General features: G+C 40.1%; 3 protein-coding genes across 4 annotated transcripts in view; 2 read left to right on the top strand and 1 right to left on the bottom strand.

Moving 5' to 3' along the window:
- Nucleotides 1-12511: 12511 nt before the first annotated feature.
- Nucleotides 12512-42563, top strand: LOC131217027 (uncharacterized). 2 transcript variants are annotated; one of them, XM_058211709.1, is made up of 4 exons: nucleotides 12512-12659; nucleotides 12739-13112; nucleotides 36506-37401; nucleotides 42265-42563. In XM_058211709.1, the coding sequence occupies exons 1-3, from the start codon at nucleotides 12575-12577 to the stop codon at nucleotides 37376-37378; spliced, it is 1332 nt and encodes a 443-aa protein (XP_058067692.1). In that variant the 5' UTR covers nucleotides 12512-12574; the 3' UTR covers nucleotides 37379-37401; nucleotides 42265-42563. The 2 variants fall into 2 exon arrangements, with proteins under 2 accessions (XP_058067692.1, XP_058067691.1); XM_058211708.1 differs by lacking the exon at nucleotides 42265-42563 and having other exon boundaries at nucleotides 36506-37454.
- Nucleotides 42564-45616: 3053 nt separating this feature from the next.
- On the top strand, nucleotides 45617-48128 carry LOC131217026 (chaperone protein dnaJ 8, chloroplastic). Its single transcript, XM_058211707.1, has 3 exons — nucleotides 45617-45982; nucleotides 46095-46163; nucleotides 47755-48128. Exons 1-3 carry the CDS (start codon nucleotides 45800-45802, stop codon nucleotides 47944-47946), a joined length of 444 nt encoding a protein of 147 aa, XP_058067690.1. The 5' UTR covers nucleotides 45617-45799; the 3' UTR covers nucleotides 47947-48128.
- Nucleotides 48129-65981: 17853 nt separating this feature from the next.
- The window catches only part of LOC131217025 (uncharacterized), a 2872-nt gene continuing 1215 nt past the window's right edge, over nucleotides 65982-67638 (bottom strand). The window contains exons 2-4 of the mRNA XM_058211706.1: nucleotides 66801-66871; nucleotides 66532-66721; nucleotides 65982-66422 (exon numbers count right to left, since the gene is read on the bottom strand). Coding sequence (XP_058067689.1) covers nucleotides 66225-66422; nucleotides 66532-66721; nucleotides 66801-66871 — 459 coding nt within the window. The 3' untranslated portion in view covers nucleotides 65982-66224. The remainder of the gene's footprint in view (nucleotides 66423-66531; nucleotides 66722-66800; nucleotides 66872-67638) is intronic.

Genomic DNA, 67638 nt, shown 5'->3' with positions numbered 1-67638 from the left:
TACATGTAGGGCAGCCAAGATATGGCGCCACATACACATTTCAATTCCCGTGATTTTCAAATCTACTCGAGTGCCTGTATTTGTTGAAAATATCAAACGATGGTGTTTCTTAAAGCACCTTTTGGATGCAGTATTTCTTATAATTTTGAGAAGTGTGAGGGGCATTCTAAGAAAATGGTGAGTGTTGAATTTGGCTTGAATTTGACTATAATATGGCCTAAATTTAGCTTAGATTTTAAAGTTAACTAGGTTTAGAAAATGGTTTAAAATTTGACTTAGGTTGGACTTGGCTTGGCTTAGGATTGTGCTTGGCATTGGGCTTGATTTTAGGTATAGATTTAGACTTAGTCTGTATTTTTAAGGGTTATCAAATGTGGGCATTCGAAAGTCTTCAATGGTTCGAATATTTTTGTAATTGGTTATTCCACGCCAGATGGGGTATCAACACATAATCCTTTCGAGTTATCTAGACTTTCATGTTCTTCATGTATCCAAGTACAATCATCTCAATAATATAATTAATGGTACCAAGATCCATCATATTGAATTCCATTGCCAAACAAGCTTTTAATGCTACAATAATATCGCTACTAGTACCTGCAACCAACATATCATCTACATACAATAAATAGATAATAAAACCATCGTTACCATAACTATGAATATAAGCACAATGGTTAGCGCCATATATCTGAAATCCCAAACTTACGATGAAGGAATGAAATCACTTCTATCAACAGCTGGGTACCTGCTTTAAACCATAAAACAATTTGTTTAGCCGATAAATAAGATGCTTCTTACCTTCTTTAATAAAGCCTTCGAGTTGAGTCATATAAATTCGTCAGAATCAGAATGCCAACCGTCACTAGATAGGGGCAAAGAAAAATCAAAGCTAGAACCAAGTCAGAAAACCAAGCAAGTCCCTCATAATTACAAACAATCAGAACGATGGGAATAACAAGTGACCTCTTCGCCAGTTCACCCCGATTCTCGTGCAGAAAAAATAATTTTTAAATCTAATCGCTCAAGCTCCAGGTGAAGTACCACTACCATACTAAACATAGTATGAATAATATTCAATTAGATAACATAAGAGAAATTTTGATTAAAGTCAATATCTGATTTTTGAGCACACCCTTTTTCTAATAATTGAACTTTATATTATATATTTTAACATTTTCGTTTGTGTCTTTTTTAGCTTGTAAACCTATCTGTAACCAATAACTTTTCATTCTTTTGAGTAATTCAATAAAATTTTAAATCTTTTTGTATACAAAGTTCCATCTCCACCTCAATTGGTGTTCTCCATTGGTCAATATTTATAAATTCACATGTATCTTGGTTTAAACAAGCCTCGTGCTCATCATCATGTATGTGTAAGTTGTGACATAATTCTTAAGCTAAATAGATTGTTTTATATCTCTCTTCAATTGACATTGATTACTTTGAGTTCCAATACCTAGTATATGATCTACATGCTTTTATCACTTCATCTTCAACGATATTATTAAATTGTTGATCTTCTGAGTCATTTGAGTGATCTTGAACATCATTTGAAAATTCTATTTCAATTCTCCCGATATTCTGAGCTCGATAATCTATTGTCTTTCTACATCGAATTTTCATTGGAAATCACATATTGGCTAATCATTAACTAATGGGTAGTAGGGTTTTAAAATCTGTACTCATTTATTTCATCTGTGTAGACAAAATAAAAATACTTTTTGAACCTTTCTTACAGCTTAATCTTTTTCTCTTTAAAAATTCATAAATAAGTGTCACAACTAAAAGTATACAGGAAAGAACAATTAATACGTTTTTCATACAATATCTCTTAAGGAATCTTGCAATCTAGTGCAGTCATAGGAGAATGATTTTGGCCTTCGCCTCAAAACACTACTCAAGTCTACTTGACTATTGCACATATATTATATGTTTACATACTATAATTGATATACCATCGCATAATACCAATTGTTAATGCAGAAATTTGGTTAGCCTTCCCTAGACCTTCGAGTGCTTGCACAATGAACGGACAAAGGAGACCCTGACTAGTACAAGGGACCCTCCAATGCCTAAGTCAGATAGGGAGTATGGGTCTGGTCGTAAACGGGATTTTTAGCTAAAGATTGTGCATACCTTTCACCATTGAAGGTGCTCCCTTTTATAGGGGAGGGGAGGCCATGGCATAGAGGACATCTCCTTGCTTAATGGGGACATGTTGTGGTAAGGTTCGTGTCCCAAACGTGTGGGGGAATCTCCCGATATTCTTGGTGAAGATCTTAGGATCCTGATCGCGTTGCAGATGTCTTCCGAGATATTTGGAGAAGATTTCGAGAGGATCTCCCTTAAATAGGATCTGATTATCCGAAGTCGGTGATGGTGTGCAGTAGAAGTCTGAGGTGAGATTATGCCAACCTGACCTGGAGATAATATGCCGACCTAGAGTAATACCGACTTGACTCCTTGTGCGAGTAGTCAAGCTTCTTTTGGAGTTGGGCAAATCAGTGGATCTTCTGACCTACTGACGAGAGACCGAGCTCGACCTCATTTCCCGCTCGGTATTGGGTAAATGGGCGGATTATTAGTCGTGCCTGTTGTCATCCGATCTGGCAGAGTACATGAAGTTCTGATCTGACCTCTTATTATTGGTTGGTCCGTTTTTCCCGTAACACCAATCCACAACATGATTTGTATGTTAGCTAGTTAGACTATTACTCATTTACCCTTCCTGGTCTGACAATGGTCATCCACTCGGCCTCATAGTAGAGGTTCCAAGAAGTATCAATTGGGATCTTGAGACTTTCAACCCAAGGGTCTCGATCACCCTACATATTTACACTTTGGAATTTTTATCATACATGCTTTAATCACCTCACCTATTTTCTAGTGTTTCAACATAATCATGATTTTCATAATACACATTATACATGATTATTTATAAACTCAATATTTCCATGATCGTTTCTACCATAATCGAAAATTATAGTACATACAACATGAATTTATGCAACAATGGTTTTAAAATGTTCCATTTATTATAAATAATCTTTCCAACATCAAATATTTAAAAATAATATAAATATATAATCCAAAGAGTCAAAATTGAAAATCTAAAATACTGCATTTAAAATTTTAAATTTTTTAAAAAATTGCGTATTAATATTCGAATTGCAGAAATTGTATAGATTAGCATTGGAAAACTAGAATCGCAACAATGCTGAAATTTCAAAAATTCCACTAGAAACCTTGAAACTTCTAGAATTTAATATGGAAGTTTAGATGTATGTTTAATAAATTTGAAATTTAGGAGTTTCTTGTTTAAATATAAATTTCCAATTTTTTTTTATAAATATTATTAAAAAGAATCAAAATTTTTAAAAATAAAATTCTAAAATCTTATTTTTCTTAGAATTAATTTATTAAATCGAGGAAAAAAAGTAACAAGGCATGATTAATCCAAATATAAAGATATGATAATTAAAAAATATAATTTAAACAAGTAATGTAAGATATAAATAAAAAATAATTAAAATAAAATAATAAAGAATCTACGCACGAGTGTACTCATATTCTCTCTCTTTCTCGTTTTCTCTCTTCCTCCCCATGACCTCTTTCTTTTTATTCACTATCATGCCTCTAACTCTCTCACACACCTCTCTTTTCATAAAGGGGATTCTACTGCCTCTATCCCCTTCTTTACACATCACCTCTCTAATGCATATTGGCCCTCCTTGATATTGCGCATGACCGTGTGTGTCATATTCGTGTTGTGTATATATGCACGGATGGGTGGTGGATGAATGTATGATATATATGGATGAGCGGATAAACAGATATGTAGTTAAAAGGATGGATGAATGAGTACATAGATCAACGGGTAGATTTGCCTGGATTGTACGCATAAATCTATGGTCCAATATACATGATTTATGCACATGAATCAATGAACATATCTGAACGGTTTCCATGCATAATCCAATGGTTAAATTTGGACAAATTTCGTGCACCAATCAATAGTTATAATTAGACATATTTAATGTACATATTAACTATCATAATTGGATAGATTATACACAAAATTGGTGGTCAAATTTATACATACTAGATACCTAATTGGACGGTTGAATTTATACAGATTGATGGATGAATGATTGGTCATGTATGTATGTGTGTGTGCATGTGGGATGTGTGATATATATATATATATATATATATATAGAGAGAGAGAGAGAGAGAGAGAGAGAGAGAGAGAGAGAGAGAGAGAGTAATGGTCTCCTGCGAACCGTACCACATGAGATCTTTATGCACACCAAGCTAATGGAGTGGGAGTGAGTAGGCTTGGGGTGGACTTTATGGTGATGTTTTTGAAATCCACTCCGACCATTAGGTTCTTGATAGCAATTTAACCATAGGTTTAAAACAATAAAAAAATTCATAATTCAGGTGGGCCATACCAAGAGAAACAACAGTAGAAGGATACGTCTACCGTTAAATTTTTACGGGGCCAACTGTGATATTTATGTGAAATCCACTCAAACCATTACCTGACTCCTAGAAATACATTAACGAGGACAAAAAATCATGCCCATCCTAGATTTATGTGGAGTCATACAAGTGAAACAATCTGAATGGTGGGCGTATCATGCACAATTTTCACTCATATGCCCACCTGAATTGTGTATGCCGGTGAGCTTTTAGCACTATGGTTAAATTCATGTCATGTATCTCATGATCGAAGTGGATTTCATGTACACAATAGGTGGGCCCACCCCAGCTCTCCCTGCCTTGCCTGCCTGTCCACATCCTTTGTAAAGCTGGGCATCGATTTGGATCGGATCAGATTACGTACAACTCGATCCGATCCAAAATCCCAATGGCTTGATCCGAACTCGATCCGATCCGAGACCAGATCCGGGTCACTAGACTCGGACCGATCCGATGCATGGTTGGCCTAACCCGAACCGAGTCCGACTCGATCAGGGAAACCGAGTCGGATCGGGTTGGGTATGATTCGGATCGTATGAACTTTAATCCAACTGTTTCATATGGTGTGGTCCACTTTAGCCTTTAATATACCGAGTTTTTGTGCCCATGGTCTAAAATAATATGTCAAAATGGATAAACAACTTAGATAAAATATATACATCAAGGTGGGCCCCACATGACTTTGAAAGACTTTCAATCTACCGTATACATGTTTTTACTGGACTTGGACTTTTGACGTGCACGGTGCACTGCACGAAATGGCAGTGGCTTACTTTTCACGCAAGCATAACGTCCACATAATGACTTCTTTATCGACGTTTGCGAGTTTTGTGGGTCTAATCATGGGGTATGTGTTATATCCAAACCATCCATCCATTTGGCGACTTCGTCTTAAGGCTTGAGACGAAAAATAAGACAGATCTAACTATCAAGTGGACCACACGAATTGTTTAATGGTGAAAATCATTCTCTGTTGCTATTTGTGGTGTGGTCTAGATGATCTTTGGATATTGTTTATTTTTTGGATAATTCTCTATAATTATCTCTAAAAATATATGAACGGTGTAGATATCATAAATACATCACTATGGGGCCCATATAACTTTGATCTCCTTTGAACCGTTCGTACAACTCGGAGCTCGAGGAGCACTAGACGCCAGTACTTGTACTGGAAACGGAATGGCTACTCCCCTTGCCACTGGCCACTGGCTGGTGGTCGGTGCTCTGTGGGCCCCACCATGATGTATGTGTTTCATCCATGCCCTCCATCTATTTTTATAGATCATTTTATTTGTGAGAAAAAAAATGAGGTATATCGAAATCTCAAGTGAACCACATTATAGGAAACAGTGTTGAATGAACGTTGACCATTAAAAACATTTTGGAGGCCATAAAAGTTTTTGATCAAGCTGATATTTATTGTTTCCCTTCATTTGGGTCCTTATGACCTAATCAACAGATTAGATGTCAGATAAACATTACAGGCCCAAAGTAATAGTGATCATGACCATTGTTTTCCTGTGGTGTGGTCCACCTGAGATTTATATCTCTGTCATTTTTTTTGTATAAAGCCCTAGAATGATCTGTAAAATGGATGAACGGAATGGATGAAACACATACATCTCTAAGTCGGGCTGGATCGGATCGGATCGAATCCAATCGGATCGGATCGATTCGGGTAGGTATGGCTCCGAACTCGATCTGAAAAGCTTTCAGATCTGGACTACCCTACTCGATCCGCACCGATCCAGGCGGTCGGATCGGTTCGGGTCAGATCTGGTCGGATCCACCGGATCAGGTCAGGATTGCCCAGCTCTATCCTTGTGCATGCTAACTCTTCCAGCAGCTACCTCTTGCTGGTGAGTACTGAAAGTGTTACGTGAGCCCCATTATAGCATATGTGTTTTATTTATATTGTTCATTTGTTTTGCTAGATTATTTTATGTCATTAGATCAAGAACGAGGCATTGTTCATTTGTTTTGCTGGATTATTTTATATCATTAGATCAAGAACGAGGCAGATCTAAAACTTAGTTGAACCACACTATAGGAAATAGTGGTGAATGAACGCCACCATTAAAAATTTCTTCAGGGCCACAAAAGCTTTGAATCAAGCTGATATTTGTGTTTTCCCTTCATCTAGGTCTACATGACCTAATCAACCGGTTGGATGAAAATTAAATATTACAGTGGGCCTTAGAAAGGTTTTAATGGGGGGCGTTCAGTAACCATTGTTTTTTTGTGGTGTGGTCCACCTCAAGTTTTTACCTTTCTCATTTTTTGAAATACGTCATAAACTGAGTTGGCAAAATCGATGGACGGAGTGCATATAGAATACATACATCAAAGTGGGCCCATGGTAAGGGTGACATCCTCTTGGGTCAGTCCTGGATTTTACCTAATCCGCTCGCCGGCATGTAACCTGCTGGTCTTGCTGCAGCGTGCCAACAGGGTGGGGCCATCTTAATGTGTGTGTGAAATCCACTCTGATAATAAGATGCTTAACAATAATTTATCAATAGGGTTAAAAATTCATCTACATTCATAATTTAATTGGACCATATAAGTGGAAACAATGAAGGGAACGCCCATTTTCTAAATTGTTTAGCTTGGTATGTCCCACATAAATCACATAAAGGTCTAAAATTTGATTCATATGCATATATTTTCACGAGGCATATAATGGTTGGAGTAGATTTCATATAAAAGTCACTGTAGACCCTGCAAAAATTCAACGGTAGGCATATCCTTCTCCCAATGTTTCTCTTAGTATGGTCCACTTGAATCATGAATCTATCTGTTATTTGGACCTACCATTAAATTACTATATATATATATATATATATAAATAATGGTCAGAGTGGATTTCACCAACACATCACCGTAGAGCCCACTCCAAGCCTACTCACTCCCACTACATTAGCTTGGTGCGCACAAAGGTTTCCTACGGTATGTGCGCAGGAGACTATTCCTAATATATATATATATATATATATATATATATATATATATATATATATATATATATATATATATATATATATATATATATATATTGTTGATTCTGAACTTCGTTCGCGAAAGAATCGGACTTTTGACGGGCCAACGCTTTTTAATGTGTCGCTTTACCCTAGAAGGAAAATTAGCTTTGCTCCCCTTACTAATAGGGGTGTTAGGCGCTCCCGTGGTTCGCGAGAAGGAAAAAAGACTCATCTTTTGTTGCATCTGGCACGAGATGAAAAAGAGATATATATATATATATATATATATATATATTACAATAAATTATTATAATCAAGAATAGTTTGAGTCATTACACAGTTTATACGTTCTGCCACTCAATTCTACTGTGGAGTATCAGGGACCATGAGTGCTTTTCAATGTCATGCTTATTGCAAAAATTTATGAATACTTTTGAATTTATTATCCTTTGTTGTCGGTTCTTGAACACTTAATCTTCTTTCACTTCTGATTTTCAACCGATGCTTTAAACTTAATAAAACAATTAAAAACATAACTTTTCATTCTCAACACATGAACATATATTTTCTTAGAGAAATTGTCAATAATAGAAATAATATATTTTAAACCTCTAAAACATTCATTTGGAGTATTTCATGTATTAGAATGAATTAAATTTAAAACATTCTTAGTTTCAGTAGTGGATGAGAAAAAATGAGTTTAATAAAGCTTTCCAATTGTCAATCCTCACAAAAATCTAAATTAATAGAGTATGAATCGGGTAATAAATTTTGATTAAGAAATACTTCGTCTTTGCTTTCTCATGTGGCTCAACCACCTGTGTCAGATTGTAGTAGAGTCTATCACAACATTGACAACAAAAATATTGTCATCAACAGTATCCTCAACCAACCGATATAATATGCCCATCAATCTTCATTCGCAACTATCATTACTCCTTTTACAATTTTTAATCAACTATTTTTATTAAAAAATTTATAACCATCTTCATCGATCTTTTCTAATGACAAAAGACTTTTATGTAGGTCAGGTACAAAACACATACCAAAAATTATGTGTGATACTATTAAATATAATAATCCTGACATTTTCGATCCCCACAATTTTACATATGTTATCATCACTCATTTAAATTGTGATGCCATCTATGTGGTGTCCCACAAAATCAACGTTTCAGATCACGACACATGTTTAACACCTGTACGGTACGATACCGTTACGGCTTTTCTTTTTGTAACGCATGTCTTTATTTTATTGAACGTTGGGAGGTGAAACCGTCCTAGGGCGGAATCGGATTGTGCAGTGTATAACGCAGCACGGACTTCCCCATTTTGTAGACGTGGCAAAACTCTTTGGGCCCCACCACGGTGTATTTGTATTATCCACGCCATACATTAGTTTTTCAAGATCATTTTATATGATGGTCTCAAAAATGAGGTATATACACATATCAAGTGGACCACACCACATGAAAGAGTGGGGATTCAACCATTAAAAACCTTTTGGGACCAGGAAAATTTTGGATCAAGATGATATTTGTTTTCTCCATTAATCCAGGATTTTGTGATATTATGAACAGATTGGATGGAAAATAGATATCAAGGAGGAGCTTCGGAAGGTTTCAACGGATGTCTTTATCCAAACTGCTACGTCTGGTGTGGTATAATTTAGCTTTGTATATAAATCATTTTTGGATTAGTATTCTAAAATAATCTGAAATAACTAATGGACGGTATGGATGAAACATATAATCATTGTGAGGTCCACGGAACTTTTCTACATTGCCGGGGTTGGAGCTGTCTGCTACAGTCCCAGTCTATTTTCGGGAGCCGATTACCCTTGCCGTGGGGCCCACCTTGATGTATGTATTGTATATCCACGCCATTCATCCGTTTTTAAAAATCATTTTAAGATATGTTGCCAAGCATTAATTACATTCAAATCTCAGGTGGACCATACCTTAGGAAAGAGTGGCGATTGATGATTAAAACCTCATTGTGGGCCACAAGAGTTTTAGATCAATCTGATATATATTTTTTCTCTCTTCATTCAGGTTTATGTAACCATATCAACATATTGATAGAAAATGAACATTACAGAAACATTAGGATGGGCCCTAGGAAGTTTTTAACGGTAGAGGGTTCAACCACGGCTCTTTGTGGTCCACTTGAGATTTGGATCTGCTTCGCTTTTGAATTAGTGCCCTTAAATGATAAGGAAAAACGGATGAACGGTGTAGATATAAAATACATGGATTAAGGTGTGCCCCACCGTAAAGGACGCAGCGTCCTGGGCGAGGCCGCGACGCACCTAACCCGCTACCCTGATTTTCGGGGATCCTTCCACGTGGTGTACCGGACATTACGGATTGGGTACTACTCCGCCTGTACGTAGCTCGGAACGAACAGTAGCTGTTAGGGGCCAACGTGATATATGAGTTTTATCCACACCGTCCATCCATTTTTCCATATCATTTTAGAGAAATTTTTAAAAAAAGAAGCAGATACAATGTTCAAGTGGACCACACCGTATGAAGGAACGGTGATAATGACACTCACCGTTGAAACCTTCGTAGGGCCCACAGCGATAGTTAATTGACATCTAATCTGTTCATTAAGTCACGTGGACCTGGATGAAGGTTAAACACAAACATGAGCTTGATTCAGAACCTCTTTGACAACCGAAAAGCTTTCAACGGTAAGCGTTTGATCGCCATTGTGGTTGACTGGGGCTTGAACCTTCCTAAGAAGCTAGATGGGGCCCACCGTGATGTGTTTCATAGATCCATCCCGTCCATCATTTTTGCCTGATCATGTTAGGATACAGGACCAAAAACAAGAAATATATAAAACTCAAGTGGGCCGCACTGTACGAAACCACGAGGATTGATCATCTATCATTAAAACATTCATGAGGCCACGGAAGTTTTGTATCAGGCTAATATTTTGTGTTTTCAGCTCATCTCAGGAAGAATGAACATGAACGGTATGGATGGCATATAAACATCAAGGTGGACCCCGGCGAGGTTTCAACGGCAATCATTTTCCTGCTCACCATTTCCTGTCGTGCTACTCCAATTTATTTTGGATATTACTAAATTTTAAGATTATTTACTAGAATAATATGGAAAAATGGATGGACGCGATGGATTTCTAAAAAACATTCGGTGGGCCCCACCTAGTTTTCGTCGCAGAATCCGCCACCCGCCCCCGACTCTCCGTACGGAAGTCACGCGAGGGGAACGGATTGGCTACTCCCCTGCCACGAGCCAATGGCTGGTAGTCGGTGCTCTGTGGGCCCCATCATGTTGTAAGTGTTTCATCTATTACGTCCATCTATTTTTATAGATCATGTTATGGTGTGAGACTAAAAATGAGATATATTTCAACCTCAAGTAGACCACATTACAGGAAACAGTGTTAAATGAACGTAGACCATTAAAAACTTTTTGGGGGCCATAAAAGTTTTGGATCAAGCTGATCTTTGTTTTTTCCCTTCATCTGCATCTGTATGACCTAATCAACAGATTGGATGTTAAATAAACAGTACAGTGGGCCTTAGGATGATTTTAATGGTGGATATTCAATCACCATTGTTTTTCTGTGGTATGGTCCACCTGAGATTTATATCCCTCTAATTTTTGGGATAAAGACCTAAAATGATCTTTAAAAATGGATGAACGGAATGGATGAAACACATACATCATGGTGGGGCCCACAGAGAACCGAACACCAGCCATGGGGCTGGTGGCAGGGGGAGTAGCCAATCCGTTTCCTCACGCGAGCGTTATTCTCTGTATCAGACTACAAGACTCCGATTCGAATCCGGATGCAAACTGGATTTTCATGTCCCAATTACATCGTGACAAATAGGAATATCCTATTTGTGGCGGAAGCGGATTATCTGTAGGTCCCACTATAATGTATGTGTTGTATCCACACCGTCCATCCCTTTGAAGAGATCATTTTATGGTATCTGCCAAAAAATGAGTCAGATAAGTATACCACACCATAAAAACAGTAGGGAGAGTAACGACCACCGTTGAAACCTTCGTAAGGTCCACCGTGATATTTATTTGAGATCCAATCTGTTCACAAGTTAAAAAAGACAAGAAATAAAGGAAAATAAAAATATAACCTTGATCAAAAACTTCTATAGCCCATAGAAGTTTTTAATGATAGGCGTTCATCCCCACAATTCTCTGTGGTGAGGTCCACTCTACCTTTGGATCTGACTCATTCTTTGATTCGCATACTAAAATGATTTCTCCAAACGAATGAACGGTGTGGATACAACACATATATTATGGTGGGGCCATATAGAACACGGTGACTTTGCTTCGTACGGAGTCAAGCAACCCTGACAGTCGGTAATCCGCGTCCGTTTGTGGCAAGCAGACTCATCCGATTCATATTCCTTCTTTCCCACGCAAAACGATGTCGCCTTCTTCCTTCGTAAGCGGAATGGCTGGTGTACCATACACCACCGAGGGCTATACGGTTCAAAGGAGATCAAAATTACATGGGCCCCACAATGATGTATATATCATATCTACACCGTTTATCAGTTTAGTGAGATCATTTTAGAGCATAACCCCAAAAATGAGGCATATCCAAATTTCAAGTGGACCACACCATAAATAACAGCAGTGATGATGATTCTCACCTTTAAAAGATTCGCAAGGCCCACCTTAGTGTTTATTTTCCATCCAATCTGTTCGTAAGGTAAAACAGACCTAGGTGAAGAGTAAAACCAAATATCATATTGATCCAAAACTTCTGTAACCACCGAAAGGGTTTCAATGGTAGCCGTTCAATCCCCAACTGCTTTTACAGTGTGGTCCACTTGATCTTTAGATCTGTCTTACCATTTAGGTCAAACCTTAAATGAGCTCTCCAAATGGACGGACGGTTTGGATATAACACATACCTTATGATGGGACCCACAGAACTTAGTGACGTCAACACATGCCAGGTCGGTGGTGTGGTACACCAGCCAACCGCTTCGCCTTCTTCCCTTCATTCCCTGACTGACAAAAACCCAAAACCCAAAACGATCTTGTCGTACTGTCAGACTCGCTCTCTCAAAATCACAAACTCATCTGATGGAATTCAAGCTCAGAGCAGGCGACGATCCGCCTCCTTCCTACTTCTCCTCGCATCGCTATTTAGCAGCTCCACCACTGCCAGGTTCTTTTTTTTTTTTTTTTGAAAAATCTACAATTTTTTTTTTTTTCTATTTATAATTTTGGATTTTCGGATTTTCTAGTGGGGCATACGACGAAAGATTTCCAGCCGTTGGATTGGCTCCAGCCTAGAGGAGAGTCGTTTACACGAGAAGCTGAGAAGGCTTGTATTCGCAAAGAGATTATCAAGAAGGAGATTCTGAGGAATCGAGAGCTTTTTGATGAAGTTGTGAAGGAGATGGTAGTTGAGAGGGGGATTGCATTGCGGAGGCAGCCTGATGGATTGCCCTTTGTCGATCGGACGGTCGCGATGCCTTGCCTTCCGGAGGTTGGATTTGCGGAAGGATTGCCGGTTGTTGGTTGGTATGGCGTTCAGGGAGGTCCTGAGAGATTGGCGATGAATGGTGAGGTTCGGCCGGCGCGACCGGAGGTTGGTGAGCGAAGGATCGTGTTCTTGGTGAGTGGTTGATTTTTTGGTGGATTTGGATATGCTAATTTCATGTCTGTGGTCCTGTGATCTGGAACGTTTGTTTGGTGGGCCCTGCTGTGGATGGGTATTGTATCTGTTGGGTGATCTACTTATCTGATTAGTTGGCTATGAATGGACAATTGGAAATAAAGTAAAACCGATGTCCTGATTGCATTGGGGGTAGTTCATCTGTAGGATGTATGGGATCATTCAATGGAGGGGACTTTTGGTCTATCACCCATCCATGTGTTGATCAAGCAGATGAGTGATTTGGATCGTTGATAGTGTACGATGCAATGACCACTCTCATGGAAATTGTAGTTGTCTGATTCTTATCTGCAAAAGAGCTTGGGAAATTAGAGTATAAATGATCACCTATAAACTATTGAAAACTGTGCACCAATCAGATGGTTGGGATCATTGGATATATCAGATTTTCATCCATCCATGGTGGGGCCGTAGATTAATGGTCCGAATTGTTGATTGTCGGGCCCATAGGTGCGGAATGGACTGAGAATTGTGTAATAGCAATATTTTATTTCCACAAAAGAAATTATGAGATCATCCAACCTATGATGCATAGGGAATTCTGCTAATTGCAAATGAATGAATTAGGCCACCCATACACACGCCGCCAAATGTGCCGCGCTCAGGTGCAAGATCCAATCTGTCAATCAGGGGGTTGCCTAACCTGAAAACCAATCTGTTCCTCTTGTCAGGTCGGCCACATTTATGGAATGAGTGAATGATCCAAGTTTTTCTGTAGTCCTTTAAAAAATAATAATAATAATAACAATTTCCAGGCCTGTGGGATGTGTAGACCAGAACCCACCCACCTGATGGGCGGATGGAACCATGCACATTGGAACAGTTGGTGGTGCTAGATGGGCTGCCTTATATGTGAATATTTGGGTGTTTTCAGTTTGTAGAAGTTGGTGTCCAAACTGAAAACCCAACTATACTGTGCATATCCTCACGTCGGAGATATATTCTTTGTTCTTGATTTTCATAATGATGTTTTTAACAAACACTTGCCTGTGTGGTTTTTTGTACTGTTTTCTGTTGTGAACTAGTCGTCTCACCTCATATATTTTTATTTATTTATTTTTGGGTTTGTATGCACTGCTACTATTCAAAGAATGATCAGATGGGAAAACCATTATGTGATTTGTACTATGAGAAACCATATGCATTGTTGTCTTGAATCTCTTGATTATTGCTTCAATTACCTTTACTATGATCACTTGATTCTATTAGAATTTCAGTTGCTTTTGTTTTGTTGGTAAGGTGAAACATAGAATTATAGGCATTGCGTGAAATTTTGAAGTAGATGATAGCCGAAAACCTAGCTAGGGGATTGAGCCGATTGGCTCTGAGTTGGGAGTTCTTCCCACTTTTTTGCCATATCTTTTCTTTCTTCTTTAATAATATCTTTCCTGTGTCCTAGGATGTTGAAACTTGAAACTCTACTAGGGAAAACTTCCTAGAGAGCCTCTATAAGAAATCCATACTAAGGATCGACCATGTGGCTTAAATGGACTCTCTCAGTCATGATCCGAAGGTTATCAAGTTCAGTGCTTAGAATGATGACACTGGCATATGGCTCTTCCCATGGCTCTCTGATTGCTAGAAAATATTTTAGCATTCTTAATCTGAATATCGTTCAGAGTAATCTCTGATTATGGATGGATCAGGGCTACCGGCCACTTATGTTATTGAACTAGAGAATTGTAATTCCACTCCATTGAACATCCAAATACAGTATTTGAGAATAATGTCTGATTATGACATTATACTTCAGCAAAATTTTCTATAAAGCACTGGAGCTACCCATAAGAGAAGTAACTTTACTTTATAGAGTTGGAATCGCCTGCTTCACTTGTTTCAACTCCAAAACTTGCTTCTCTAAAAGCTCTTGCTTCATGAATTTTTGGAGAAGCACGGGTTGGGGTTGAAACAAGCGAGCCAAGTGATTCTGACTCTATAGAGGAAAATTACTTTTCTTACGGGCAAGCTCCAATGCTTTGTAGAGGTATAATGCCATCTTTATTTACTTCCTGTGTTTGGATGTTCAACGGAGTAAAATTGTTATGCTTTAGTTCAATAACATAAGTGGTTGTTAGCCCTAATATGTTCATAATCCGAATTGTATTTGAGCATAATATCTGATTATGAACAGGTCAGGATTAACACCCACTTATGTTATTGAACTAAAGAATAACAATTCAACTTCATTGAACATCCAAACACAATTTAAATAAACTAAAAAAGCAAATAAAGATGACATTATACCTCAACAATATCTCTGCAAGGCACTGGAGTTGGTATGTAATAGAAGTAACTTGCCTTTGTAGAGTCAGAATCACTTGCATTGCCTATTTCAACTGCAGCCCTTTCTTCTTCAAAAGCTCTTAATTCTTCATGAGCTTTTTGAGAAGCAATTGTCGAGGCCGAAATAGGCAAACAGGTGATTCCAACTCTATAAAGTCAAATTACTTCTTATGGGCAAGCTCCAATGCCTTGCATAGGATCTTACTGAGGTATAATGCAATCTTTATTTGCTTCCTTAGTTTATTTAGATTGTGTTTGGATTTTCAATGGAGTGGAATTGCTATGCTTTAGTTTAATAACACAAGTGTTAGTCTTGATTCATTCATAGTATGAACTGTCTTTGGGAATAATATCCGATTATGAATAGATCAGTGCTAACACTCACTTTTGTTATCGAACTTAAGAATTGCAATTCCACTTCGTCGAACATCTAAACATAGTCTAAATAAACTAAGGAAGTAAATAAAGATGACATTATATCTCGGCAAGTTCCTCTGCGAGGTGCTGGAGCTTGCCCATAAGAGAAATAACTTGCCTCTATAGAGTTAGAATCACCTGCTTCGACTGTTTTAGCTCCGACTCTTGATTATCCAAAAATTCAAGTCGGGTTCCCTTTGCTTCTCTGAAGCAAGAGAGAAAGCAACGAGCTTTTGGAGAAGTGTTGGATCTGCAAAGTAGGTGATTTCGACTATACAGAGAAAAGTTACTTCTCTTACGGGCAAACTCCAATGCCTTGCAAAGGTATAATGCTACGTTTATTTGATTCCTTAGTTTATTTATGCTGTTTTTGGATGTTCAATGGAGTAATTGCTATGCATTAGTTTAATAACATAAGTGGGTGTTAGATACATTTATTTTTTGAATTGTCTTTGAGTATAATATCTGATTATGAACGGATTAGGGCTAACACTAACTTGTGTTATTGAACTAAAGCACTGCAATTCCATTCCGTTGAATATCCGAACATAGTCTAAATAAACTAAGGAAGCAAATAAAGATGACATTATACCTCAATAAGATCCCCTGCAAGGCATTGAAGTTAGCCTGTAAGAGAAGTAACTTACCTTTATAGAGTCAAAATCACCTACTTCGCCTATTTTAGTCCCGAGCTTTTGGCGAATAGGCAAAAAAGGTGATTCCGACTCTACAGAGGAAAATTACTTCTCTTACAGGCTAGCTCTAGTGCCTTGTAGATGATCTTGCTAAGGTATAATGCCAATTTTATTTTCTTAGTTTATTTGGACTATGTTTGGATGTTCAACGGATTAGAATTGCAATGCTTTAATTTAATAACATAAGTGAGTGTTAGCCGTGATCAGTTTATAATAAGAGATTATTCTCAAAACAGTTCAGATTGTTTTGTGTCCAACTATAAATGCATGGTTGATTATAAATGAAAGAAAACAATGTCAATTTTACTTTATTTGAACTTAGTGGACAATTCAGATCGATCTATTTGACAATCCAATTGAACCAATATACTAGGAACACTAGAACTTATAGTGCTTTGATATCACCGGAGCATTTCTCATGTATTGATATATGCCAAGTGTCATTTAGGTAATTTATATTGCTTGGCATTTCTTCCTCAGAATGGGTCCACAACTCTTTATGGTGGTGATGATGGTGAATGGGCACACAATCTGATCCCTACACTTAGTTAAATAACACGAAATGCATGGTCTATGCATTCTCCATTTTCTAGGCATTCTAAAGTAGGGATTCTCATAACATAAATTGTTGTAGTACGTGATCCGAGTATGGGTACATGGTAAGCTACTTCTAGTATCCCAGAAAAGACATTTGGTAAAGAGACGTCCACCCTTCTAGTGTGCCCCCCCTTGATATTCATGTGATATCCACTCCAACAATATGTGTTATCCCAATTTAGGTTCTAACCTGTGATTTAGGTGGGCCACACTAAAGGAAATAGTTGGTAAAGAGATGTCCACTCTTGATTTTTATAGGGCTTGCCGTGATGATTGTATGAAATCCACTCCAACCACTAAATTCCACAACAAAATTTAGGCATAAGGCCTAAAAATCAGGACCATTTGTGATTCAGGCGGGCCACTCCAAGGGAAATAGTTTAGAGGGTGAGCATTGCCCTGTACATTGCTTCTAATCGTGTGGTCCACTTGAATCATGTATGGGGCTGATTTTTGGGCACTAGGTTTAACATGGGGTGACACACCTAGTGGTCTGGGTGGATTTCACATAAACATCACACTGGGGCCCACCTGATCCATGACCCCTTTTCTCGCCAGTTGAAAACCATTTTGAAAAAGGTACTGAATTCCTATTCTCTATTTAAAATGGGGTTGAACCCATTGTCGCTAAGTCACGGTCTCAAAATCAGATTGTTTACACGCTCTTGACCTTCGATTGGTGGACACTTGTTGAAACGGGACCAAGAAATATTTTTTCATTCGTAAGTGTCAAAGGAATGTCCTCTAATCTCATCATTAGATGAGGAAATAAACCTAATTTTGGGTTATGTGACATAATATGGATAATTTAATTTCAATTACTTGTATGCTACATGGCAATTTTTAAACATAATTAATTGGTTGTGTTCTTATACATGCCTTTTATGATTTATAAATTATATGAGTTGATTTTGAATATAGTTCCATCACTCTGTCAGATAGCGCATGGTTGAGGACCCTACACAAAGGAAGCTTACTACGAGCTTTTCTTCTTTTTTTTTGTAATCTTTTGATTTCTAAGTGTGTAATGATGTCTTTTTTAACATCCCTTGAAGTCTTATTGAAAAATTTGACCAATTTCCCAATGTTTCCCAAAAACGGTGAAACATTACACGATACATCCAATATTTCCCATGCGATAACCTATATGTTTACGTATTCCAAGGGTGCAATACATGCATTGATACCGATACTAGAAACATTGGGCCCACCTAAGCCACCAACCCCTGCTCGCCTAATTCAAGTGGTGGCTGGAGTATTAAAAGGCTTGCAACCTTTTTATTCAGAAAAGACTTCAGCTACAGCCATGAAGAAGGGAGAGAGAGAGAGAGAGAGAGAGAGAGAGAGAGTCTCCTTTCTCGGTATCGTCAGTACAATGCGATATATTGATGATATATCACAATTTATCGCTGATGTCGGTATTGCATTGCGATAATATCACCAATATCCCAGAACCCATGAACTGAAGTTGGGTTCCGTATTGGCAGGTCTGATACCGATAATATTTGACTGATATATCAGCCAATATTATCAATACTGCATTCACTGTTTGGTAGCCACAACCAGCTAGCGATTCTTATTGGTGTTGACTAGTGGTGACTGATGCATTTATTCACTTGCTTATGAACAATTTAGTAGTTATTTACATATTTGCCTTTACATTCTTTTTCTATTTTTTCTGATTATTGTTTGTTATTTTCTTCTTTTTTAAGATTCCAATCCTGATTAAGAAGAAGATGTAGGATTATTATTATTTACAGTTACTTGTTTATTATTCTTTGTATGTTTTTCATATAATGAAGAAGAAGAAGAAGAAAAGGGATTATGATTACAATGATATATTTTTTCTTTCATTTTTTCTATTTTCTTTCTCTAATTTTTAGTTATTCTATCGTTTTGTAAATTTCTTATTTTTTTTTAAATTTATTTTATAATTAAATAGTAAAAATCCTTTTTTTTTTTACCCACTTGGTCGACCGAGTCCCAAGTTGACACAGACCTGGTGACCTTCCGAGTCCAAAGCCGAGTCCTAAAGAGCCAACTATGGTTTGAATCATGGGGTCCCATGCCCTTGGTTTGAGCTTAGATGGGTGGTTCACCTTCATTTTCCGTCTTTAATTCATGAATGCTGGAATTTACATAGGCTGGTGGGTGATGCTGGGAATTTGTTTAACAGTAAATTATGAATTCTTTTGAGTTAAACTCCAAGTCTTCTTTTGGTGATATTTCAAATCTAAGTCTTCATATTAGTCAGAGTTGGTTGATCTTGATAGGCATAAAGAGGAAGTGGGTGCTCTGTCTTAGGATAAGGCCTCTAGAAGAGAGGAGGTTGTTGCACCTTTAGCTACCGCACCATGAAGGGAAGAAATTCATTGGAGGCAACTTTCGAGAGAAAAATGGATTAAAAAAGGGGACCACAACTCTGCGTACTTCCACAAGCTTGTGAATGCAAGAAGGGAAGACTCAATTTGCTCTGGGATTCAAAATGATAGGATGGGAATCTGCTCATGTTTTGTTGATTATTATTAGAAAGCTTTCTTTGAAGAGTTTCCCATGAGACCTCCAATGGGTGGGTTGTCATTTAAGTCTAATTTTGATGTCCAAGCTTCTGAGTTGGATGCTCCTTTGATAACAAAGAGTTTAGGGAAACTATTTTTTGAAATCAAAGGAATCAAGCTCCGTAGCAAGATGTCTTCCCAATTGGCTTTCTTCATATCTGTTGGGGCGTAGTTAAGGGTGATTTGTTGGAGATGCTCGATGGATTTTATAAGCAGGCTTCAATTTGCAAACTGTTTGGAGTGACCATCACTGACCTCATTCTGCAGTAAGATGGAACTGGATTAGCCTCTCATTTTATCAATGTCATTGGGAGTGTGTACTAAATAACCACCAAGGTGCTTGTGATCAGATTTGCATAAGGTAATCAGATTTGTCACACAGATTGGCTTTTGTTCCAAGTTGATTAGTGCTACATGTTCCCTTTATAACTAGCAAGCTGGTGAATGATTACAGCAGCAGGGGCTTTCATTTTTTTGATGAAGGTGGATATGGCTAGAGTGTGTTATTGCATCAACTGGGAATTCCTTATGTTTGTGATAGGCCATATGGATTTTGGTTTGAAATAGAGAAGATGAATTAAGGCTCGTATTTTGTTGACATGGTTCTTGGTTATGATTTAATGAAAGGGTGAGTCTAGCATTCGTTAGGGTGGTCCCTTGTTGTCCTTACTTTTGTCCATCATGCTAGAAGCTCCATTGTAGATGTTAAAGAAGGTGGTTTGTGAGGGTATCATTTCTGGTGTGGCATGGGTGCAGGGGAGGTTTTCATTATTCACGCTCAATATGTTGACGGTCCGATGCTCTTTGGAAGTGGTTCTAGAGAAGCTCTTCTGTCCAGAGATATTTTGTTGTGCTTTGAGTTAGTTCCAAGCAGTGTTCGAAATATCGGTATTGTGTTACGTATCGTACCCTTGGGATACGGATACGTATCGGTTATCGCATGGGATATATCGGTTGTATTGCGTAATGTATCACTATTGTTGGAAACATGGGGAAATTAGTCGAATTTTTCAATGAAACTTTAGTGATTGTTAAAAGAGACATCAACACACATTTATAAATCAAAACATTACAAAAAATAAGTGGACATAACAGGTTTTCTTTGCATGGAGTCCTAATCCATGCATTGTCTAACTGAATTGATGCAAGTATATTCAAAGTCTATTCGTATAGTTTATAAATGTAAGAAGACGTGTGAAAACACAAACAATACATTCAAAAGCAAAAGAAGAATCACTAGATCGGGTTATATACATGTTTGATTTTACATTTGGAAACAAGGATTGCAACCAATTTGCAAGAAAGTGGGAAATTTTGGTTCTTTATATATATATATATATAATTTTTAATAAATTTTCCGCTACTCGGCCCATCTCCTCAAAATCTCGAAATTGAAGCTCCCAATCCATGATTTTTCATGCAAAACATGAAAAACCATGGATTTGCAACAATTTGACATTGATTTAACATGATTTATAGAAAAAAAAAAGGATCGAAAATCGAAAATGCTCACCAGATTGAACATGTGAGATATATCGCACTACTTGTGAGTTTCGTTTCGCACAGGTGGGATACAAGATATGTCGTGGGATATATCGGCCGATATTTAAGACACTGGTTCCAGGTTACCAATTGATCTGACAAAGAGCAATGTTTCTGGCATCAATATTGATGAGGAGTGATGGCCTGCTATTGTTGGGATGTTGGATGTGAGGTGGCAGCCTTCCTATTTAGCATCTTGTCTTCCCAATTTTTTATTCGAAGGCCTAGGAAGGTTACTTAGGACATGATGATCAAAAGATACTTGAGGAGACTTGCTGTGCAGGAAGGAAAAATGCTATTGCTTGGATGTTGAAATACATTGATTAAATTGGTTTTATCCAGCGTGCTAGTTTACCTTCTATCTTTATTGTGATGTTTGGTTGTTGTGGCCACCAAGATTAAAGCCATCTAGAAAAGATCTGCAAATTGATGTATTCATGAGGATTTGAGGATATGAGACATTTGGGTGTCCAATATTGGGCTTTCGTGTTGTTAATCGATGTGGAGATGTGAGCCATACCATTCTATGCCCCACCTAGACTTTGTTTATTTATTTTGTTATTTCTTCTTCTTATTAGTTGTTTATTTTAGTTTAGGATGTGTAGGTTATTTTTGCTTTTGTTAGCAAGTGTATTTTTGTTATATTGACTTTTTATTATTAAAATAAAGGGGAGAGGGTGGGTGTCTAGCCCTAACTCACCTTTTCTCTTTTCTCCCTCCTCTTCTGTCTCTTTTCTTCTCCTCTTCTTATCTTTTTAACATATAATTCTTCACTATACTAGAGCATCCTTGTTTTTGACATGGTCCAATCTTCTCCCTCTACTGACTGCTCCATTTCATTGTCTCAACTAAAAGTCTACTCATGACGGAAACAGATAGATAGTGCGGCCAATCATGATGTGCCATCTACCACATCCTCTTTCGAGCCTAGTGATCTAGTGATTTCTCTAGATAGGTCTGAAGTTCCTATTGCCTTGAGAAAAGGTAAGTGTGTGTATTGATCATCTTATCTCTAAATATGTGTCATTTCAAAGCTTATTTTCCAGTTTACGTAGATTTGCCATATCCTTCTCCTTTCATTATATTCTTAAATCATATCGGGAAGCATTGTTACATAAGAGGTAGAAGTAGGAAATGGAAGAGGAAATGGCTGCTCTTTATCAGAACAATACTTATGAACTCACCAATTTACCTGCCGGTAAACGTGTTGTTGGTTGCAAGTAGGTGTACAAGTTTCACCTTGATGGTATGGTTGAACATTTGAAGGCTCGCTTGGTTGTGAAGGGATATGCTCAAACCCATGGTTTTGGTTATACTGATATCTTCTCTCCTGTTGTCAAGTTGAACTATATTCACGTTATCCTCTTTGCGACCATTAATCATGGCTGACCCCTCTTGCAATTGGACGTAAAAAATACCTTTTTTCATGGTGATCTTGTAGAGGAGGTTTATATTTATCAACTACCTAGGTTTGTTGCCCAGGAGGACAACGTGTGTAAATTGAACAAGGCAATTTATGGGTCGAAGCAGTCAAATGTACATGGTTTGACAAATTTAGTAAGTTTGTGTTAAACTATGGCTTTGTTCAAAGTCATGTTAGTCATTCTATCTTTGTATGGAAAGGCACCTCAAGTTTTATTGTGTGTTAGTGGTATATGTTGATGATATACTTGTTACAGGAAGTGACAATTGGAGGATTGAGAAGCTTAAGAAGTATCTTCAGAGGTATTTTCTTGCAAAAGATCTTGGTTATCTTTGATACTTTCTTGTTATAGAAGTTGTCAGATCTAAGGAAGGATTAATCTTTCTCAACGAAAGTATGATCTGGATTTGCTCACATATACGAGTCTTTTTGGTATAAGCCAATTGATAAATCAATGAATTTGAATTACAAACTGGTTGGTGATCAAGGAGATATAGAAGATTGGTTGAGAAACTTATCTATATGACTATCACTCTGTTGAGTAGAGATTAATAGAAAAGAGAGAAAAGAGAGCTAGGGCAATTGGTTATTTGTATTCTCACTTACACCCCTTTATTAATATTAATGCATGCATAGTACAAGTAGAGTATACTCAATCGGTTGTGTGTTTGAAGAACATAGGAAACTTTTTCGAAAGCGGTCAGATATAAGGGTCTATTAGACATCTTTGGACTATTTAATGAACGTGCTAGAATGCATGCCGATATTTTTCCACTTACATTGATGATTAGTCACTTTATGGATATGCTTATATCATCTCACATAAATTTAAGGCTTTTGATTGTTTTCTCAAATACAAAGCTGAAGTAGAGAATTAGTTAGAGAAAAATATTAAAATCCTTAAATTTGATAGAGGTGGCAAGTATACATCTAAGATGTTCAAATGATACTATGAAAGTGTTGGCATCGTATACTCCACTCCAAAATGGAGTTGCATAGAGAAGGAACATGACATTGTTGGACATGATTAAATTGATGATGGCTTGCCAATCTCTCTCCTACATTATAGGAAGACACAGAGCTCATAGCCATCTATGTTCTTAATAGTCCTGTATAAGTTCATTCCTAAGACCTCATACGAGATGTGTACTGGAAGGATTCTTTCTCTAATCGATCTAAGCCCATGGGGATTTTTGGGATACGTTTTGTTGCCCGCTCCTCCTAGAGGTTTACTAGATGGTAAAACCATTGAATGCGTATTTAATACCTTATGCACTCAAACAAATATGTTCTAGTTTATTAGGATCGTGGAGCATGGACTAAAACTATAGGGATGTAACCTTTGTCGAAGATAGATATCTCAACTGAAAGAAGCAGATAGTTGATAGAATTTTTTGAAATCCTTAACATATTTCAGGAGAGTGGGAGTTTTGCTTCTTACAACGGTATGCTCCCATAGCTTGATAGAATTTTTTGAAATCCTTGACATATTTCAAGAGAGTGGGAGGTTTGCTCCCATAGCTCTTCAGAATAGTGGGAGTACAGCTCAACACTCTCCTTAATTGCATTGGAGTGAAAGATTATTAATTCATCGGAGATACTTCCAGATCGAGGGTGGAGTATACTTTGATATGACGATGAACCTTATTCTTGTTAGGATGCATTGTTGTCTCCAAATTTGGCTAATTGGGTAGCTGCCATATGGATGAGGAGATCATCTTCGTGAAGAAAACAAAGTTTTGAAACTTGTAGATTTGCTACCAAATGGGGATTAAATGGTTACTCAAAATAAGAAGGGCAAATGATACAATGGGCAAGTACAAAGCATGACTATTTGCTAAAGGTTTTACCTAGATTGAAGTTGTTGATAACTAGGAAACTTTTTCATTCGTTGTAAATTTTTTCTCAATCCACATGATTTTGTTTATTGTCACAAGTCTAGATTTAGAGTTGTATTAGTGGATGTAAAAATTGCATTTTTAAATGGTGACCAAGATGAAGAAATATATATGCAACAACCCATGTCATGTGTGGACAACCCAAAGGAAGTCAGCAAGTTGTTGAAATCTATCTATGGGCTAAAGCACAATCCTCAAGGCAGTGGCGGTACATGAGATTTCACTTAGCCATCACCTCATTTGGATCCACAATCCATCACCTCCTTTAGGGCCTGTTTAGATTCGCGTATAAGGGTGTATTGTATTGTATCCAACTATTGTTCATGTATACGTTTGATCAATTTTAGAATACATCCAAATCAACATGCCATAACTCAATGTTTGGATAGGAGGTATTGTTCGGGCAAGTATACAGATTCTTCCTCCAATCAATGTTTGGATACGACGTATTAGGGCTGCGTATTGTAAATACGTATAATATTGATAGCACTTGTACGACGGTTGCTATTTTTAAGTTCTCAAAATGGGAACCCAGGTGGGGTCCACTGCCATCTTTGTGAATAATTCTACTCGTCCATCCGTTTTATGATCTCATTTTAGTACATGTGGCCAAAATTGAACCGTATCAAAAGCAGGCGTGAGTGTGATCCATGGATCGATTGAGTGGAGGAAAAATCCACCAGAGCGGATTGATCTCCTCTCGGCAGGAGTTGGATCCCAAATCTCAATCCCTTTGCGAAGTAGCACCTCCAATATCTAATTCACACCCTGAGGACGCCAACCAAAACTCATTAGTACCTCCAACTAATTGCTAACGACAACCCCATTGTCGATTTGATGTTGACCAGATTTTGACTGGTCCAGCACCACAAACATCGTCCCATACCAAATCCAGCCCTCTGGCATCACCTCCATTGTGGGAAAACCAAGCCTCTACTCCGTCAGTAAGACCGTCGACCAATCTCGAGATGATCCGACAGGCATCCATCATCTGTGGTCTTCATTATAGATATGTTTAGATCTGTGTGAACATTTGTTCGTTAGATCCACACCTCCATTAAATCCAGCAACGGCCGATCTCACATTCTCATCGGATTTTTCATCATCAGAAGCCTCACTTTCTCCAGCCAGAACCACAACCTCCACAACTGTTGATCTCTTGCCGTTCCATTCTCTGCTAGAAGCGTATTTTCCGACTGTATTTTGAAATCAAACCTTCAAAAGCGAACCTTCTCAGCTGAATGGCCACATGCAAAAGGTTGGAGATGATCTAAGGCGCTGCTGGAGTAGAAATATTAGGTCCTCCTCAGATAGAAAACCCTCTGCAACAAACTCTACTTCTATCGCACGCGAATGCAGCGTCTTGAATAGGCTGTATTGAAGGAAACAGAGTCGTCTGACAATACACTACCGTCGTTTGAATTTTTTGAAGAAAAGATGTATTCGCGCGCATGGTGTTTCACGGATCTCAACTCCAAATCAAACACTATATAATGTATTTTAACCCCTTTATTACAATATAATACACCCTTATACCCGAATCCAAACAGGCCCTTAGATTCACAATAAGTCAAGAAGATTATTGTGTATATTTGAAGCAGTTTGGAAGTTTTATATGTTTATATATATATTAAGCCAATGATATTTTCTCTGTTTTTCAGAATTTGTTTAACCAACATGTTAACTAATCAATTGCGAAAAACTGGATTGGATTTTGTACCTTTTCTTTTGTAGTACCTAAACCAAAATAATCAAATGATTTTGTTGATGAATTCGAGTAATTAATCATTTTACAATTAGTGAATTGGATTTATTGCCACAACCTAAATTTCCATGGGTTTGTAAAAAATCGATCCATTCAAACCATGATCATGAACAAGTGTGTAGATACTGAATTAGAACCAGGTATAGGAAGTGTTGTTGCCTAGATCTATCTATTTCTATACATCCTGGGAATTCCTCCATTTGAAATTATATAAAGGCTTGGGGGATTTCCTGGATTATCAAATGATATATATAGTAAAATCCAATCCAATTTTTTTAATCCAAAACTTTTGTGGCCCAGTAATGTTCATCACCATTGTTTCCTATGAATGATAAGTTGCTCTGGAGAATTAGATCTACTTCATTGTTAAGCTCATGCCTTAGAAGGGTCTTGCAAAACAGATGGATATAGAATAAATCCATTAAGGTGGGCCCCGCGGTAAGGGCCATATTCTTGGGTGAGGCCAACGCATGGTTAGATGGTTGGATGCATGGATGCGATAGGATGGGATGGGATAGGATGGTTGGTTGGATGGATGGATGGACGGACGGATGGATGGATAGATGGGACGGATGGATGGATGGATGTTTGAATGATTGGATGGGATGGGATGGTTGGATGGATGGATGGATAAATGGTTGGATGCATGAAATAACTAGGTTGGTTGGATGGATGAATGGATGGATAGATGGGATGGATGGATGGACAGATGAATGCTTGAATGATTGGATGGGATGGATGGATGAATGTTTGAATGATTGGATGCGATGGTTGGATGTTTGGATAGATAAATGGGATGGATGTATGGGTGTTTGGATGGATAGATGGGATGGATGTTTGGATGATTGGATGGTTGATTGGTTGGATGGATGGATGGATGTTTGGATGGGATGGTTGGATGGATGGATGGATGTTTGGATGGGATGGTTGGATGAATAAATGGGTTGGAAGGATGGATATTTGGATGATTTGATGGAATGGATGGATGGGATGTTTGGATTGTTAGATAGATAGGATGGATGGATGTTTGATGGATAAATGGAATGTGTGGATGATTTGATGGGATGGATGGATGAGATTGATCGATGAATGTTTGGATTATTGGATGGGATGGTTGGATGAATGGATAGTCGGATGGATGGATGGATGGATGGAATGGTTGTGTGGTCGGATGGATGGATGGATGGATGGAATGGTTGTGTGGTCGGATGGATGGATGGTTGGTTGGTTGGATGAGATGAATGGATGGATGGGTGTTTGGATGGTTGGATGGATGGAAAATGTGGATATACAATACATACATAAAGGTGGGCTTCATAAATGTGTGTGTGTTTTTTTTAGTTCATTTACTTTTATATGTTTTAATTATTTTATGTGAGCTGCATTTGTATTATATAAACTCATTTTAGTTACTATTAAAGTGATTTCTTCCGGTATCGTATGTTTTTAGACTTCCAGTATAAGAAAACTTATTATGTATGCATTTTATTTTATTTTTTTGCAATTTTTTAATTCCTAAATATGAAGATATGTATAGTTAGGCATGTATTAAAGTTTCACTGAAAAACTCCACATTTTTTCCTATGTTTCCCATTTTATCTTTATCTCCGACCTACGAAACTTGTAGCGATACCGATAATGCGAACACTGCCTCCTAGTACATGTTCCTCAACGCTGAATCACATCCTCAAAGAGCATGGGATTTTGTGACAATTTTTCTATTAGAATAAGCAATTTGATTTGAGAATGTCTAGGGTCAAATGATTATTTATATTTAAGAAATATCAACGCGATGAATTGTGTCACTCCTAATTGCTTTGCTTTTATTGACCCATTGGGGCGAGATTCACTTTATTGATACATATACCAATTCAACATAGATCCAAAATATTTCGGCATTAAGTTGCTAAAGCATGGCCCCTTTTCTATGCCTTAAATCTCAAAATCCTTATTCAAGATTCCAAGTGCTTTAAGGGATCTCATTGTGGCTAATTTGAAAAGTAGGGTGCCTTTCACCCTCACTGTCCACACTTCCTCCACCTTCCTAGAAGGCTATCTACCCCATGGTACATAAGCATAGTGTGGGCGGGTTCTTATCTCTCTAAAAAAAGCTAGGTTCCCCGTTAATATACCTTGTTGTCATCTTGGAACTAGTCTTTTAGTAAAAAGGGAAAGAGGGTCCAGAAATCCAGGGTTGAAACTGGTTTCTAATTTTTTTTCATCATTGAAAGATATGGATCAAAATATCTACTAATAGAACGAGTATTTTATTGAAGGATTAAGTTATTACTAAATAAATATAAATGATAAATTATAAAATAAACAATGAGATTAATTCGGAAGCACTATTGGTCTACATCAAGCAAGTTAACCCAATTCCTTATGCCGAAGATATTCTTAAAGTAATGCATTTATTCTTTCATTGTTTTTTTTATAATTTATCATTTATATTCTTAAAGCAAGAAGGCTATCTACCCCATGTTACGTAAGCGTAGTGTGGGTGGGTTCTTATCTCTCTAAAAAAGGCTAGGTTCCCCTTCAATATACCTCGTTGTCATCTTGGAACTGGTCTTTTAGTAAATAAAGGGGAAGAGGGTCCAGAAATCCAGGGTTGAAACTGGTTTCTAATTATTTTTTGTCATTGAAAGATTTGGATCAAAATATCTACTAATAGTCTAATACAACGAGTATTTTATTGAAGGATTAAGTTATTACTAAAAAAATATAAATGTTAAATTATAAAATAAACAATGAGATCAATTCGGAAGCACTATTGGTCTACATCAAGCAAGTTAACCCAATTCCTTATGCTGAAGATATTCTTAAAGTAATGCATTTATTCTTTCAGTTTGGCCATCAGTTTTAGGGTGAAAGCTCGAATTCTTTGTGTAAACGATATCCTACTTGCTGGTTGTGATATGCAATTATTGATGATGATTAGAGATTGGCTTTTTCCAAACTCAAATTCTTTGTGCAAACGATATCCTACCAGCTGGTAGCGATATGCAATTGTTGATGATGGTTAAAGATTGACTTTTCTCAAACTTTGAAACAAAAGATCTTAGTGAAGTTAACTTTATTCTTGGGGTAAATATCATCAGAGACCGCCTAAAAGGTCTTGGGCTCTTTTTTTTTTTTTTTAAAAAAAAAAAAAACACGCACCTGCCATACACCCATGCACACTGTAGTTGGATTTCATCACCAATGGGTTTCGAACCCAAGACCTTGTGTTAAAACTCCTCAGAGTCTATCACTCGAGCAAGGACTGGAACCCTAAAAAGGTCTTGGGCTTATCTCAAGCTACTTACATGCAAAAAATGTTAAAGTGGTTTAGGATGGAAAATTAAAGGTTGTTGAAACCAGTATTGTCAAAATCCCTTGATTTACAATTTGTGTCGAAATCCTCGGCATGTCCTTAAACTACTAGTTGGGGTACTTTACCTAGTTGTCTTAAATGGCCTGTTAAGCCAACCGCTCACCCCCCTACGATTTGAGTCGAATCTTAAGAAAAACGATTTGAAACCCTTTTTATATGAATCCTATGATTTTATGATTTGAACCCTACGATTTACGATTCAAATTATACTTGTTTTCTTCTATTTTAAGATTCACTCGGTTTTCATTTTATGTTTTTAAATTGGTCGGGGCTTTAGGAATCATTTAGAAAGAAACTTTCAAAAATAGAAAAAGAATCATTTAGAAAAGGTAATTATTTTATTTTCTTCTTTATAAGAGATTAAATGATATATATATATTCTCTTCAATGTTAAATCGTAGAGCTTTTTTTTTTTTTAATGATTTCTTACTTTTTAACTAGTTGAAACACCAAATTGATGTATGACTTATCTGGAATGTTTTTATGGGTGGTTACGAAAATATTGACTCATATATGTTGTGGAATGACAGTTAGAAATCAAAATATCTTTTTTCCTCGATCTACAGAATTAAATGACACTTTTCCAATGCGATTCTACATTCAAGAATGGTACCAAGAACATAAATTATCAAATGATCCTTGTATGTTTTTTAAGGAAAATTTCTTGAAAGACGAAAAAAAGAATATAAGAATTGTTTAATTTTTAAGTAATACCAACAACTTGATCCATAGCTCAAGTGGTAGACTGAGTGAAAGATACCTCGTTTCAACACTAAGGTCTTGGTATCAATTCCCTAGTGTGGGTGGCTAACAGTGAAGTGTGAACTAACAGTGGGTGTACTAACAAGCTAACCAAAAAAAAAGAAAGAAAAGTAATACCTTGTCATGATAGTGGTGAAGATTTATTTTATTTTTTTGATTTATTTACATTTTTTCATATTTTTAAGAAAATCATTATAAAAAAAATAAATAATAATAATAATAATAAACTTATGATTTACGATACAATTCAACCCCTATTACCATTTGTGATACGATAATGATTTTGACAACATTGGTTGAAACTCCAATAGAAAAAACTACAGTTGGATGGGAAATTGTGTTCCTAGACAGAAGTTGAGAAATTAGTTGTGCTCAGTACCCTTTACGTGTAGTGGGTAGCTTAATGTAATACCATGTTTTACATCAGACTAGATATTAGTTATGTAATTGGCATAGTCAATTGTTACCAGAGTAACCTAGGACTGTCTCATTAGCATGTCATCTAATGCATGTTTTGCTATCTTAGAGGAGTTATAGACCTGATATTGTATATGGAGGCATGGATCTCAAGCTTAAAGGATTTTCAAATTCCCCCTGGCTTAATGAGCTCAATGAGGAAAAGTCAACTTAAGGTTATGTATTCTTGCTCGGAGGATGTGTTATCTTATAGTCGAGTAAGAAACATGCATCTACAACCCTTTCATTTATGGAGGCCGACTATATTTGCATGTTGTGTAGTTGTTCAAGAGTGTGTATGGGTCTAGAGATTCTTACAAGGTTTGGGTATTACTAGGCATTTGTAAGCCTATGTGTCCTTGAAGATAGTTTACATTTCACCATTAACTTGGTAAAGGACCCTAAATACCACTAGAAGTCTAATTAATTGAGATAAAGTATTATTACGTGATCAAGTGAGAGATAAATAAGTCATCATCTACATTCCCACCAAAGAAATGTTAGCGGAGCTTATGACGAAACATATAGCTAGAGACTTATTTCAAGTTCATGTCAAGTAGATGGTATTGAGAAAAGCTTGAGTGACAAGTGTATACTTATATAATGTGATATACTTTTAATCCTCATTAATGGATAAACATTCATTCTTTAGTATTAAACACTATTATTGACTAGACGTGTAGACCATCATCATTTACCTCGTGGTCTTGAGAAATCTCTACCTTTGTCGGCAAGTCTGTCATCCACTTGCACAGGTAAACCAACCCTGAATGTACAAAAGGTACAATCAGGATGGTGTTCATATGTTGAGGTGTGAACCACCCTCTGTTATGAAGATAGAGGATCGAGATATCATATAGATGATGAGACGTTGTATCCACCTTCGTTCCTAAGGGATTGAAGGTGAGGCTAGTTAAAGTCGAAATAACATAATTGATCCATTACATCTCTATGTGATTAATATTATGACTTGATTAAAATCCAGGTCATGAGGGTATGAGATGAGTCGTACCTATTCGTATCATAGACCTAACACATGCTTAAAATTGTCTACTTTACTACGTGGATTGTAGACACAAGAAGGGACTTACTACTTATAGTTTGCTTTGATTTGATCTAGTAATCGCAATGTGCAAGTAGCCAATCCTATACGTGACCGTTTGTGTCCTTAACCACCATTCTCTTGTGTATAAGAGGATGAGATTGACTATTGTTACTTCAGTGTACAATGACGAAGGTCTTCAGATTGATGGGATTCAGTAATGCTAGGAAAATGGCTTAATTGATTCCAAATTACACATTTACATGAGGAAGATCTTGTGACAGCTATACCAAATTTCTGGAATTGGTAACACGCACTTGAAAACTTATCCTTCCAAATTACACACCTGCACGAGGAATATCTTGTAATAGCTACACCAAGTTTCTAGAACTATTGATATGCATTTGAAAACTTATCTGCTAGTAGTTTTGAGTTTTTGCATGGGGAATATTCCGTGACAGCTACACCAAGTTTCTAGAAGTGTTAATATTCACTGGAAGACTCATCCATTGGCAGTATCAAGTTTTTTATTGTTTTTTACAAAACTGTTCTTTTAAAAGTATATGTATTAATATTAAAAGGGATTGAAACAATGCTTGAGAGAAACTGAGGTTTTTTTTTTTTTTTTTTTTTAAATTCGAGTTGGATAAGTGCATATGTTGGTTGAGTACTACAAATTGGGAGTCAAACTTCATCCGATGTGGTCGTGCAGACTAAGACAAGCATTACAAAGCTTGGGTTGTTGAGTGCTAGTTAGGTGGTTCCCCAGTTCTCAAAAACCTGTGAGAAGACAATGGTGTTCCAGCTGGTCCCACGTCTCTGATTCTTATGATTGCAGTTTTTAATTTAGATTGTTATGAGACGAGCTAGATGCAACATTCTATATTGTGCCCATCCCACAACGTGATTGATTAGGAGATGTTAGAAATGGATTTGTGGGCAACCACTAGTAGGTGAGGCTACATGAGTTTCCCTTTGAATCCTCTTAGATTGTGCATTTTAGTCATTATGTGAAGGTCTCAAGATTGTGTAGACCGTTAGATCCTATGGGCTTAACTATTCAGGCCATCTTTTGCTCTTGGACTAACACAAGTGTTGTCAATTGCCATTTTCTCGTACACTCCCATTGTTCTACTGATTTTGCAAGTTGTTTTGGTAATGTGAGGGCTGATGTAGCACTTGAATCATCTCTTTCTGCGTATTTGATTGATTTTTAACTTGGACATTTTTTCTTTTTTTCTTTTTTCTTTTATCTGTTTTAAAGAAGTTTTCATTCAATTTCATGTGGAAGTTTCTGTTATATGTTTAGTTGGTTTATATGAGCTTGGGCAACTAAGGACACATTTGGATTCTTTGGTTTGGTTTTCACTTGGTCTAGGTGGTTTCACAAGTCGTTTGGATTCTTTGTATTAAATTAGAACAGTCCATTGGAGCATAACCTGGTTGTGCGGGAGAGTTGAGGGACATATGAGGTGGTACTTACCATGAGCATAACCATATGATAAAATCAGGTAGGTCCACACACCATTGAGCCACACATGTACATTGAATATGGACTTTTTTACAGGCAACCTGGACCTGAACCTGACCTCAATGTTGAAATGCAGCCTGTCAACCATTGAGCTATGGACTTGAAGAACCCATTGAAAATGGACCATTGGCATGTTTTATCTACCATGCATTCTTTTGTGGATACCAGTGGCTCACACGGCAACTGGACTGGCCTAATTTTTTCGTAGGGTCACATTTTAGCAGACACCATAGGGGGAAAAAGGATACAGGAATTCAGTCTCGGTCATTATAAAGACAGTAAAGAATTTGGTCGATAAAATGGAAACACAAAATTTGAAGAATGAAAAGTTCGTGTTTAATACAGTTCCAATTTAGTAAAATGGAATGAAAAAAAAGAAGAAAAAGAAGCAATATATGCATATAAATGTGTGTATATTATATCTAAATAAGCTTAAAATAGTAAAAAAACTTATACTAAAATAATTACAATTTCTATATGCATAAGCAATTATTTTTATAGTTAATTAAATAGTTGATTAATATTATTCTTTGCCTCTCTTTAACCATTTTGAATTATTCCCCATATAAATTGATCTATTTGTACTAAAATCTTCCACAAATTACTCAATTGTATCACTGGTGACAATCACCTATCTCTATTTTTTTAATAGCCCTCAAAAGTTGTTTTTTGAATAAAACGTGTTTTCACTGAAAAAGAAAAGGTGTTTAGTTTGGTTTGCGTTCTTCTTCTCCTGTTTTTTTATTTATTTATTTTTTGCCTACCTACCGAAATATACGGAGTTTTATTGAATAATATGGAGTTTAAAACTGAATTTTGCTAACTATGGGTCGTATTCACTGTGGGGGCAGCAAAAATGATCCACACGCTTGTCAGGTTGGCACGTGTGGTATATCTGGGAGAGGGGGCGTGCATGGCTAGCAAACCTCTGAGATAAACACCTCGTTTTCTGTGGCTTGAGTGGTGTGGGATTCTGTGGTCTGTGGCCATAATTGCACAAGGCGTGATTGTGTGAGCTGACGCTGCAACAAATTCAGGTGCAGGAGTAGGGAGTAGGGATGCATTTGTTTAAAAAATGTTAGCAAGTATAAATAGCTTGGAAGTGGGAGAGGGAGCACGAAGTGAGCGGCGCCTAATTTGAAAGATCATGCAACTTAGGTTCATGGCCCTAATTATCAATCATGTAGTTCATTTTAGATCACATTTATATTTTTGAAGGATATAGATCCCATATCTATCAATATGAAGATGATATTGTTTTCACCTTTGTGTAATTCACTTACACTATTGAATGATGCTCCCTGGTAAGACGATTGGGCTTGGTGTTGCAAAATTCTAGGGAGCAGAGAGGCCTGTTTACTATGTTTGTAATCTTAATATAAGCTCCTTGTTTTTGGTAAACTCCTGGCTATTCATTATTTATGGTTTTTTTTTTTTTTTTTGGTTATTTGATATTAATGTCAAACTTTACTATGTATTTCGACTTTTTTCATTTTCATCATTTGATATTAACATCATACCTTACAATTCACATTTTAAGATTCTCATGTGGTTCCTGCTAAACGCTTTTAACATCTTGGAGATAATGTGCATATTGAAGTAGTCCCCCCTTCATTTTATACATTGTTGTTATAGTTGCTGTTGCTCTATAAAAAAGAATAGAGCGGTTAGAGCTTTGCTTAAGTCCACACGTGATTACAAGTTGGTTGATGCACACACCACCACATATGCTAGCATGGTGGATGTGCAAGAATCAGGTTGGTTCACTAATTAAGTGTGCCACCATTAACTGAATTGATTTACAGTTGTAAAAGAAAATTGGCCAAGGTTTTCTAACCCATCTGCTAATTTCTGTATCATGGTAAACTGACTGTGTGACACCTTTATCGTTGGGTAGTAGCATCTACATGGTGAGGTCTACCTGATGAATTGCCTCGATATTCCACGTCTGCCTTGCTGGTGTATGTGGTGGTGTGTGCATTAGCTGCGCATGCGGAGCAAGCTCAGAGCAGTTATATTACTCTTTTTATGGAAATCTGAAATTTTAATATGTTATTCTGTCTTATTTAGCTCCTGAGGTATTATTATATGGACGCGGATTGCCTGTGAGCCTAGACCGCAGGAAGTTCTTGCGGTTGGAAGCTGGGTGTGGCCCACCGTGATGTTTGTGAGAAATCCACCCTGTCCATCCATTTTTGCAGCTCATGGTAGGAAAATGAGGATTGAATGACCACCATTAAACATTCGTGGGGCTTCAGAAGTCGTCGATCATGCTTGTATTTTTATTTTTTCAGTTCATCCTAGTGGGAGTGACCTTATTGAACAGTTTGGATGGCATATAAACATCAAGGTGGACCCAAGGAAGGTTTCAATGGTAGATTTCCCTCCCCACTTTCTGTGTTGTGTCGTCAAATCGAGTTATGGATTTGCCTCATTTTTGGGCTCATGTCCTAACACGAGCTGGCAAAATTGATGGACGGGGTGGATTTTTTTTCTCACAAACATCATGGTGGGCCCCACCTAGCTTCCGACGGTAGGAACTCTGTCAAGCAAATGATGCCCTTTTTTTTTCCCAACCCATCAATGTTTAACTGGGGCCCAGGCTTTGGGCCTTTTTTTTTTTGGTTAGCTTGTTAGTACACCCACTGTCAGTTCACACATCACTGTTAGCCACCCCCACTAGGGAATCGATACCAAGACCTCAGTGTTGAAACGAGGTATCTTTCACTCAGTCTACCACTTGAGCTATGGATCAAGGTGTGGCCCAGGCTTTGGTTGACCTAACACATTCATCTAGTTGAAGATGGCCCTTTGATGGCATTCACTAATAAATGATCCCAACCATCTGATGAAAATGTGCAATTGAAACAATGTTCCAACATATTAACAAGGAGAATAGGACAGCTGGGATGATCCGATAGGGTAAGTCCTATCATATGATGATCTGGAATTCACATGAAACTTTGTCCGGTGTTTCATGTCACGCAGGGTAAATCGACGATGAACCCCAATGTTGCTGGTAGGAAGAGGAAAGCAGAAGAAGCAGCTGTGGCTGAAACTCCATCGCCTAGTCTTAATCAGAAAGAAACCCAGAAGGAGTGGAGTTGTGCTCTTTGTCAGGTGAGCACTACCAGCTTGCAAGGCTTGAATGACCACCTTTGTGGCAAGAAGCACAAGTCCAAGGAAGCACAGCTGGCAGCTTCTGCGGGCCACGTGCCAAACCTTAAACTTGAGAAGCAGCAGTTAGTGAGCAGGACACATCGGGAGCAAGTAGTGAAAAGGCAGGCAATAGGAGGATCTGGGGATAATGCAGTTATTGAGTACTGGTGCAAAACATGTAACATATGGTGCAACAGTGAGGCCGTGATGGCTACACATCTTATAGGGAAGAAGCACATGGCTATGGTGCATAGAGGGGGCCGTGTTGGTGGGGTTGAGGAGGTAGAGGAAGCAATTGAAGGGAATGTTGATGGGATTATAAAGGCAGAAGAGCAGCATCGTGAGGAAGGTAACCGGGAATCTGTTGAAGAAGCTGAAGCAACTGTGGCAACAGGTGGAGCTGCTAGTGATGGTAAGGTTTTTATGTACAGCTGCAAACAGTGTAACATATTGTGCAACAGCGAGGCTGTGATGGTTAGTCATCTAAGAGGGAAGAAGCACATGAGCAGGGTGCACAGACAGCAGGATGGCGGTGGGCCCATCTCATCTGATCAGGTGGTGGGGACTCATGAGGGGATGGAGGAGAATGTGGACGGGGAGGAAATTAGGATGGTGAAGGTGGACCAGCATAGCAATGGAGTCCGTGTCTCTCAAATGTCAGAGGTATTGGCCGAGGTTGAATCAGCCAGTGTGCCGTGCTAGCATGTGTGGTGCTGTCTGTAGTGGTTAGTGAAGCAAACCTTTACTTTTGATTGATGAAATGTCCCATTAAAAGTCATCTACTTTCTTATCTTTTCCACGCCATCTAAACAGGAAACGGATTCTGTGGATCCATGATGTGGTGGGATGTGATTGGGCGACATAACTGCTGTCAGAGAGGAGCTCTTGGTCTTTTTCAAAAGTTGTTGGGTTGACAGCATGTATGTTGCCCAATCACATCCTGCTGCGTCCCGGATCCACCGAATACTCGTTCATCCAAACAAGCACTAAAAATATAGAAACAGGTGTAAGTAGCTTTCATAGGGTAAACATCAGGCCTGAGATGCACAAAGGGAGGGAAAACATATTTAAACCTCTAATCAAGGGGAAAACAGTTCGTTTTCCTTAGGGCTCAAATTTTATCACCTAAACCTTCTCGACATGGGGATGATCTCTGGCTGTTTGTCGATAGGAATCATAACTAGCCGATTGGCCACATGAATTTAGAGATTTGTATGAAATGGGAAGAGTTTATAATTATACCTGAAATCACTCTATTCATGTGGTGAGGCTTGCCTGATTTTTGGGGTATACCTCCATCCAGATGGGGGCGAATCAGATGAGTGGATTGGATGAACCGCACGCCAGTTTACTTCAGGTGGGTACTTTGGTCAGGCCACTTTTACTGATTGAGTGCCACAAGGGTGGAACTTTCATGAGATCTACCTCGTCCACTGGGTGCGTGGCCTCATTTTTATCTTTGACCCAAACACCATGATGATTCAATACTCTAGTAGGCCATACCAAAGAACAGCTAGAATGGTTTGCCCAATGTGGTGTTTGTATGCCAACCATCCATTCATCTGGTGTGCTTCATTAGGATGAAGGAATTACCTTCACATCTCACTGTTTCAAAACTCAAGTGGGCCACATTAGGATCATTGAGAGATTTTATATTTTATACTAGGTGGCCTATTCGAATCTTGAATGGACCTTTATTTTTAGGATAAAGGCCAAATAAGAGGTGGCGTACCTAATGGAGGGGTGGAAAAACAATTTAGAGAAAGCGACCCGATAGGTACCCATGCCAGGTAAGCAGGTGTTTTCTTGATGGCAAAACGTGATTGTACCGCCCTTCGAAAACCCGATAGTTCTATGATCATTTCAAGCTCTAGAAGCATTTATTTTTTGGAAAGTAGTAAAATCTAATCACTTAAGAGTAATTTTGTAGTAAATATCCCTATAAATGTAGATTTGTTGATTGTTTGGGGAATTCATTCCCTGGTTTTTTATGTTTCCTCGAGAATTTTAGAGTTAGTATAGTATTATTATTGTTATTATTATTATTTTATTTTTTTATTTTTTTTTGGGGGGGGGGGGGGGGTGGATGTTTTAATTTTCCTGGAAACGGTTAAAAAACACCCTTGCTGTTGGGCCCACCTTGATGTATAAATTCTATATTCACACTGTCCATCCATTTTGCTAGATCATTTTAGGGCATGAGCCCAAAAATGAAACGGATCCAAATCTCAGGTGGACTATACTATAGGAAACATTGGTGATTGAACACCCCACCATTCAAACATCGGGGGGCCAACTGTATTGTTTCTGTAACGTATGTTGATGAGGTTACACAAACCTGAATGAAGAATAACAAATATCAGCTTGAACCAAAACTTTTGTGGCCCACCGGTTTTTAATGGTCAATCACCACTGTTTCCTATATTATGGTCCACCTGAGATTTGGATATTATTCATTTTTAGGATAACACCCTAAAATAATCCCCGGCAAAACGGATGGATGGCTTGGATATAGAATTTATACATAAAGGTGGGCCCCACAGGGCCTCGCCATGTTGGGTGAAGCGGGCCGGGGCCGAATGTAAAAAACCTATAAAAAAGTGTCAACCAAAATTGATTTTTGTGGAAACCAGAAAATTAATAAGAAATGGAATTCTTGAGGAATGTAAAAACTAATACAAAAAAGTGTGAAATAAGCTTGATTTTTATAAAAAAAACAAGAAAATTAGCATGTTGAGAAATATAAAAATCAGCAACCAAACACCTCATATGGTAGGCCATTCTTGTGGAAATGGCCTGAATGTTATTTGGTCCGCTTGGGTTTTCTCTACTGGGAAAGGGTCTCCATCATGTCAGGCCCACCTTGGATGGTCCACAAGTTTCAGTATTATTTGGGCTAGGTAACCCTAACAGTTGATCAGTAGGAAAAGCAAGTTGTTCCCAATTCATCCTATTGAAAAATGATTGATCAGTGATATGGACCGTCTATCATGCGTCCCACCTTTGATTCCACATCTCCTTTAAAATCACTTTGATGGGATGATTCTGACCATCTGATCAACGGCTGGTAAAATGGATGTCCATGTTGATTACAATAAAAGATCTGATCATTTACCTGGACTGTATATGATGTAGGGTGCATGTTTGATTGCCATACTCAGTTTACTCTGATCAGAGCATCCCAACTTTACAATCAATGGGTATGAAAAATGGACGGTCTAAATTTATTATACTAGGAAAGGTTTGATTGCTGGTGCAGATCATTCATGACGTGGGTCCACCTTTTGATTGCCCATGTCTCGCAATAAACCTTTCTGATCTGGTGGTCCTGACTACTAATCAAATGGATTTAAAAATAAAAATAAAAAATGGATGCTCCACATGTATAAACCAGAGAGTACAATGGTTGATTTGCTCGGTTCATCATGCATGGGCCACCTTTAGTTGTCCATCGCTTCTAAAATTCACTTTGATCGAATGATTTTATCCAGGCAACGGCTATGAAATGAATTGTCCATATTATTTTACCATAAAGAAAACGTCCCATCACTATCAGGCTAACCATCTGAGCGTTTGCTTAAAAAATGGACGGTCCATAATGATTGTACTGGAAAGGGTTATTGATTTGGACCTTACATCACATGAGATCCTCCTTTGATCATCCATCTCTTTAAAAATCAAGATAATCGTAGCCATCTAATCAATAGCTTGAAAAAAATGGATGTTTTATAGCGAGTGGAAAGCCATTCCCCGTGTAAAAGCTAGGTTATCTCATCAGGTGAGGCCCCGCAATGAAAATGTCTCAGCCTCTTCTACGAATCCATTCACTGCTCGACTGAGTTACTCGACATTGGGTGCAGCTTCGGTGGATCCTTGACTGTGGGGCCAACATGATATATTTGTCTTACATCCACGCTGTCCATCTGTTTTGACAGCTCATTTTAGGGCATGATCCAAAAAATGAAGCAGATCCACATCTTAGGTGGACCACACCACAGGAAGCAGAATAAGTTTTTAGCAAACTCTGTGGGGGCCACTGTGATGTATGTACCGTATTTACACTGTTAATCCATTTTAACATATCATTTTAGGGCATGAGCCCAAAAGTGAAGCATATCCAAAACTTAAATGGATCACACCACAGGAAATAGTATAAATTGTATGTCTAACCATTGAAAACTTGATAATGAAGTTTTAGAACAAGCTGATGTTTGTGTTTTCCCTTAATCCATGTCTGCATGACCTTACCAAACAGGTTGAATTGCAAATTAACAACACCAAGAGCCTTAAGAAGGTTTATAGGAAGGTTTTACCTGTGCCCACCTCATATCGATGTTTCTTAGTGGGGTCTACTTGAGTTTTAGATAAATTTTAGAGGCATGGATTGGGAATTACCTTGCCTGCCTCTATCTAGGGTCAAGAAGGGGTTTTAAGGGGTCCCGAGATGTATGGGTTTTATCCACACTGTCCATCTATTTTGTTATATTATTTTAGTACATGAGCTTTAAAATGTCAGGTTTAAGTAGAACAGAGAGTGGAATTAAACACTTATTATTGAAAGCTTGCCAAAGACATGTAAGCAAATGACATTTAAATAAATACGTAAAAATAAAATGAAATTAGAGTAAATGAAATTGCAAATAAAATTATCTAAGATTTGGAAGTAAATGCAATGAAATGCCATTTTGAGTTCCTTGGAGAGTCCCACTAGTAAACAAAAGTGCCACCATGTGCATGTTCTCTGTGTATATGACACACTAATGATAATCTAAAACATTCTTACCATCAGTTACATCACTAAAATCATATCAATAAAATGATTTAAACTGTCCAAAGGTTGATAATCTAAATGGATAATTAAAAATATTGGTAAGTTACTTATTTGTAATTCTTACGGTTGTGGCTCACACCAAGCTCGAAATTTCTTCTTCTTTTTTCGGCTAAATTATATATTTTAATGAACTTATTACGGTGATTCTATTAAATATCATATATGCATTGACCTGCAATATTTAAGCTAATTAGATATATCAAATATATTATTATGAATATATTAAAAAATTTAAATGATTTCAATTCCTTTAATTTACCCTCGTTCAAATAAAATTTTTAAATTTCAAATAAATACAATTTATTTAATTCCATTCGAATACAATTGAGAAAGTCATTTGCCACTAATTTCAATTCCCATATACCTTCATTTACAAACTCTCAATGGAACCCTCGATCAAGCTGATATTTGGATTTTCTTTCAACATGTCTACCTCTTTCTCATTTTCGAATTCATACCCTTCATATGATATGGGAAAATAGATGAACGGTGTAGATGCGACAAATGCTTACATACAGCGGGTTGGGTTGGACAATAAGTTAACCATCTACCTAACTAACTTCTAATCTATTTTTACAACATCCATCCCATCCAATAAGTTTTTCTCTCCATTAGAATCACCATTTGCAAATATTAGCCCTATCCATTCATCAGGTGGGCCAGACACCGTATAAAATAATGGATAACCATTAATATTTAATAAAATATAAATATGGTCACCTGATGAGTGGATAAGGCTCATGATCTTCATTTTCAGCATCATGTACTGGAATGATATGGAAAAAAAGGATGGACGGCGTGGATCAGAATAGCTACATCAAGGTGGGCCCCACGTTAAGGGCCGCACTGTTTTGGATAAGGACGGTGTCAGACGTAATCAGCTCTCTTGGATGCGAGCGTTTCTCATCGACACGTAGCTCGTGTATTATTGAGGTAAGGTGGAATACATCTGGACGCATGCTTTACTATACGTCGTGAATCAGGGTCAGATTTCAATGATCCAAACCGTTTATAAGACAATGTATCACCTTTTACGGGGGGAAGATAACAATTAAAGGCTTTCGGATGGATTGTTTCATCGGTTAGATTATTTGGCTCTTTTGCTTTGAACATGAACGGTCATAAAAACCTTAGTAGAATCAACGATTTTGAATGCTCAATCGAAGATTTTTATCTTCGAATCTTCAATTCAAAGGGGTCCCTATGAAATAAACGTTTTGTTACATTGAAAAAGGTCCAAATCCAACGGCTGAAGTCCTGATGTACCTAACTGTAGTACGTATAGGTTGTACTCAAACAAACCTTGTACTACTTTGTTTCAAAGAGATAAACAGGGGGACATAGTGATCATTTACTTAAAGTAGACATGACAGCGTAACTACCAGTAAGGTGACCCTCGAGAGCACTTCAAATGCGGTGTCCACCCTAATTTCCATGGGCCTGGCTTCGGTGGAACCCTAACTGTGGGAACCACCTTGATATATGTGACTTACATCCATGCTGTCTATCCGTTTTTGCAGCTCATTTTAGGGCATGGTACTGAAAATGAAATGGATCTAAATCTTAAGTTGACCACACCACAGGAAACGGTGGTTATTGAATATCTACTATTAAAATCATCTAAGGGGCCACTGGAATGTTTATTTGCTATCCAACCTGTGGATAAACTCACCAAGACCTGGATGAAAGGACTACACAAATATGAGCTTATACAAAACTTTTGTGACCCCACCACATAGCCACGTGGCATAATGTCAGGACTCTGTGGGCCACTATAGTGTATGTATCTTAACCACGCCGTCCATCTATTTTGCCAGCTCATTTGCAGGCATGAGCCCAAAACTTATATCCAAAGCTCAAGTGGACCACACTACTAGAAACAGTGGGAACAATGACATCCACCGTTTAAAATTTCCTGACAATGACATCCACCGTTTAAAACTTTCTGGCAACGGTGATGTTTATTTGTTATCTAAACTGCTCGTAAGATCACACATGGATGAAGTAAAAAAACACAAATATCCGCCTGAGTTTCGTAGCCCTGAGAAGTTTTCAATGGTATGCGTCCAATAACTATTATTTCCTATAGTGTGGTCCACTTAAGGGTTTAATATTCTTCAATTTCCAGCCCGTGCCTTAAAATGTGCTTGCAAAATGGATGAACGGCATGGATAAGATACATGCACCATAGTGGGGCCCACGGAGTCTTAAAACCATGTAGCATAAAAAACTTCCCAAGGCCCACCGTAAGGTTTACGTAAGTTTTAGTTGCCATCCAACCTGTTGATAAGGTCACATAAACCTAGATGAAGGGTCAAAACAAATATCAGCTTGATCCAAAACTTCAGTAGTGCATTAATGGTCAATCAACACTGTTTCTTATGGTATGATCCACCTGAGAATTGTATCTGCTTCATTTTTCGGGTCATGTTCTAAAATTATCTGAAAAAACGGATGAACGGCGTGGATATATACATCAATGTGGGTCCCACTGAAAGGGCCGCAGCGTCATGGGTGAGGGTCGGGTCTCTCCTGATCCGCTATTGGACGCGGATTGCGTCCTAGACCCGCTCGTCTCCAGCTGGGAACAGGCAGGAGCTTTGAGTGTCCATCGTGATGTATGGGTCTTATCCACACCATCCATTCATTTTTTTCGTATCATTCTACGTTAAAGTACCAAAAATGAAGCAGATATAATGATCAAGTGGACCACACCACAGGAAGCAGTGGTGATAATGATTCTCACCGTTGAAACTTTTATAGGGTCCACCGTGATGTTTATTTTCCATCCAACCTATTCAAAAATTTACATAGACCTGGATGAAAAGAAAACACAAATATCAGATCCATCCAAAACTTATGTGGTCCCAAGAAGTTTTCAACGGTAAGAGTTCAATCCCCATTGTTTAGTCCGCTTGAGCTTAGATCTGCCTTATTTTTGGTTTGGACTTATATCCTAAAATGAGAAGAAAAAAATGGATGGACGGTTTGGATAAGACCCATACATCACGGCGGCCACTCAAAGGTACTGCCCGTTCCCAGCTGAAGAGGGGCGGGGTAGGACCCAATCCGCGTCCTCCGTTATTTGTGTCCTACATCGTAATGTATTGCCGTAGGATAGGTCGCGACTTTGGCGCTCTATCGGGATAATATTTGAATGATCCAAACCGTTTATATGATGGCCCTTAATAGATGGGAATATTTCAACCTTTGATCTTTTCACTCTTTTCTTTCGAAAATATACGGTAAGCATGAATTTTGAATAATCAAACGCTTGCAATTTCAATCTCAGAGTTAAATTTTCTGCTATCCACCATCCCAATTGAGGCCATTATATGAACGGTTCGGATCATCGGAAGGGACCTCGATCCAATGGCCATACTAATTTCTTTTTTGGTAAAACCCGACGTATACCATTTCAATACAACGGTATTCATTCTACCAACTCCCCACCCCAAGAACCACCACGCACGTGTCAGACTACAGTCATTCATGACTCAGCATTCTGCCACGTGTTTTTCAAGGACAATATCAATACGGAGAAAAGCTTTGATACTCACGCAGAGTATGATAGATGATACGCAGGCACTTATAAAATTATTTGAACCTGCATATGCAGCATGAAACTAATTCAAATTAAACTGTCCAACTTATGAGTCTCACTCTACATGTACCATTAATAAAATAAAATAAAATAAATTGATCATGCAAATATCTGATTAGTAGACATCGATTGGACGGTTAAGATTGAAAGCATCCTACGGCCCTATTTCACCAAACAAATGTACACAAATCAGAGATTGAGATAATTCAAGAAATCTGATTTTGGGGATGTTACTTAACGAAAGTAAGTATCACAAATTACTCCAACTGTTTTGAGTTTAATGTATGCCAGGCATGCAATTTCTGGGGGGTGCCTGTGTATCAAGTGCCATAAACTGCCAGAGTAACAATGACACCCTATCTAGAAAGATTCCACAACGAATAGGATAAAAAAAGGATGGATAAGACCGAACCCAGCTCCACCTGCCACGTCAGCCACGCGTTCCCAAAAAAGATAAGAGAATAACAGTCCAACCCCAACCCTTTCTTTGAGCTGCTTCTGTGTATATAAAAAGCTTATACACCCTTTCATCTGTCTATGTCCCCATCAAATCCTCACCGTGCCGTGTCAGTTGATCTTTTCAAAACCATATTCTGATCCGCTTGGGTATAAATCCAATTGGGTATTTGATATTTTTGCAATTGAATCTGGTTTTTGGAGTGTTTGGCTTTGAATCTTTTGATTGGAGATGGCTGTTTCTATGAATATGGTGCGTGGTGGGATTGAAATTGGTTCTTTGAAGGGAATGAAAAGGAATAACAACGTGGTTCGGTGTTCAGCTAGGTTGACAGATCAGTACAGGACGCTGAGAATCCAACCTGGGGCTTCTGAGAAAGAGGTGAAAAAGGCCTTCAGACAGCTTGCTTTGCAGGTGGGTGATTTTTTCTTTTATCTTTTTATGGGTTTTCTGTGTTTGTTTTGATTGAGATCTTGGATTTGTTTTGATGGAAAATCTGATTTGGGTTGTTTTGATTTTATTTCAGTATCATCCTGATGTATGTAAGGGAAGCAATTGCGGTGTTCAATTTCATAGGATCAATGAAGCTTATGATGTAAGACATCAAACACCTCTTTTTATTTGTTTGATTTCTCTTTAGCTATAATAAGCCTGTTTGGATTGATTAGTTTTTTAGATGATAACTAAATATAATTAAATACACCGGATTGGATAGAACCGGCAACGGTGCTGATTGGTGGATCATGGTGCGGCATTGTGCCGGTTAGGTGCGGGCCTCTAATATGGGGCCATTGGTGTGTATGATCATAATGCCAGGATTGTGATAGAAAGTAGAGATGCACGTTTCTTAGAATAAAATGGACTTATTTCACCAGTTAGAAAATAGATGATAGGTAACTATGACTAAGATCACCATATTTAGTAGGCCTGGCAACAGTTCTGATCGTCGTTTCGCTTCTGCCCGATTTGATTCTGGCTTGAGTATGTAATATAGGCCCAATAGTGGGGTGGATGGCTAGGATTCGCCCAATTTTCTATGGGGGCCTGGTAGAGCCTTAGATCAGGCCCATTTATGACTAGTTCAATGAACGGGTGTGGATGGGGCCTGATTATTTGATTAGGTTTACGCGCCTATTTTGAACTGCATAGTATATTTAGGTCAAGGTATTCAAAACCGGTTAACCGTTACACGTTATGAGGTCGAAACAGACGTAACAGCCATTATAGAAAAAACATGCCGCAACAGGCCTTTATCAACGGTGGTGGCCGTTACGGTTTCGGTTACCAAAATACCATTTTGGAACACTTTGATTTTGGTGGTGTTTGGAGTGATGGATTTTGAAATTGTGATTTGTGAAATTCATGAATTTAAAATCTCCATTGTTTGTTTTTCACTCAAAGGTGTCAAATGGATTTTCTAAATCTTTTTGGGTCATACCAAAGTAGCAAAAGCAGAGTTTTTGTAATAAATGCTCTACCGTTACAATAAATGTTTTAAAAAATTCATAGATGAATTTGAATTTGCCAAATTTAAATTGGAGAATTTGATAAGTTTTTGGATTTATGAGAATCCATGTTCTCATTTCTCTTATCCCAAACAGGGCCAAAGATGTTTGATTGGAATTAGTTTAAGTGTGATTATGGGTTTGGAGATCCTCGTCTTGATGCTTTGTATTATATAGATATTGATTTTATGATTGAGGCCATTGATTTTATGCGTCCCACCTCGGTGGACCTTGCCAAACAGGGCCATTGAATTTAGATCGATCGCATCATCCCCTCACCTTGGACCACATCTGACCTTTGACCTGAACTGTTGGCAAATCCAACCGCTGACTATTGTCGATCATCCAATCAGTGGAATTTTTGCACCAGGTTCCCACCATATGATCAGTTCTCTCACAATGTCTTAGGAGAAGTTTGTGTGCTCTCAGTGCGCACCAGGAGTCGATGCGCACAAACGACTCCTGCCGTCCAACAACGGTCGGGTCAGTGGGAATCTCAACACATTTCAAATTGGGTTTCTGAAAATGCAAATTTTGAATTGGTCATACTCCCCCAATCATCTCCAAATGGTTGAAGACAATGTGCACACCAACAAAATGCAATATTTTTGTTGTGGATTGGATTTTTTATTTTATTTTTTTGGGTGTGTTTGGCTCTCAAATATATATGATTTTGTGCAGGTTGTGATGACAAGCTTGACGGAATCTGATTCGGAGGAATTGCAATCCTATGATAATGGATATGGTTATGATGGCTGTGATGAGCCCATGAGAGGCATGTATGACTCAAGCTGGGATTTATGGGAGGAATGGATGGGATGGGAGGGTGCAGGCATCAGAGACTATTCTTCTCACATCAATCCATACATCTGATTCGAGTGCTAAACGGTCCACATTTTCTATTTTATGTGGTTTTGTAAATAATCATTTCTTTTCTTTTCTTACAATCCAAATTAAGATGTATATAGAACTTGGTTTGGAATTCCAAGTGTATGTATGTTTCCTTTGAAAATACAAGTCAGCAATAAGAAGATTCAATGGTGATTATTTGTGAACTGCACAGGCTCCATCCATCAGACGGTCCCGATGTGTTGATGTGCTGGCCCAAAAATCAGGTCGGTTGACTAGTCAGGTGGGCCACGGACCAGCTTGATATTTGGGCAAGAGCATTTAGACAGTTGGAACTTGTTTGATAGATGGGTCATAGATTTCAACTAACTGATATGTATATATAAGGGTGGGCCTGTTTGATTTTCGTGATATGCGTAAATCCTGGTGAATAAATAATTATTACTTTTTCACCGGGTTTGAAAATTGTGAGAGTAATTCCACCTTAAAAATCAATATAAAAGTATTGACTTAAATCTATGAACCCCACTATAATGTATATGATATATCCGCACCGTCCAACTATTTTATTAGAACATTTTTGGGACATAAACCAAAAAACGTGGCAAATCTAACACTTAAATAGCCCACACGAAAGGAAACAGTGACCTTAATTTGTCCACCAATGAAAATTGTTTCCTTTACTGTGCTCACATTGAGGTTATTTCATCATCTAACCCGTTCAAAGGGTCACACAGACATCGATAAGGGGAAACCACAAATGGGCCCTAAGAAGTTTTTAATGGTAGGTGTTTGATTCCCACTATTTCCTGTGGTGTGGTCCACTTGAGCTTTGGATCTACCTCTTTTTTAGTTCATGCCCTAAAATCAGTTGGCATAACAAATGAGCGGTTTGGATAAGTCACATACATCATGATGGCCCCACATTGATTTTGTGAAATTTTCTATTTTAGTGTTAGAAAAGTAAGTCGTCATATCTGCACGGTAAAAGATGCGGTAATATAAATAATTATTCTCCATTTACATGGTAATTACATTTGAGCCAAAAAAAAGCCAACCAAGCCAATAGAATTTCTTATATAGGGGTGTGGGCTCATATATCTATTTTTATCGTTTTTGAGTTTTTCTTAACTTTCATTGGGATTGATTTGAACCGTCCATTAGAATGACCTATCTTAGATAGGTTATCACTGGTTGTAGTTAGCTTGGTTAATATGGATTCATGCAAATCTGATTTTCTTTGACATCCAAACACACCCACTTGAATTCAATTGTAGTTAGTAAAATATATTTCGGTTATTTTTCATGTCACCGAATTAATTATTGCAATTGAATTTGATAGTGCAACCAAACGCACCAAACAGCCCCCAACGATTGGTTCATATAATTGCATATGTTTGCCTCTCTTTTCAGTCCAAATGTCTGCATGCTTGGCTCATCAATCAAAATCCAATGAGGTCCACTTCAAAGCATTGAAGGTTAAGCTTAAACTGCAATGGGATTCGTGGGGCCCACCATGATGTACGTATGACATCCAATCCACTCTCCAAGAGCATGCGAATCATGCCTGAAACCTCTAGAATCACATGGTGTGTGTTCATTCATTCTGTCTGGTGTTCCGATTGGATTGGATGCAATATTGAAAAAAAAAGAAAAAAAAAAGGGTGGGCCCCACACAATACATAAGATTTTAATAGTGGGCATCCCCATCTGAACTGTTCTCCCTGGTGTGGCCCACCTGATTTCTGGATCGGCCTGATTTTTGGTCACCAGGACGTACCTGTTGGAGAGATTAAATGTCATTCTCACGTTAAGGTGGGCCCCACCATGGGGATTTGAGGTGAGTGCTACTTACAAAGCTTAGTGGATGGGATTGAGGATGTTCATCAGGTGGGACTAACGGTAAATGCTTGGTAACGCAAAATCAGGTGGGCCACTCATCACGTTGACCACAATGTTATGATAAGGTATTTGTACACCATTATATTATATACAGTTCGTTCATCCTTTGAGAGTGAAATATTGTTTGCTTGTTGAAGACCCTGGGCGGTGCTCTGTGGGCTCCATCATGATGCGTCTTTCAACCATGTTGTCCATTCATTTATTAAGATAATTTTAGGCTATTAGCCCATCTAAATCTAGAGTGGACCACGTTACTGGAAATAGTGTTGATTGAACTCCTACCATTTAAAAAATCTTAGGGCCATAAAAGTTTTGGATCAAGCTGATATTTGTTTTTCCCTATATCTAGGTCTGTGTGGCTTAATTAATAGGTTAGATGTTAAATAAACATTATAGTGGGCCTCACGAGGTTTTTAACGTTGGATATTCAGTCATTACTGTTTTCCTGTGGCGTGGTCCGCCTGAGATTTATATCTGCCTTATTTTTTGGATCAAATGCTAAAAATGAACAGGAAACATGAATAGACGGTGTGGATAAAACACATACATCATGGTGGGCCAGAGAGCATCCACCACTGGACAGAGAGCATCGACCTGGATTAAAGGTGGATTTCTCACAGACATCACGGTGGCCCCAATCTAGATGTTTGTGAAAAATCTACCCAGTTCATCTGTTTTTTAGGCTCACCAGACCAAAGGTGAGCAGGATCCAAGAATCAAGTGGGCGCACTGCAGGAAATGGTGGGCAGGGAAATTCCTGTAAGGGAAATCTCTCTAGGGTTGATAGTGATGTTTACATGCCATCCATACCGTTCGTAATGTCATTCCTACTTGATATGAACTGAAAACACAAATATTACCCAATTCAAAACTTCCGTGGCCCCACAAATATTTCAACTGTGGCCGTTCAATCCTCACGTTTTCAGCCCACTTAAGTCTCTTGGATGCGGCTCATTTTTGGCTAAAGGTCCTAAAATGAGCTTTAAAAACGGATGGACAAGTGGATTTCTCACAAACATTACGGTGGGCCCCACCTAAGTTTCCGGCGTAGGAACTTTGGCATGGAGATTTCCTGCTAAAGCTTTTCCCAATAGGTTCTGCGCCAGTGATATTTGTGAGAAATCTACCTTGAAATTCCTACCGTTGAAACCACTCTCTCGACGGTGATGTTTAAATTCCATTCACACCATTCATACCGTCATTCCTACTGGGATGAACTGAGAAAGCAAATATTACCCTTATTCAAAACTTCAGTGGCGCCACGAATATTTCAACTAGGGACGTTTAATCCTCACCTTTTCGGCTCACCTTAGCATTGGATCCGGCTCATTTTTTATCTAATATTCTAAAATGAGCTTAAAAAACGGAGGGGCTGAGAACAAACAGGCCCCACCTCAGTTTCTAGCGCAAGTGACTTCCTGCGAAATCCGCGTCCTCACTAGCCAAACCACGTCCCCGGGAAGCGGATTCGCTGGTGCACCACACAACAGTGATATATATGGTGTATTAACTTCAGCAACTTCTGTGGGTCTTATTGTGAGGTATGTGTTATATCCAAATCGTTCATCCTTTTGGTGAGCCCGTTTTAAGGCTTGAGCCAAAAAATAAGATAGATCCCAAGATCAATTGGACCACACCACAAAAAGCAGTGGGGAATTGAACGTCTACAATTGAAAAACCCTTTTAGTGTCACAGAAGTTTCGGAACATATGAAATTTGTTTTTCCCTCTTCATCAGTGTATTTGTGACCTTATTAACAAATTGGATGGAAAATAAACGTCACGGTAGACCCTATGATTTTTTAAAGGTGAAAATCATTATCCTCGCTGCTATTTTTAGTGTGGTCCATTTGAGCATTGGATATGATTCATATTTTGTCTAATGCTCTAAAATGACCTCAAAAAATAGATGAACGCTGTGGATATAATAAATACATCATTGTTGGGCTATGTAACTTTGATCTCCCTTGAACCGTTCGTGCAACTCGGAGCTCGAGGAGCGTCGGCACTCGTCTTCTTACGACACGTATCTACACCAGCTATATAGCTGATGTGCCAGTCGGACGCGGATTGCATACTACCTCCGCCGGTCCCCAGCTCCGAACGGGCAGTTCTGTGGGCAGGCCCACCGTGATCTTTCTTTACATCCAAACCGTCAGTCTCTTTTCTCAGATTATTTTAACGCATGAAAACAAAAATGAGGTAGATCCAACAATCAAATGCACCAGGCCAAGGATGACTCTTGCATTTAATGCGACTGACATTTAATGCTTTGTGCATTTTAACGCAACCAAGCTTATCATTTGGTGTAGTCCACCTTCTCTCTTTTTTTTTTTTTTTTACAAGCTCACACACCCCCACACACTCACGCTAGTGGAATTTCGCCACCTATGGATACTCAACCCTTGATCGGGTGTTGAAACTCCTGAGAGTCCACCACCCGAGCAAGAGTAAAGATCCTAGTGTGGTCCACTTAAGCGTTGGATATGCCTCATTTTTGTGTTCATGCCTTAAAATAATATGTGAAAAGTGACTGGCGGTTTGGATGTACAGATACATCACGGTGGGCCCGCCCATAGAACTGCCCGTTCAGAGTTAGGGACGGGTGGGGGTAGTATGCAATCCGCATCCGTGCCAGTCCGCTTCCCCACCGGCTACTCCCCCTAACACCTTCCAATGGCTGGTGGTCGGTGCTTTGTAGGCCCCACCATGATGTATGTTATTATGGGAAGATCCGGGCCCCGTACGATTCCGAGGACTGACGTCTTCCTAATCAAGTCAAACATATAGGAATCTGAAATGATAAGTACGACTGAAGAAGAATCTCAGTTAAGTGATATTGGCACTCTTACTCCGAGGCCAGTAGTCGGCTCGGATTGGGCCCAGAGTAGTTGGTGTAACGCTCAGAACAAATATTCCAGGTCATCCTACTATCTGACTAGAAACAAATATTACCATCCGCCTGGGTAGCAGGAAGACTCATCACGACTGAGCAAGGACCGACCCTCCTCTCGGAAGTCGAAAGGAGAGCTTTCAGAATGCTCAAAATAAGGCTCTGTCCTGAAACGTACCCTCAGTGCCGAAGCTCTGCTGGTGACACGATCCGCGTCGAGCGAACTCTATGACGAAGGCCCGAGCATGTCCGAGGCAGATGCCCGTAACTGGACACCCCCGACTGCTCAACCCAAGTTGAGCCCGAAGAGAGGTATGGGCTCCTCCCACAGAACTTGGAAACTACCATAAGCGAACGTGACCGGTTACTTCGGCCACGATACGCTACATGATCCCAGGATTGCGGATAATATCTCCACAATCTTAGTATCCTGCTAATTAAGTCAATCATGCTGAGAATAACGAACCCAGACAATCCGACGATCAACTATAAAAACAATGAGACCTCATTGCTACAAGTACGCAAGATCTCACACCCTCTCTCTACAATCAATTTAGACCCAGATTCCCTTAACCTGACTTAGGCATCGGAGGGTCCTCCGGCTTAGCCAGGGTCTCCCTTGCTAACCCTTTGTGTAGGACCAACGTTCCTTGGAGGTTCGTCGCGCCGAGTGGAGGGTGTTCCAGATTTTGTCATCAACATTTTTTGGCGCCGTTTGTGGGAATCTGATACAAAAAGTCAGGTTCCTACTCTTAAGCATAATGGCGAGAGGAAAGAAGAAAGTAGTAGCTGTGGAACCAGAACCAAATGAGCAGACTCGCTCTTCCTCACTACTTTATGTCGAATCAGCCCCGAGGCCTTCCCAGCATTCTTGCAATCGGGCGAGTAAGTATCGAGCCATGCAGAACGAGATACAGGCCCTACGCGACGAGGTGACAGGATGAAGCAGCAACAGGAGCCACAATCACACCCGACTCAGGAAAATCCTATTCCCGAACCGGTCGATCTGGTCGTGGAAGCTCACTCCGCGTCGAGGAGTATGAGGCCCAAGGCGCCTCAACGCCCTCAGGTGCCGGTTTCGGGTCAGAATCCTCCCCCGACCCAAATTCGAGTCTCGGCTCGGAACACAGCTACTCGAGCTCCGACCAATGCTTCGGTCACCTCAACCTTGGCACCTACGGATCTCCGTCATCAGCTAGAATGGAGGAGGGAAAGGAGGACCCCAGAAATATAAAACACCCAAGAGATTGTAGCTGAGAACAAAGACCCTTCGAAAAAACGGTTCACGGAGCTCAACGATAAATTCCTGATGCTGGAAAAGAAGCAACAGTCGTCGTTAGTTCCCACCATCATCTGGAAGAGACCGAGCCTCCCTTCACCTTAACAATCATGAATGAGGTGATGCCACAGAGGTTCTGGATACCTCCCATCATCCAATACTCCGGGTCAGGTGACCCGTCCAAGCACATGGATGCTTATCGTTCGTGGATGCAAATCCAGACAGCAACGGACGCGATGATGTGCAGGGGATTCTCGATTACACTCACAGGATCCGCTCGGAGTTGGTACCGTCAACTCAAGCCAAACTCTATCGGATCCTTCGCAGAACTTAGCTGATTATTCCTTACCTAGTTCATTAGTGGTAAGAAGAGTCGGAAGCCAAATACTCACATGTTCACCATCAAATAAGAGCCCAAGGAATCATTGAAAGATTACATCACACAATTCAATGAGAAAGTGTTACAGGTGGAAGACTATGATGATAAGATGGCACTTTCTGCAGTGTTCGGCGGCTTGAAAGAGGGAAGATTCACCTTCTCTATTAGGAAGAATCCACCAAAGACGTTGGCTGACCTCATCGCCAGAGCTCATAAATACACCAATGCCGAGGAATTCACCAACGCCCGCAAGAATGTCCAAGTAACTGACCCGACCGGTAAAGGGAAGAAGCCTAGGAACAAGGAGTCACAGCCGTCCGCCAAGGAACTCGATGACCGCACCTCTCGCGATCGGCGCCCGAGCAGAAGGCCGGAGGGAAAATTCCATTCCTACACCCCCCTCAACACATCTACCGAGCAGATTCTACTGGACATCCGAGGAGAAAAGCTTCTGAATTGGCCTGTGTGCATGAAGGCCGACCCGAAACATCGCGACAAACGCAAATATTGCCACTTTCATCGGGATCACGGTCACAACACAGCCGACTGCGTGGACCTCAAGGATGAGATCGAAACCCTTATTCATAAGGGTCATCTGCGCCGTCATACTAAGGGAGAAAGGACTGCTCAGAAAGAGGAGCGAAAATGAGAAAAGTTGAATAACGCCACGGAAGAACCAGCTGAGATTCGCACCATCTTTAGGGGCTCCTCCGGTGGGGGAGATTCAAATGGGGCTTGGAAAGCCCACTCTCGAAAGAGTCCGAAACACCACATTCATCTGACCGAGCGGCCTAGGAAGGAACTTCGGGTCAGCCCGTGCAACCTGACCTTCACAAAGGACGACGCACGCGAAATCCAACATCCGCACGACGATGCCCTAGTGGTTACTATGACCATAGCTAACCACAAGGTATACCGTATCCTGATCGACACCGAAAGTTCAGCTGACGTGGTCTACTCCGAAGCTTTCGAAAGAATGAGGATTCCACAGTCACGCCTCCGACCTGTAAAGACCCTCTTACACGGCTTTGCTAAAGAAAGAGTGATCTCCGAGGGAGCCATCTCTCTCCCAATAACTACGGGAGAAGAGCAACATCAAGTCACCCTTATGGTAGACTTCCTTATTGTTAATGTACCATCTGTACACAACATCATCCTGGGCAGACCCTCTCTTAATGTAATGAGGGCGGTCGTCTTCACCTATCACCTAATGATGAAGTTCCAACCGATAGTGGAATAGGCTACCTCTGAGGCGACCAACGCGATGCTCGGAGATGTTACACAATAGCAGTCAAAAAGAGATCTGTGAAGCAAACGCTTGCTATCAACATCTTAGATCCCCGAGGACCCACAAAGAACTCATCTATAGAAGACCTGGAGAAAGTGCCCCTTGATGAAGCAGACCCGAGCAAGACCTCCAGCTTGGAATGTCACTAAGTTCCTAGCAACGGTCCGAAATGCTAACTTTTCTACGGCAACACAGGGACGTTTTTGCATGGTTGCATGCGGACATGCCAGGGATCTCTCTTGACGTCTTGGTCCACAGGCTGAACGTGGACCCAGACCATAAACCGGAAAAGAAAAAGAGAAGACCATTCGATGCTGAGTGGTATGAGGCCATTGCCGATGAGGTCTCCATCCTGCTCGACGCTGGTTTCATATAGGAGGTGTATTGCCCCGATTGGATTGTAAATGTGGTACTCGTCAAAAAATCCAACGGGAAATGGCGATTCTGTGCAAACTACTCAAATCTGAATAAGGCATGTCCGAAGGATAGCTTCCCATTACCTCGGATTGATCAGCTGGTAGACAGTACAGCAGGCCATGAATTACTCTCCTTCCTAGATGCCTACTCCAGGTACAATCAGATCGCGATGCACCCCCCAGACAGGCAGAAGACTACCTTCGTCACGGACAAGGGACTCTACTGTTACCGGGTCATGCCATTTGGCCTGAAAAATGCTGGGGCCACGTATCAAAGGCTGGTAAATTAGATGTTCGCTCAACAGATCAGACGCACTATGGAGGTGTACGTCGACGATATGCTGGTGAAAAGCATCAGAGCGTCCAATCAGTTGACATATCTGGGAGAGACCTTCACCATCCTCCAGGAGTACCGGATGAAGCTGAATCTCGCGAAGTGCGCCTTCGGAGTCAGCTCTGGAAAATTTCTCAGGTTTCAGGTCAGCCAGAGAGGCATTGAAGCAAATCCCGACAAAATCAAAGTGCTCCTCGACGTGAGTTCACCTTGAACTGTCAAGGAAATACAATGCCTCACTAGACGAGTAGCAGTGCTTGGACGATCTATCTCCAAAACTACGGACAAATGCCTTCCCTTCTTTCAGCAGTTGAAGGGTCATAAGAAAGTAGAATGAACGTCAAAATGCGAGCCTTCCAACAATTGAAACAATTTTAAGCTCACCACCCCTGCTGTCCAAACCCGAAGAGGGTGAGCCTCTATTCCTATATCTCGCGGTCTTGGCCTCAGCTATCAGCTCAGCCCTGATCAGATAAGTAGGAGGGAAGCAGCATCCCGTATACTACGTGAGTAAGGCCATGGTGCCCGCTGAGACGAGGTATCCAGCTCTGGAGAAGCTGGCACTTAGTCTCGTCTTCTCAACTCGAAGGTTACGTCTGTACTTCCAAGCTCATTCTGTCGTGGTGTTGACCGACTCTCCTCTCAAACAAGTTCTCCAGAGGCCCGAAGTTTCGGGTCAATTAACCAAGTGGGTCATCGAACTTGGTGAGTTCGACATCTAGTTTCATCCAAAGACAGTGATTAAGGACCAAGCCGTGGCAGACTTCATTGCCGAATTCACCACTCCGAGTGCAAAAGAGATCAGCACCGAAGTTGAGATGACTCCGCCTATTCCCCCAAGTGATCAAAAGGCGACACCAGAGCCAGGATGGGTGCTCTACGTAGACGAGTCATCTAACATCAAACGAGCTGGAGCCGGAATCGTCCTGATCGCACCTGACTCCACGTCCATCCAGTATGCGATCAGACTTGGCTTCAAGGCTTTCAATAACGAGGCAGAGTATAAGGCTTTATTTCCTAGACTCAGATTGGCGGCGAGTCTGGATGTCCAGTCTCTCCAGGTCCGATGCGATTCTTAGCTGGTAGTAAACCACATCTCCACCGAGTACGAAGCTAAGGAGACGATGATGATCGCTTATCTAGACGAGGCAAGGAAGTTAATTGAAAGATTTTGGAGTTGCACAATTCATCAGATCCTTAGAGCAGAAAACTTGTGGGCCGACGCCCTAGCGAAACTCGCCTCGGCTACAGAAGGGAAGATCTCGCGAATCATCCCCGTCGAGTTCATAAAACATCCGAGCATCGACCAGGTGGAGAAGAAAGCGGCCAATCCAGTAGATGCTACTCCAAGCTGGATGGACCCGATCTATGACTACCTCACGTCTGGCGAGGTCCCTTCGGATCGGTTGGAAGCTAGGTGCCTGAGAGTCAGAGGCGCGGTACGTCATCTTGGATGGTATCCTATATAAGAAAGGGCATTCTCAACCCTACCTCAGGTGCCTTCGACCCGATGAAGCAGAATATGTGATTCGAGAGATTCACGAAGGAATCTGTGGAAACCATTCTGACAGCCGAGCCCTGGCCCTAAAGATACTCTGACAATGGTATTTCTGGCCAACCCTTAGGGAGGACTCGAAGAACTATGTTCAAATATGCGACAAATACCAGCGCCATGCAGCTGTGCCTAGGCAACCTGCAGAGGAAATGACTCCCAAGAGCGGTTCGTGGCTGTTTGCTTAGTGGGGAATTGACATCATCGGCCCATTGCCGACAGGAAAGGGGCAAGTCAAGTTCGCCATCGTCACAATCGACTACTTCATTAAATGGGCCGAGACCGAGCTCGTTGCGAAAATTACAGAACAGAAGGTGATTGATTTTGTCTGAAAAAACATCATTTGCTGGTTCGAAATTCTACGCACCATCGTGTCAGACAATGACCGGCAATTTGACAACGACAAGTTCCGAAGCATGTGTCAAGGACTCGGCATCACAAATGCATATTCTTCACCTCGGCACCCACAGTCCAATGGACAAGTGGAAGCGGTCAATAAGATTATCAAGCACCACCTCAAAACGAAGTTGGAGAAAGTGAAAGGTAGTTGGGCCGAGGAGCTCCCGTTCGTCCTCTGGGCGTACATGACCACAGCTCAGTCCTCAACTAAGGAAACTCCATTCTCGTTTTCCTATGGCTCAGAGACAATGGTGCCAATTGAAATTGGCCTCCCTACGGCTTGGGTAAGGAATTATCAAGAAAACCAGAATTCCAAGCAGATTGCGACTAACTTAGACCTGCTTGAAGAAGTCAGAGAGATCTCAAGGCTCCGGGTCACTACTTGGCATTAGCAGGTGGCGCGATTCTACAATTTCAAGGTCAAGATCAGGAGGTTCCACCCTGGGGACCTGGTCCTTCGGTGTGTATTCCAAAATACCACTGAGCTGGGAGCCGGAACGCTTGGACCGTACCATGTGGTCCGATCGACCAAACCTGGCTCTTACCACTTGGAAGACCTCAAGGGCCATCAGCTCCCCCACCCATGGAACGCGGAGCTCCTAAAAGCCTATTATCCCTGATGTAACGGCCTTTAAGCCCTTCAATAAATGTACGCCTCTGAACGACCAGCCTTTAAGGCGCCTAATAAAATTCATGCATCTTCTTTTCTATGCAAACGGACTGAGAAAAAGTCGCCTCTCGTAAGCAGGGGCGAACGAAACGAGTTGATCCCTTAAAGAAGGGGTCAAAGCGTATCCCACAAAATTCTACAAGGCATCCCCTCTGAATCAGGGGGAAAAGCCAACGAGTGACCCGACTCCCCAACAGAGCACCTAACTAACGAATGAAGGGTCTTCGCCAATTGTGGGACGAGCCGACCCCTAGGGATCCAAACTTAACAACGATAAGGCCTTGAAGGATTAAAAGTCCTACGCGACGACATTGTAAAGGGCCGACCCATTAAGAAATCGGCTCAGCAATGAGCTAAAGCAAACCAACTTATCAGTAAGTTGGTTCAGCAATCAACAACTAGCAGGCAACATCCAAAGATCAACTACCAATTAACACAAAAATCATCATCATCCAGGCGCCCTCTCCAGAGGGTCAAAAAATAAAATCCATCACAAAAAAAAATTGAGTTTTCTATCAAGAAGTATTAAAAACTATGCGGTCGGAGGAGCTGGTCCGGGCGGACATCTTCAACGGGCTTCTCTCTGCCATCTTCGGACAACAAAGGTTCGAGATTGAGGTCCAGATACAGATCATGGACCACCTCAATACAAGCATCAAAGTCACAGTTGCAAAACTTGGTGGCTTTGGCTTCCCTCTCCTTTGAAGCCTTGAAGACGTCCACCGCAGCGGCCACCGCCACAGCCATAGAGGCCTCATCTTCAGCCCGCTGAGCTTCCATTGCTTAAGAGATGGCTCGGTTCCATTCTTCTACCGCCTCGACCCTAGTCCGCTCCGGGACTTCACTCAATCGGGCATTCTCCTTGGCTAACGAATTCGCATGGGCCCTGGCTCGTGTCAGCTCAACCACCGCCGTGCCGCATCGGACTTCGAGATCATTCACGACCCCCTGCAGCTGGAGCTCTTTAGCCTTCCCATCCTTGAGCTGCCGGCGCAGCTCGTCCTGCTCAAATTGGAGAAAAATGCTTCATCCCGCAAGATCCCTGCTTCGGTCTTGAGGACCTCCACCTCGGCATGGACTGAATGAAAAACGAAAGTATGAGCACATGAATGAAAAAATGGAAATGGAAGCTGAGAAACAATAGAAGAAGATACCCTATAGAATACGGAAGCTATGTCATTCAGAAAAGAGTCGTCCGATTTAGTGAAGAGGCTGGCTATCTCCTCCTCCGGAGCGTGCTTGGTGGCCCAGGGAACCAAGCAAGACATATGGTAGCCCGGTTCGAACATCCCGTCACTCGTCCCCACCTGAGTCTAGCCCACTGCTTCCCCAGCCCCGTTCGGCCGCCTGCCAAGACTTGAGCCTCGGCCCTGAGATCATTCCCGGCGTCGGGAAGAGAAAGCATGTCGTTAGCCATCCGAACGGTCTCCTCCCGTTCGAAAGAAGAGGGTACAGTGATGTAAGGGTCGAGGGCTGCTGGAGAAGCCTCCACAGTAGGGGGAGCAATGGTAGGCGAGAGGGAAGGAGCCAAAACAATGATTGTCGGAGTCGGAACAATGATTGCTAGGACTCCGGCCTAGACGGGCGCCACAGCCGGAGTTGCGGCAACGGAAATTGGGGCTGCAGTCGGAGCTGCAGCAACAGAAACTGGACCTGAGGGGCCCTCCCCACGAGGAGCGGCCTGCCTCCTCCGAACAGTGGTCTTTATCCGGGGCTCAGCCCTCAACATCTCCTCTGCCATTGGGGCCGTTTTCCTCCTCCGAGAACCAGATAGCTCGGCCATGCCTGTGCAGAGAATAACAAATCAGCAACCAAGTGAATAAGTTTGACCTCTCCAAAAGGAACGGAAGAGAGAAACTTACTGAAAGATGTTGGGAGAGGTTGGGACTTGCAAAGCCCGGACCAGTGAAGGTTAGCGGCTATGATCAGGTCTGACCAGGAGCGAAGCTCTCCCGATCGCGCCTTAGCCTTGGCAATGCGGTTCTTTTAGTCTGAGTCGAGGAGAGGCAGGCAATTTGGGAAATCTACAAGGATAAAGAAAGCTTCAGTCCGACTAGAGTAAAAGAGAAGGGCACAAAAAAAGGAGGGAATGCCTAGAGTCCGACCTGGTTTTGAAAATTGGGTGGGGACTCGAGTCGTCAGAGTCCCAAGCTCGGCCGTCGGCGCCTCCCATTCGTTCGCAGCCCAGAACCACTTATTCTTCCAGTCCTTGTTAGAGGACGGAAGATTCATTACCAGCCCCGACCCCTTGCTGCCTCGGATCGCGAAGTAGTACCATAGTTATTGGCTGTCGTGCTTGACCAAGTACAGGCTTATCAATTCCTCTGGAGTCAGCTCCGAATTCCCGACTTGACGCCAGATGATGAAGGAGGAAATTAACACCCTCCAAGTATTGGGGGTGAATTACCCAGGAGCTAGTCCGAGGTAGGCTGTTAGGGCTCGGACGAAAGTATGCAAAGGGAGTCGGAGCCCACATTGCAACGCACAGAGAAAAATGGCGACCTCCCCTTTGACAAGTGCGCCAGCAGTGTCCAGGGTCTTAGGTGCCCTTATCCGTACAGTGTCCGGGATATCGAACTCCGAGCGGATCCACCCCATCTGAGACCCCGTCAGCACAGAGCCTCCCCGGACAGTCTTCGAGGCCCGCTCACTCACGGGCATCTCGGCGGCCTCTTTGACTAGGCTTAAGGGGGCTCTGACTGCTTTCTTCTTACCAGCTCGGTGAGTCCAAGCCCCCCGCCTCATTGTCTCCGGGGTGGAGGGAAGAGAGGCACAGCTTCAAAGGGGCCTTTAGATGCCCCTCTTTCATCATCAGAGCTACCTAGCTCGGAGTCATCATTCAAGTTCCGGACCATCTCCAGATCAGACGACATCTTGGAAGGAGTATAGGGAAGCACAAGAAAAAAAGACTTATCAGACAATCACCGGGAATCGCTTCTGCCGGGAATGCTTGATCGGCCGGAATCGCCTTGTCGGAAACTCAAAATCGGTCGGAATCGCTTTCACCGGAAATCGCCTCCTCCGGCACGCACTCGAATTCAGAATACAAGTGGGAAGAGCGATTCTGAAGGGAGTTTATATAGGCCATATAGAATCTTTGCATTAATGGCGAAGAATGATGGCCGCAGCCCAATCGTCGCGAGCCGACTCCAGAGCATACGTGGTCGTTCGCTACTAGCTTGGTCCCTGCTAGATGGTACGGTTCTGACATCGAATAACACACTCCAGTATACGAAACGGCGCCCGAGCAACTATCATAGGATCAGCAATTATTCGGAATCGTAACCGTCACCACGCGTCCACTAAAGGACAGCCTGCAGGCGCGAAATCCTTAGGAGGCAGCGCTTCAAATGCTGGAATCATAATGACATCGACATGCGAGGAAGGTCCAGCAGATGAGGCGGTTGATCTTCCATGTGATTACTCTCTGAGTCCATGGCAGACCTCAAAGAGTAGGGGGCTTCTGTTATGGGAAGATCCGGGCCCCTTACTATTCCGAGGACTGACGTCTTCCTGATCAAGTCGGACATACAAGAATCTGAAATGATAAGTACGACTGAAGAAGAATCCCAGTTAAGTCATATTGGCACTCTTACTCCGAGGCTAGTAGTCGGCTCGGATTGGGCCCAGAGTAGTTGGCGTAATGCTCAGAACAAATATTCTAAGTCGTCCTACTGTCCAACCAGAAACAAATATTACCATCCACCTGGGTAGCAGGAAGACTCGTCACGACTGGATAAGGACCGACCCTCGCCTCGGAACTCGGAGGGAGAGCTTTCAGAATGCTCAAAATAAGGCTCTGTCCTGACAAATCCCCTCCGTGCCGAAGCTCGGCTCGTGACACGATCCGCGTCGAGCGAACTCTATGACGAAAGCTCGATCATGTCCGAGGCAGATGCCCGAAACCGGACACCCCCAATTGCTTAACCCAAGCCAAGCCCGAAGCGAGGTATGGGCTCCTCACACCAAACTTGGAAACTACCATAAGCAAACGTGATCGGTTACTTCAGCCGCGATACGCTACATGATCCCAGGATTGCGGATAATATCTCCACGATCTTAGTATCCTGCTGATTGAGCCAATCATGACGAGAATAATAGACCCAGAGAGTCCGATGATCAGGTATAAATACAATGAAACCCCATTACTACAGGTACGTAAGATCTCACACCCTCTCTTTACAATCAATTTAGACCCAGATTCCCTTGACCTGACTTAGGCATCGGAGGGTCCCCCGGCTTAGCCAGGGTCTCCTTTGCTAACCCTTTTGCAGGACCGAGGTTCCTTGGAGGTTCGCCACGCCAAGTGGAGGATGGTCTAGATTTTGTCCTTAACATATGTTTTTCATTCATGCCATCCATCTATTTTTATAAATCATTTTATGTTATGGGAGAAGAAATGAGGTATATCGAAATCTCAAGTGGAACACATTACAGGAAAAATGTTGAATGAGCGGTGACCATTAAAAACGTTTTGGGGGCCATAGAAGTTTTGGATCAAACTGATATTTATTTTTCCCTTCATATGGGTCTTTATAACCCAATCAACGTATTGGCAGTGGGCCTTATGAGGATTTTAATGGTGGATATCCAATCATTATTGTTTTTCTGTTGTGTGATCCACCTGTCCCTGTCATTTTTTGCATTAATCCATAAAATGATACGTAAAAATGGATGAACAGAATAGATGAAATAAATACATCATAATGGGGCCCACAGAGCACCGACCATCAGCCACTCGGCTGGTGTTAGGGGAGTAGCCAATCCGTCTGGTGGTCCGTGCTCTGTGGGCCCCATCATGATGTGCGTGTTTCATCCATTCCGTTCATCCATTTTTATTATCCCAAAAATAAGAGGGATATAAATCTCAGGTGGACCACATCACAAGAAAACAATAGTGATCGGATATACACCATTAAAATCTTAAAATCCTTCTAAGGCCCACTGTACTGTTTATTTGATATCCAATCTGTTGATTAGTTCATACAGGCTTTATTTGATATCCTATCTGTTGATTAGTTCATACAGGCCCAGATGAAAGGAAAAAACAAAGATCTTTTATGCCCCCAAAAAGTTTTTAATGGTCAAACGTTCATTTAACATTGTTTCCTTAAATGGGATTCACTTGACTTGGATTTACCTCATTTTTGGTCTTATACCACAAAATTATCTACAAAAATAGATGGACAGCATGGCTGAGACACATACATCATGGTGGGGCACACAGCACCGACCACCAGCCATTGGGTCAGTATAAACGTGTGGCCCACCTGATGTACAGACCGCCGTGATTTTTGGGGTCATGCCTCGGCTCGCTACAGACGTACAGGCCGCCGTGATTTTTGGGTCATGCCTCAGCTCGCTACAGCCGTTGACCCTCTGAATTGCCTCAGCATCATTGGAATTCAGATGATGAGCTGGGTGCATTCCCACGATGCTACCAAAGCTTCCCGGAGTACTCTGGCAGAGCACAATGCTTGATACATAGGCTCCCGGAAATTCTACACGCAGCATACCTCCACTAAAATTACACCTCCAACCCTCCATTTGCAACCCTACCTTACATCTACAGTGGGTCCCACTATTTGGGTGGTCAGGATTTTAAGCATTAAAGGAAGAAGGCACTGCAATTAATTAATTATTTTTATTTTTTTTTTTAAGGAATTGACTGGTTGCCAATCGAAGGGATTATCATCTTAGTTATCAAGAACTCTCAATGTAATACCCAGGCAAGCACAGGATCCAGACTGTTCATCATCTGGTCTGACCATAGATGGGCCACTAGGCAAAAATTGCATTTGGTCAAATGATCCTAGCCATCAATTGGATGTCTTTCTAGAAATGGAATTTGTGAAGGAAAGAGAATCACGGCCACCAATTTGTCTCATGGAAAATGGGCCACTAACACTATGGTCAGAAAGATGAATGGTCTGGATCTAACAGAACCGACAGCTCAGCACTGGGTCCTTTCACATTCTACATACAAGGGCAAACCCTCTAAAATATCATGTTGCAAATCCCCTTGAAATCTTCTTTCAATTAAAAATAAAATCCATGACTTGCACTAAATTCAATAATACAAGCATCCAAGACCCAATTAATATCCCTTGGGATTTAGGTGGAATTGTTCTTCACATCCCTCAAAATTAGCAATCTGCAAGAAATTTACTCACTGGAGTAATAAATAAGCAAGACAATCCTCATTCTGATTTTTTGCCAAACTTTCAAGCAGTGAGTCTTGATACATCTGGCACACATGTATAATATCCAAACCATTCATTTCATAGACCCATCCTAGCCACTGACCAGACAACTTTTGAAGATAATGCAGTTGGGAAATCTCTCTCCTCTAATATATTAAAGTTGGGATTTAGGTGGGATTGCTCTTCCCATCCTTTCAACATTACAGTCTGATAAGCAAGAACATCTGCACCTCTTGACTTTTAAGCCAAATATAAATGTCCAAGGGCATTCAATCTTGGCATGAGTGGCACACATGAATAAAATCCATACCATTCATTTTGAGAGACAAATCCTAGCAATTGATCAGACAACTTTTTGAAGACTGCACTTGGGAAGGAAGAAAATATCTCTACTCTTGAGTATTACAGTTGGGATTTAGGTGGGATTGCTCTTCCCATCCTTCCACATTACTAGTAGTAGTAAGCAAGCAGATTGCAACTCTGATTTTATGCCAAACACAGATTTACAAGATTTAGTAGTAATAAGCATTCAATCTTGGCATAAAAGAACCAAACCATTCATTTGATAGACAGATCGTCGCGACTAATCAGACTACTTTGCAAGATTGCAATTGGGTAATATTTCAAAGATAAACTTGGCATTGTCATGAGATCCATCTCACCCATGTTATGTTTCCCGCATGGCCCATCCAGTAGGCCCATCAAATAAACATTAAGAAATCAAAGCCCATCAAATACCAGTGAATGAAAAATCTGAGATCATCTATATGGTTAAAGGGTATTGTTTTTCCATATGATAACAGAATATAAACATCTGCTTTCCTTTACATAAAGAGAAGAAAATAAAAAAAGAAAAAGAAAAAATCTATGCATATAAGAAGATTAGATAAAAAGGAAAATTAATCACTTGGTTGTATGCAAGCTAGAAGTCCATGACATTAAAGCAATTTTTTTCTCTATCTAATGAAATGGAGAGAGAGCTTTAAGTTTAAACCCTCAGAGCTACCTGATCTTGCCATGAAATCTTCCTCTTTCCTGTTCGATTTGATCCGTTTCCAATGTCCCTACATATCAATTTTTTCATATCGCTTCCCATTGCATCCCTTTCAATGGAAGGCCTTTTCAGCTTTTTCTCCACTCTCAAAGGTTCCCAAACAACCTGAAATTCTCCAGTTTCTTCTGCTTCCTGCAATCGAGCAGGATTACATAAGACGTAAGCAAAACATTCCCATAATTCCAGAGATTTCACATGATGAACGAATCAATAATCGAGAATGTAGGACTGAATTGGTTACCGGAACGGATATCTGGTTCAAGTCCAGAACTGGAGATTGGCTACGAGCAGCAGCTTCTTTTGCCTTGAAATTTCTTTCCCTTGCTGTGCTTTCTATTTGGAGTTTCGGATTTTGAGGTTGAACGATTTGCTCTGATGGGGTTTTTTGTAGTGGGTTTTTCATTAAGTATTTATATCTCCGTCGTAAGAATCTGAAAATGTATTAAAAAATAATTCTATTTTTCTGATATAAATGGAAACCGAGGAGAAAAAGATAGAGAGAAATATTACCTGACTTCAGCTGAGAGGATCAGTTTCTTCTGTTTTGCCACTAGCAATCTTTTCTTCGTAGATTCAGTTTCCTGCAAAACATTTAAAGTAATCCACCGATAAGTCGGAGGAAGAAGAAAAAAAGAGACTGCATAGGATAAAAAAATTTCATGAAAAGGTAAAAAAGAAAAAGAAAAAACAAATCAACCATAAAAACAAAGCCCAACCCTAGAAAAACCACACAGTAGGCCCAAGAAATCAATAAATCGAGAAAGGCAAAAGATACATCGGAATTCAAGAAATTGAGGAAGCCAAATCAACCGTCAAAACAAAGCCCAACCCTAGAAAAACCACATAGTGAGCCCAAGAAATCAATAAATCAAGAAAGACAAAAGATACATCGGAATTCAAGAAATTGAGGAAGCCAACAACAATCCACCAAGAAGAGATTCAATAAATCGGAAAAAGAAGGCGAAACCCGCGCAGGAAAAAGAACTAAAAATTCAATAATAAATCAGAGAGAAGACCCAAAAAAATCAATAAATAGAAGATAAGCGAGATATCACAAAGAAAAACTCGAAAAAAAAAAAACCCTAAAAACCAAAGAGAGGAAAACCTAAAAACCAGATCGAAGAAAACCCTTGAAATTTCATAAATCGAGAAACAAATTAACAAATTAAGAAAACCCAAAAGAGAAAACCCTAGAAATTCAGCAGAAAATATAACATAAATATTCTATAAATCAAGAAGGGAGAAAACATTCTTTAGATTTTTCGTAAGACAAAAATAAAAAATAAATAAAAGAACAACAACAACAGACCCACGAAAAATCTTCAGATCTTCAATAAAATAACACCCT

The sequence above is a fragment of the Magnolia sinica genome, chromosome 10 (genome assembly GCF_029962835.1).
Source record: "Magnolia sinica isolate HGM2019 chromosome 10, MsV1, whole genome shotgun sequence".
Lineage (NCBI taxonomy): Eukaryota > Viridiplantae > Streptophyta > Magnoliopsida > Magnoliales > Magnoliaceae > Magnolia > Magnolia sinica.
The sequence above is the reverse complement of the archived record's forward strand: the minus strand, read 5'-3'. Positions and strand labels throughout refer to the sequence as shown.

Bases quoted from the DNA above. Each gene is read 5' to 3' on its own strand.
- LOC131217027 (XM_058211709.1), top strand. From the start codon at position 12,575: ATGGAATTCAAGCTCAGAGCAGGCGACGATCCGCCTCCTTCCTACTTC. The intron at 12,660-12,738 runs GTTCTTTTTTTT...CGGATTTTCTAG, and splicing joins AGCAGCTCCACCACTGCCAG to TGGGGCATACGACGAAAGAT. The intron at 13,113-36,505 runs GTGAGTGGTTGA...CATGTCACGCAG, and splicing joins AGCGAAGGATCGTGTTCTTG to GGTAAATCGACGATGAACCC.
- LOC131217026 (XM_058211707.1), top strand. From the start codon at position 45,800: ATGGCTGTTTCTATGAATATGGTGCGTGGTGGGATTGAAATTGGTTCT. The intron at 45,983-46,094 runs GTGGGTGATTTT...ATTTTATTTCAG, and splicing joins TCAGACAGCTTGCTTTGCAG to TATCATCCTGATGTATGTAA. The intron at 46,164-47,754 runs GTAAGACATCAA...GATTTTGTGCAG, and splicing joins GGATCAATGAAGCTTATGAT to GTTGTGATGACAAGCTTGAC.